The 71,370-nt window shown below is 47.5% G+C and overlaps 1 protein-coding gene across 1 annotated transcript; it reads left to right on the top strand.

Annotated features, from left to right (window-relative positions):
* The first annotated feature begins 21,289 nt into the window (after positions 1–21,289).
* On the top strand, positions 21,290–55,739 carry MARCO (macrophage receptor with collagenous structure). The gene is made up of 14 exons (XM_081143543.1): positions 21,290–21,524; positions 34,718–34,819; positions 36,219–36,440; positions 37,629–37,664; positions 40,536–40,634; positions 43,852–43,950; positions 44,058–44,093; positions 44,551–44,649; positions 44,742–44,804; positions 52,115–52,159; positions 52,984–53,082; positions 53,579–53,623; positions 54,152–54,328; positions 55,473–55,739. Exons 1-14 carry the CDS (start codon positions 21,416–21,418, stop codon positions 55,601–55,603), a joined length of 1,362 nt encoding a protein of 453 aa, XP_080999669.1. The 5' UTR covers positions 21,290–21,415; the 3' UTR covers positions 55,604–55,739.
* The last annotated feature ends 15,631 nt before the right edge of the window (positions 55,740–71,370 follow it).

A 71,370-nucleotide genomic window follows, 5' to 3' on the forward strand; every position in this document is an offset into this window, starting at 1 on the left:
CGCAGGGATTTATATCCCCCTGGTTGGTAAGTATTCATTTTTGTTACATACTCTTTTATTTCTTTTCTTTGTCTTCTATGTCATTTGTCATAAGAAGAAAATTTATTGGGGGTAAAATCAAATGAAGTTTTTCCTTTAGTCTTCAGAGTTTGGCTTTTGAGCTATTAGAATACCCTCTTTGGTCCCTGCCTTCTGGAAGGTGCCCATATTGTTACCAATTTAGATCATCCAGGCCCCTACTGCTGGGACCTGATCTCTGGAAAGGACCCCCTGACCTCCTAAGGGTTCTTTCTCCTTCAGTGTCACCTGGCCAAAAACGAAACTGAAGCTGAGCTTTCAGCAGCACAAACTATATTCAATGGCCAGAGAATGGAGAAGTGGGAGTTGAACTCACAGATCAGCTTTTCTTTTTAAAGAAGCCTGGGGGAGATTTTTATGGGGATAATATAATGAGAGGAAGACATATACATTAGTTTTTGGGTAATAGGGCTGTCTCTTTCTGGAATTGAGGCACCGCCTCTCTTCTTCCCTTATATGGTTTGAGTCAGATCTGTCATGGAGCCAGTGGGTGTGGTGCAAAACACAAAAGAAGGAAATGGGCTAAAATAGCAAAAACCAATCAAAGCTGGCCAGAACCAAGTTAGCACGCTAATATATTATAATTAGGGTATATTGAGGCTCAAGGCTTCCTGGAGGTCAGATTCAGTGCCACTTTGGTTCCAGCCAGCTTTGATCGGTTTTTGCTATTCTAGCCTCCTTCCTTCTTTTGTGTTTTTTCTGTGACTGAAACGGAAAGATAAGTACACAAGGTTTCAACAGCTGGGGGCCTACTGCCATGGTGACAAACTCAACATGAATTCAGCAGCCAGTAAAATAGACTGGGGATTCCCAGCAGCTGGTCAGAAGCACAGAGATTTACCTGGGGCCTGGGACTGGGTCGGCTGTGGTCAGTGGGTCAGAAGCCCAGGAAATTGCCTGGTACTTACACTTGGCATTTCTTTGTCTTTTTGTCCCACTGTGCCAGCTCTCAGGGCGAATTTTCTTTAACATGGGACTTTCATCTGAAGTCTTTTCCTTGGGAACTTCACCTGGGTATGTGTGCAGACACTCTGGTTCCTACTCTTGTGTCTTATTAATAAAATGGACCAACTTACCTTAAACAATTTAAAACTCTAATGGTCATTCTGAGGAACTTTGTTTTAGTCCAGTCCACCTTAAGTGCCCCTGTTCCCTCCAATAGAGAATCCCAAACTTCTCAGAGACAATGGATTCTTTGATTCGTACCCAGAAGTTTCTAAAAGACAAAATGACTTCAAAAACAGGTCTAAAGGGGTCCTAAAAAAATTGTTTTGCCATCAGTGCAAGACCTCAAAATTTCTTACTGTTTGTCCTGCCTGAATATTGACCAGATATTTTTTTAAAATTAATAACTCTATGATCAGAAATTTAGTGGAATTGAAAGCTAATACGTAAAGTCTGATATAAATTTGTAGGTCTTCCCAGCAATTCCCCAGGCCCTCCTACAGATAATCAGGAATGTAAACACAGTCTATAGTCTCCTGAGCCTGAGTCTGAAAGCAAAGTAAAAAGATGATAAAGAAGAGCTTTTGAGATGCACAAGCAGCTGAATTGGCCCCCTTGTCTAAATCTAGCTGTTAGCCTAGGTAGCTAGTTATGAATAAAAGGAAGGGAAGAGAGAATCAGACATTAAGAAACCTAATCAACTAGGGAGCTGAAGGGGCCAATAAGCCTGATTAAGTCAGGAAGTTACAGCTGCAGACACCCCGGGGGATCACAGCATTGCCTTGCCAAGGAGATTAACACTCTTCCCTGTCCCGAGGAGGGAGGAAGCACCAGCTTTTCCAATACCCCCAGGGTACAACTGGTCCACTGAGGGGACTGAGAGGGGGAGGGGTAAACAATAAAGGAGAAATTCCTCTGCAGAGCACATGCCCAGCAGAAGCCAAGCTGGCTCAGGGGTGGACCTACTATCAGGCAGGTGCCCTAGTAACTAAGACGGTGACTAAGGGGCGGAGCCTAGACTGGGACAAGGATTGGATTGGACAAGGGACACATAACCCCAGAAGATCTGGAAAATGGATCGGTTAGGGAGAGGGCCCAACCACAGCCCACGAAGGCTTAAGAAGTTAATTGATTAGTTTGAAAGGGCGCCTTGTCCTTTCCAAGCCCAAAGTAATATAATCCAAGCTCTCTTTTTCTCTCTTTCCTGCTGGGTAACACACTCTTGCCCCATGTGTTCACGCATTCTCCCAGACAGGGACAGAGGCTGAACTGGGCTAAGCTTTGATATGGACTGAACTAATGGCATAGAATTTTTGGACACTGGCTCTATTTCTGGGCCTGATGAAGACAAGGCTGGACTTTTTCCACAGCAGGATGGACAGAGATGGGACACCCGGAACCTGGGAGCAGCCTTCTATTTCTGTCCCAATAAATCCTACCACAGCACCTCAACCTCTCATGCGTGGGTCTCCCAAAATGCTTTTCTTGCAACTCTCTGAGAAAAAAAACATTTTCACTGGCAGCGTAGCCACCCCACTCCAAGCGTCCTTAAAAATGTCTGTCAAGGACAAATACATATCTTAAAAGTCTTTTTCACAAGTAGTAAAAGCCTTAGTCATCTGAACAAATAAATAATTTATTCCAACTGTTATTTATAAACTAGTGAGTTTTGCATTGTTCTACCTGTTTCATAGTTGAAATTTTAAAACAAAACTATCTGGTCTTTGGTTGCATCTGTTTATATATGTGTATTGTGGATGAAAAAGAAGCCACATACTAAACCTGACAAGATCAAGGAGGCCTGCATGGCGGGCCTTAGAAAGTCAGAGATCTAAAGTAACCAAACAGGATGGTCTGAATTTAAAACTTTCTAACTAAAAGTGAGTCATGGTGAATAGTCATGTCCTAGGCTAGTATCTTTCTTGACAAAGGTCAATCTTTATCTTCACCGAGCCTGTCTATTGTCTTTTTGCATCTGTGGAATGCAAACATATCTTTGGAATGTCTGGGTAATTTTTTCCCCAGACCCCTCAGTTCACAATCTCAAAACAGAGCAGAAGACCACAGAGCCCCTCATTGTTATTGTTATAGTGTTAATTTTTAACTGTTAACTATTTTATACCCACCTATGTAAAAGAAGTATGTGTCTATTTGTTTTACCTTTTACTCAATCCCAGAGATTTCCTTGCATTGCTTTCTCCTGCCTCCCTAATCCATTACCGATGGATTTCATGTAACCCCCCAACATCTCCCCCTTTGATTCTGAGTATAAAATAAGTGGAAAAACTGCCATGCTTTGGAGAATTTTCTCTATCCATCAAGATTGCTTCCTGGCAATTGTCATGAGTTTGGCTCAAACGAACTCATAAAAATTCTTAAAGGCTGGATGTTTCTTAGGTTGACATTGAGTCTACCTCCAGAGGATATTACTAACATTTGCAAAGACCTCTGTTTAATTGGCTTAAAGAAATTAAACATTTATATAAATTAAGAAAAAAAAAACACACAAAAAAACAGACTCAAATGTTTTTCAGGTTCTGAATAAATATTTAGTATTAAAACTAATTTAAGTTGTTGGTTTAATTAATTTTAAAAGACCTGTCTTTAGATTTATGAACATTTTATATGATACTTTTATTTTACCTGAGTTTACTGAAATTAGCTCATCTTTTCTCTCTTACAAAGTTTGTCAACAGAAAAAAATAGCTTGGGGCAATAATTAATTTTGTCTAATGTCTCATGAAGTTTTCATGGGTAATCTAAACATAATTGTTGAGAACTAACAAATTAAGTAAATGTAAATAGAATAAAAAGTGTTTTAAGTAAACTTTTTAGCAATAATTATATTTCATATGTACTTAAAAATGGTTTCCTCAACCTCTGGTAAATTGAAACTTAAAAGTTTGCTGGCTAAATTAAAGGATGAATAGTCATTGAATATCTAGGTCATTTCCAAATAAGATAAAACACAAAAACGTTAATTACTGAATGTAAGTTTATCTACTTTTGGCTTCTTATTACAAAGAAACTAAAAGACAAATTTGGATTTGTTAATAAAATGTTTTGTACTTTATTGAGGAAGCATATGCTTCTAAAAATTATAAAATATATTTGTCAAGAAAAGAGCCCGTGTTTCCGGAGATTGTTAAATGTATTAATGACTTTGCCAATCTATAGAATCCTGCTATGACAACTCATAATTGCTTACTTTTAGCTCTTTTTATGAGAAATTAAGGTTTGTAATGGTTAAGAATTCTAGTTAATATGGAACAAAATTAATATAACATTGGTTATGGTTCCAGTGTAAGGCTTTCACTGGAATGTCATGTTTGAGAGAGACATGCGTAAGCCCAGGGAGCATCAGGCATCCCCCTCAGTTCATTCAGGCCCGTGCACCTGACTTGTTCTGCCTGCATCCAGGTTTTCATTCGTTCCCTTGACCTTGCCTGATGACGGAGGGTGATAGGGACAGTGAAAATGCCAAGAAGTTTCCAAGGCTATCAGTCAAGGCTTGCATGATTTGTTCAGTGAAATGAGTGCCTCAACCGCTAGAGATTGTGAAAGGTAAACTCAAAGTGGGAAGCAAATTTTCTAACAGTTTCTTTGCCACTGTGAGGGTATCAGCCTGATGGTAGGGAAAGGCTTCAACCCATCTGGAAAACATACAGCAACAAGAACATATTGATTACCCATACTAAGGGACAGCTGAGTGAAGTCCAGCTTAAATGCACCACGGTAAATGAAGGAATGCAAAAAACTGAAAAGTAAGGTTTGCCAGGGAGCCTTGAACAATAAGTAGCTATCCTGGGTTCTCATAGCCCAGACTGTGTCTAATTTATAGCCATTGTTTACCCATACCTGTCTCTCTGACTTAGGAGCAGACTGTTATCATGTTACAAGGACATCAGGATGGTGAAAGTCTGGCAACGGGGGCCATTTTTGCAGAAGCAGAATGAATGAAGAATTGCTTCTTATGAATGAGCAGTAAAAGTGGTTTCTTGAGCTGGAATCTAGTCCTGGTGAAGATGGTGTGAAAGTGTTGAAATTATGACAAGGGATTTAGAATAGTACATAAATTTAGTTGATAAATTGAAGGCAGGGCTTGAAAGGATTGACTCCAATTTTGGAAGAAGTTCTACTGTGGGGAAAATGCTATCAAACAGCATCTCATGCTGCAGATAAATTATTCATGAAATAAAGAGTCAATTAATGTGGAAAACTTCACTCTTGTCTCATTTTAAAAAGTCGCTTCAGCCATCACCACCCTAATCAGTCAGCAGCCATAACACCAAGGCAACACTTCCACCAGCAAAAATACAAGTAGCTGAAGATTCAGGTGATGGCTAGCAACTTTTAGCAGTAAACTATTTTTAATATCTTTGTAGATATTAGATTCTAGTTCTGTTCATTGTCTTTGAGGCTCTGTTATATAACTATAAACTGGACTCTATTCTGAATTTTAGTTTTCTAAAATATCTGGCTATAATTCACCAAACTAAAGTTTCCCATTTTCTCCCACCCTTCTAACTGGGAAGCACTAAGCTCCTTGGGAGGGACTATCCCAGGTCTTCCTCACTACCTAATGGCACCCTGACTTCAGGGACTCGAACCTCAGATACACATCTCACAACTGAAGAAGGCCCTTCCTGACACCTGGTCTGCACAAACGCTGAGGGCCTTCGAATCAGGTTGACTAGGGAGAGAAGCAGCTGACATTCATGTTGGCTGCTTCTACCAAAAGGCCGGATCAAGACTTTCTACATCAACTAAACTAAACTTTCTTTTCTTTATTTCCTTTACTCTTGCATTAACCTGGAAAGATAATGCCATCCCCTGCATCTCTCAGGCCATTGCTAAGCGGAGTAAGCTCTGGAATTTAGAGCAACTTTTTGTTTCTGGCTGGGAGAGAGCCTTTGAATGAGCACTTGCACCCCAACAGGATTAATCTTTGTATGTGGAGGTTATTATTCCCCTTGGGCCTATGGATGCCTAGATGGCTGGTTCACAGCTGGACAATCACTTTTAAATTATTTAACCGCACCCCTTACCTGTTCTAGAAAGGACCTACCAGGAGGCATTCACAATTAAGAAATCGCTTCCTTTGGCAGGCATTTTTTTCTGGTTAGAAATAGATGCAAATGGGAATATAATCAGAAACCCCTTCTTAACTTGGAGACATTACAGATTCAGTTGCTAAGCCATCCTTAGGCTCTCTGCTGAGCAAGGAGATGTCTGTGTTGTGGCCAATACCACCTGCTGTATTTGGATCAACACTTCTGGGGAAGTTGAAACTCGGTTCCATAAGATCGTAGAGCAAGCCATTTGGCTTAAAAGAATGACTTCTTCAACTGGATCTTTCTTTGATTGGCCAGGGTCTTGAGGACGGTGGCTCTGAATTGCACTCCAAACATTGGGAATTATTCTGCTTATAATTATCAGAATAACCTCCCTGGCACTGTGTTCTCTCAGAGCTTTAAAGCATGTTTGCAGCTGCTAACTACAAAGCAAATGCTCTCCCTAAGACTGGAGCAACAAAGAGGGAATGAAGAAAATGACTGAAAATCTAGTCATTAGAAGGGTTATAAACCCGAAGGATTATGAACCTGGATTTGTGACTTGTGAATATCATGGAGATTAAGCAGACACGTCGCACCACACTGAGGATCAAGAGAGCTGCAGAGCAGTAGCTGGGGTGACACTAATGCTTCCTTTTTACAGGTAAGCTGAGAGTTTGGTCAAAAAGGATAACTTGTTAAAGGGAAAACCACAGCCCCAAAATGGTGTCACTTGTGCTAAAGGCCATGATACCAAATCTAGATTTAATACCTAACCTAATGGTTGTTTCAGTCTCTCCCAGAAATATAATCTTAACCAACCAGTCTGGAATTTTCTGGTCAACATCAATGAGGTAATCAGTCAAGCAGGCCCTCTCCATCCCCCCACACCCAATACAAAGAAGAGGAAATCTGCATGAGAAAAACTGTTGCCATTTCCTTGCCCCCAAAAGATGTCCTGGTCTAAAAATAATCTTCCTTTTTTGCTGTTAATAGCGCCCTTGCCCCACCCTTCTTCCTGTAGAAACATCCATCTTGTGCAGCCCCTCAGAGGGACCTTCCAGGTCCTAGACGGTGGGCTGCTGATTCAGGTTGGGGCTTAATAAAACCAGCTAGATTTTCAAATGTATTAGGGTGAATTTTGGTTTTTAACAAATTTTGTAATGTGGTAAGCCTGAGAATTAGATTCTCCCTCTTCCACAAAGCTTGCTAGGGGCTTTTTGTTTGTTTTTATTATTGTTGTAAGCTCTCCCTGTGCTTAAGGTTTCTTGGGTCTTTTCTGGACCTGTCCCTTTCTCTGCCCTGGGTTCCTGGCACAGAGCTCCTAAAACCCCTGTAATTTCCTCAGTGATAAGAGCAATAAGAACATTTTTTTTGTTCTGAGGTGATTCTGAGAGGGCTCCTGGATGACTCCTGGATGGGGGCTGATAACAAGAAAGCAAACTATGGCTGGAAGCTTGGAATTCTCACCCCCAGGCGCCATCCTCCAGAGAGGAGAGGGGCTGGAAATGGAGTTAATAATCGGTTGTGCCTGCGTAACGAAGCCTCCCTGACATCCCAGTAGCATGGGGTTCAGAGAGCTTCCAGGTGGGTGGCACATCCACACACCAGGAGGTGACACCCGTGGGGCAGAAGCTCCTGCAGTCGGGACCCTCCCAGACCTCGCCCTGTGCGTCTCTCCACCTGGACCTGCATCTGCCTCACACCTTTTAGCGCGCCCTTTGATCAACTGAGCTCTGAGCCGCTCGGTAAACTGATCAAACCCGGGAGGGGGCCGGTGGGACCTCTAATCTAGCCCTTTGGTCAGGAGCGCGGGCGGTCACCAGGCTTGGTACAGGCGTCTGAAGCGCGTGCATGGCGGGTAGGGGTGGGGGAGGCAGGCCTGTGACCCTGAGCCGGTGGCCTGTGGGGCCTGATGCTGCTACTTCTGGGTAGATAGCGTCAGAATTGAATTAAGTTGTAGGAAGGACACACAGCCCTGGCTGGTGTGGCTGTTGGTTGGATGGTGTCCCGCACCATTGCTGGTTCGATTCCCAATCAAGGCACATGCCCGGGTTGCCGGCTCAGGGGCAGTGGATCGATGTTTCTCTCTTTCTCCCCCTCCCTTCCTCTCTCTCTAAAAATCAATAAAGATATATTGTTAAAACATTTCAGGACGCCCAGCTGGTGTCACAAAGAATTGCTTAGTGTGGGGAAAGGACCTCCACACATCTGGTGACTGGAACTGTCAGAGGTGAAGTGTTCTGTGAGGAGTGAAGGCAACTCCCAGAGAAGAAGACACGGAGGGGAGACGGAGGTTTGCCCCGAAGGAGGGGGAGCCTGACTCGCCCCCTTTCCACCCGGGCATGCTTCCGAAATTCCGCCTTGCTCTGCTGGGCTGTTTGGAACGGCCAGAACAACAGGTGCTGCTCCTTCCAATCTCTCGGAAGCTAACTGAGCGGGCGGGGGCTGGAACAACGGCATGCGGCCTCGCGCCTTTCCCGCAGTCACATGAAGAAAAGTCCAGGTCAGACACGGAGCCCTGATGTTTAGAGGACAAGGCCCTTCAAGTCACGCCAGAAATGTGGGCTGCTGTCCCCACGACTTCCTCCTATGGGGCTGAGGGCAAGTGGAGAAACGGGTAGCTGCCGCCACGCTGAAGGCTGAGCCGGATAGAAATTCCTGGGGTTTGTTTCGAATGCTCTAGAGCTGCAAAATGCACCAGCCACCCTAGGCTGTTGCTGCCGTTGCAGTTGGCCAGCTGGAGAGGTGGGTCCTACTCTGCCGTCTTCCCTGACCTTGTCCTCACTTAGATTTTGAAAGAATAACTGGCTGCTGTACCGAATGTGGGCTACGCGGCAGCCAGGATAGAAATATGCACACCAATGAGAAGGTTACTGAGGTCATGCAGGTGACAGATCGTGGCGACGTGCACCAGCGTGCTAACGGAAATGATGAGAATTTTCAAACTCTGTACGTATTTTGAAAGCAAAGCCAAAGGATTTACTAATGGATTGAATATGGGGAGATAAAGAGAGGGAGAGAGATGAAGGAGTCAAGGTTGACGTCACGATTTTTGATTGATCCAGCGGGGGCAGTGTGGGTAAAGTTGTTATCAACTAAAATGAAGAAAATGTCAGGACTTCCGTTTTAGCGCAGAGCGTGAGATGTCCCCAGGCATCTTGGAGACACTGCAGGTTCAGCTGCAGGGCGCTGCAACAAAGCAAACGTCACAATAATGTGAGTCATGCAAAGTTCTGTTTCCCAGGGCATGTAAAAGTTACTTTTACACTATAGTCCACTAAGTGTGCAATAGCATTATGTCTAAAAACAATGTACACACATTAATTAAAAATACTTTATTGCTGAAAAATGCTAACCACCATCTGAGCCTTCAGCGAGTCATAGTCTTTTTGCTGGTGGAGGGTCCTGCCTCAGTGTTGATGGCTGCTGACTGACCAGGGTGGTGGTGGCTGAAAGCTGGGGTGGCTGTGGCAATTTCTTAAAATAAGACAACAGTTAAGTTTCCCACATCAATTGACTTTTTTTCATGAACTATTTCTCATGCACCTGATGATGTTTGATAGTATTTTACTCAGGGTAGAACTTCTTTCAAAATTGAGTCAGTCCTCTCAAACCCTGCAGCTGCTTTATCAACTAAGTTGATGTGATCCTCTAAATCCTTTCTGTCATTTCTACAATCTCACAGCATATTCATCGGGAGTAAATCCCATCTCAAGAAAACACTTTCACTGCTCATCCATGAGAAGTTGCAGCAATTCAGTCGCATCTTTAGGCTCCACTTCTAACTCTACTTACTTTGTCCACTGAAGTTTTGAACCTGTCAAAGGGTTGGAATCAACTTCTTTTAAACTCCTATTAATGTTGATATTTTGGCCTCTTTCCATGAATCGAGAATGTTTCTAATGGCATCTAGAATCCTTTCCAGAAGGTTTATGATTTACTTTGACAAGATCCGCCAGAGAAATCACTATCTATGGCAGCAAAAGCCTTACACATGCATTTCATAAATAGTGAAAGTCAGAATTACTCCTTGGCCCATAGGCTACTGAATAGATGTAGAGTTAGGAGGCATGAAAACAACACTAATCTGACTGTGCAGCTCCATCAGAGCTCCTGGGTGACCCGGTATATTGTCCATGAGCAGTAATATTGTGAAAGGAACAGTTTTCTGAGCAGTAATCTCAACAGTGTGCTTAAAGTAGGCAGTAAACCATGTTGTAAGTAGATGTGCTGCCATCCAGGCTTTGTTGTTCCACTTATAGAGCACAGGCACAGTAGAGTTAGCATGATTCCTAGGGGCCCTAGCATCACTGGAATGGCCAGTGAGCATCGGATTTAACGTAAAGTCACCAGCTGTATTAGCCCCTAACCAGGGAGTTAGCTTGTCTTCGGAAGCTTTGAAACCAAGTGCTGACTTCTCCTCTGTAGCTGTAGAAGTCCTAGATGGCAGCTTCTTCCAATATAGAGCTGTTTCGTCTACATTGAAAAATCTGTTGTTTAGTGTAACCACCTTTGTGAATTATCTTAGCTGATCTCCTATGTCGCTTGCTGCAGCTTCCACATCAGCACCTGTTGCTTCCTCTTGCACTTTCCTGTCATGGAGACGGCTTCTTTCTGTGAACCTCATGAACCACCCTCTGCTGGCTTCAAGCTTTTCCTCTGAAGCTTCTCCTCTCTCAGCCTCCATAGACTGGAAGAGAGTTCGGGCCTTGCTCTGGATTCGGTTTTGGCTTAAGGGAATGTTGTGGCTGGTTTGATCTTTTATCAGATCACTAAAACATTCTCTGTATCAGCAGTAAGGCTGTTTCAATTTATCATTTATGTGTTTACTGCACTGGCACTTTTCATTTCCTTTAAGAACTTTTCCTTTGCATTCACAACTTGCCCACCTGTTTGGTACAAGAGATGCTTTTCTCACTAAGCTTAATCATTTTTTGCTTTTGATTTAAAGTGGGAGATGTGTAACTCTTTTTTTTAACTTGAACACTTAGAGACCATTGTAAGGTTATTAGGTGATTTAATTTCAGTATTGTTGCATGTCAGGGACTAGAGAGAACTGAGAAGGAAGATGGGGGAACGGCAGTTCTGTGGAGCAGTTAGAGCACACGCAACATCTACTGATTAAGTTCACCGTTTTATGTGGGTGCAATTCATGGTGCCCAAAACAATTGCAATAGTAACATCAAAGGTCACAGATCACAGGTCACCATAGCAAGTATAATAATAATTAAAAAGTTTAAAATATTGTGGGAATGACCAAAATGTGACACTGGGACACGAAATGAGCAAATGCTGTTGGAAAAGTGACCCCAAATGACGTGCTCACTGCAGGATTCCACAAACCTTCTGTTTGTGAAAAAAGCAGTATCTAAGTGCGGTAAGGCAAAGAGGGATAAAATGAGGTGTGCCTTCCTGTGCCTTCCGTGTAGGAAGGTGAGTGTGAAGGTCAAGAGAGAGGTTGATCTAGAAATATAAATTTGTGAACAGTGACACATAGGGGAGATTTAAAACCATGAGACCACACAGCATCACCAGGGAAGGGGTTATAGATGAGAAAGACAACAGAAAATAGAGCCCTGGGGCACTCTAACACTAAAGATGAAGAAAAAGAGAAGGGCTCAGAAAAATGAAAGAGTGACCAGTGAGGTAGGAAAACTGTCAAGACAGTGCTGTTTCTTAAAAGAAAACTGAAGAGCCCTGGCTAGTGTGGCTAAGTGGTTATAGCATCGTCCCACTCACCAAAGGGTCTCGGTTCGATTCTCGGTCAAGGGCACATACCTGGGTTGCTGGGGTGGGGCATGCGGGAGGCAACCAATCGATGTGTTTCTCTCACATCGATGCTTCTCTCTCTCTCTCCCTCTCTCTCCCTTCCACTCTCTAAAAAATCAATGGAAAAAATATCCCGGGGTGAGTATTAACAACAGAAAAAGAAAACTGAAGGGATTATTTCCTAGAGGAGAGAGTGAGCAACCCTATAAAGTGTTTCTGATAAGTAAAACGACAACTAAGACTTGACCACAGAATGGCACCGTGTAGCGTTCATTGGCGATGTTAACAAGCATAGCTTTGGTTGCGGATGTTGATGAAAGCCCCATTGGACTGGGTTTAAAGGAGCAGGGGAGGAGAAATTGCAGACAGTGGGTAGAGACGGTTTTGAGGAAGTCTGCTAAAGAGGGGGGCAAAAAATTGGGTAGCAGGTTGTAGAAACTGGGTCAAGGGTAAGCGATTTAGAAAGGGAGGAATGACAGTATGTCTGTCTAGCAGTTGGGAATAAGCCAGTAGAGAGTGTAAAGCTGATGTTTCGGAGGACAGAGAACTGCTGCTGGCCAAATGCCCTCGAGTAGGTGAGAGGCGAGGGGATTTAGAGCACAGGTTGAGGGACTGGCTCTCAATAGGAGCTTGGAAATTTCTATCTACATCACAGGAAGGCTGGGGAATCCTCAGTGCAGATGCTCAAAGAGTTGTTTAGGAGAGTAAGTTGAATGAAGAACTATGTACTACAATTGCCAGACAGGATTAAGGTTCACTGGCAGTTCATGTCACTAGATCAAAATGAGACCATTTGGCATGGTCACACTACAAGATTATTTATTGGCCTAATTTTACTATTGTTGTGTCTCGGGGAATGGGGAGGCCTGAGGAGAGGGAGAGAGAGATGGGGGGATGGCTGGTTCCCAATCAAACTGCCTTTCCTCAGGTACAGTCAGCTGCATGAAGGGTTAGATCTAACCTGTGCTGTGCTTTGTGTCAGGTGAGTACAGTGAAGCACAAGACGGGGAAGGGAGTGGAGGGTGCGTGCAAGGAGGTGATTAAATTCCAGCCCATTCCGTAGGAGAGAGGACGCGAACTGGGTAAGGCGCAGTGAATAGTGACAGAACAACAGATCAGGATCCTAGAGGCAGAGGGCTGATGAAGGCTGTGCAGTAAAGGAATGAGCTGAGGAGACGGGAGGTGCGGCCGGAGAGTGAAATGGGTGAGTGCTCGTGCAGAATTTACAGTGACTGAAAACAAGGTCGGGCGTGACCCTGGGGCATGTGATTAGGGGAGCGCACCCGAGAGAATAAGGATCTGTTTGCTTTTCTTGCCAGCACAGAACTTGGGACATAGTAAGCACCCAATAAACATCTACCGAGTGAGTGGGACATGACTGACAACCACCTCTGCAACAATGTTGATTCATTTTCTATCTTCTCTGTTCCATTCTGCTCTTAGCCCAGATTGCTCGGGCAAAATTGTTTTAGATCAATGAGAATTAGCACAGGTGATCTTTGGCACAACTGTGCAACCTGCAAAATTCCTAATAGTGGCTTTTGCTTTTCTTTATTATTTTTTAAATTGCAGTTGGCATTCAATATTGTGTTGGTTTCAGGTATACAACATAGTGGTTAGACATTTATATAACTTACAAAGTGATCCCCCTGATCAGTCTAGTACCCACCTGGCCCACACGCAGTTATTACAATATTACTGACTATATCCCTATGCTGTACTTTACACCCTGTGACTATTTTGTAACCACCAGTTTGTGCTTTTTAATCCCTTCCCCTGGTCACCCAGACCCGCCCCCCCCCCCCAATCTGGCAACCATCAGTTGGATCTCTGTACATATGAGTCTGTTTTTGTTTTGTTTGTTCATTTATTTTGTTTTAAGATTCCACATATAAGTGAAATTATATAGTATTTTTCTTTCTCTGTCTCACTTACATCACTTAGCATAATACCTTCTAGGTCCATCTAGGCTGTCACAAATGGTAAGATTTCATTCTTTTTATGGCCGAGTAATATTTCATAGTGTGTTTTTAGAGTGCATTTACTTGCTTCTTTTGCAGAGTCTTCCAGGGTCCCCGTTGACCCTCCTGTCTCCTGCTCCTGCATCTCCTCCAAACCCCAAACCTGCTCTGGGAAAGGGATAATATTGCTCATTTTTACTTCAGAGTGAGTAAGCCACTGCTTTCTCTCCTAGGAAAGAATACATTTGAATTGAGGGAATGAAGGGTTTCGCTCCTGAGGAAATATTACAGCTGTCAGGGGTATTAGTATAGTGTCTGGGATCAGGAGAACTTGTATTCCTGAAATCAGACCAGGGAGGCACAGCTGCCTTGTCAGTCTTTGCCTTAGGTGGTCCCTGGGTGGTCCCTGGGTCAGTGCAAAAGTCTCTCCACAGGCCAGTTTGCTTCCCTTTCCATTCCTCTGTTCTGAGAGCACAGCCTGCAGTCCCAACATAGCAACTCCAAAATGTGAGGAAGGATGCCAACACTGGAAGAAAGGGCCTGAGGGAGCCTCCCAGGTGCTGCACCTGGAGAAACAGCCCCCACTCACACTTGTTGCTGGGAGGCTGACCCCTCCACCCTCCAATAGATCTCAAAGAAATAACTGCCAGTTGGGCGAAGGTCCAGCAATAATGATCCTGTCATCTTTTCCCTTTAATTTCTGTTTTAATTAACTTTATTAAAGTATAATTTGTACACTATAGTCAATTAGTTTTATTTAAATATAATTTGCGAATTATATACACTATACACACATTTCAAGTTCATTATGCTTGAGAGCACCCCAATCAAATATGAAATGTTGCTATTATCCCAGAAATTTCCCTGTACTCACCTGTAGTCATTTTTCTCCACCTCCACCCCAAGAAACCATGGCTCTCTTTTCTGACCCTCTAGATGAGTGTTGATTGCTCTGGAACCTTACATAAATGGAATCATGCAATCTGTCCTCTTTGGGGTCTAGCTTCTTTCATTTAACACAATGGCTTCTGAGATTCATCAATATTGTTGCTTATTTCTTTCTATGGGGATCAGTGTCCTACTAAATGGATATACCAAAATTTATGAATCTTTATTTATCTAATCACCTGTTGATGGTCATTTGTGTTGCTGGATTTGTTTGTTTGTTTGTTTTTTAATTTTCAAAATGAATCAGCATTAAGCTTCATTTAGTACCAGGCACTGAGCAAGGCCTGGGGACACTGACCACCACTGTCATGCTCAACTGACAGGAACAATGAAGTCAATAGACAGAATTGTTCACATTTGTCTCCTGTGCTTTTCCTTTCGGCAGACAACAGGGCACATGGCCAGATAGCTGGTGAGGTGTGACGGAGACTCAGGGTAGCCACGGAGACTTGGCGTGAGGTTGTGCCTGTTTTGAACATTAGTGATGTTTATATCATGCCGTAACCTGAAGGCTCCCATTTTAAGCTGTGTGGATGAAAAGGGGCCACATGCTAAACTGACAAGCTCAGGGGAGGCCTGCATGGTGACCTTGCAGACTCAGAGACCTAAAGTAACCACAAAAGATGGTCTGAAATTAAAACTTTCTAACTAAAAGCAGTTTATGGTGGGTAGTCATGTCCTAGGCCAGTATCTTCCTTGACAAAGGTCAATCTTTACCTTAACTGAGCCTGTCTATTGTCTTTTGGCATTTATGATAATATACCTTTGGAATGTCAGGGTAACTTTTCTTTTTCCAAACTCCTCAAAGCACAGGCACCACTCTGCAGAGACCACAAATCCCCTCATTGTTCCTGAGTTGATTGTTGACTGTTGACTGAGACAGTGAGATGGCGACACAGGTAACAGCGGTACCCGACGCCTCCCACAACCACATCAAAATTACTACTAAAATACAGAACAACCATCACTCAGAACTCCCTGAAATCTAGCTGAACAGAAGTCCTACAACAGGGAACTGAAGAAAGACTGAGACCAGTAGGAGGGATAGAGATGCAGGGTGGATTGGGGCTGAATCGCGGAGACGCAGCCATGGGCCCACACCCAGTGCTGTGGTTTAAACCCGGGAGGAACATCTTGGCAGCAGAGGTTTCCTGGAGGAGAGAGGGGTCCCAGCCCCACATAGGGCCCCCAGCCCAGGACTCCAGGGCAGGAAAGAGAAGTCCCCACGACTTAGGGCTGTAAAAACCAGCAGGGACTGTCCCTGGGGGATGCGGAGGTTTGCGGGAGTCCCAGGATTTCCTCTTAAAGGACCAGCACATGGACTCACTCAGACATGCTCCCTCTGAGTTTCAGTACTGGGCAGCAGTTTGAAAGGAACCAGGGACATTCAGGGGGGAACTAATGTGCCTGGAATCAAGGCGAGAGCTAGAGGGGCAGCTTTCTCCCAGACAGAAGAGCTGGCAGAGGCCATTGCTCCTTTGACAAGTCCTCCCCACAGAGCAGGCAGGCAGGGGCCGTCTCTGAATATGACTCACACCTTTGGCCCTGCCCTGGTGATTCCCAGAGACCCCTCCCCTCCCTACCTGCAAGCTCATCCAAGCCATTTCCAGTGGCTTTTCTATGCAAGTGGCTTCTCAAGCCTCATGCTTAGGACTTTCCTAAAATCTCTCAAACAAGCAGCAGCTGGCCTCAGCATGCCCCATACCTCTTGATTAGTGGCCCCAGGCCTGGCACTAGTGGGAACCTACATTGGTTAATAGCTTGGCCTCTCCTGGACGCCTCCAAGCCCAGCACAAATAACAGCCATCTACAGTTTGCTGTGTAGTTCATGCTGGGTGGCCTTGGGCAGGGCACAGGCAGAGGCTGATTTTGCACCTCCTGGGAAGCTCCAAAGACAGTGCAACCAGTGGTCAGCTTCAACTACGCTGGATTACAACCCTACCACATCCAAGAGTGACACACTCAAGGGGTGGACATGGTGAACACCAAAGCTCCACTGAAGTAAATTCTGTTCCATAGGGGTGTCTCCAGCACAGCAGCTCTTTGGCTGTAGCTACAACTGGTCCTCACAGCTGATTGACTAGGAAGTCAATTCTTCTTAGTGGTACCAATAGCAACCAAGGCTCAACTACAACAGGACAGTGCACACACAGGGGAGCACCTAGAAGGCCCAGCTCGGGTAACTGGGCCCTACAGGACACCTACTACACAAAGCCACTCTACCAATTCCAGGAGACATAGCAGCTCTTCCTAATACATTAGAAATAAACACCAAGAAGCAGCCAAAATGTGGAGGCAAAGAAACATGTCACAAAAGAAAGAACAGAAGAAATCTCCAGAAAAAGAACTAAATGAAATGGAGCCAAGCAAGCTACTAGATACAGAGTTCAAAACAATCGTTATAAGGATGTTTAAGGATCTTAGTAAGACTATTAAGGAAACAAGTGAGATCAATGACATAATGAAGAATCAGTCAGAAACGAAGCCTACAAAAACTGAAAGGAAGAGTCATTTACAGGGAATCAACAGTAGAGTAGAGGACGCTGAGAATCAAATCAGAAATTTGGAATATGTTGAAGCAAAAAACACCCAGTCAGAAGAGCAAAAAGAAAAAAGATTCCAGAAATATGAAGTTAGTGTGAGGAGTCTCCGGGACAACTTCAAGTAGCTGAACATTTGTATTATGGTGAAATCAGAAGGAGAAGAAAGAGAGCAAGAAATTGAAAACCTATTTGAAAAAATAATGACAGAAAACTTCTCTTACCTGGTGAAAGAAATCAATTTACAAGCCCAGGAAGCACAGAAAATCCCAAACAAGGGGAACCCAAAGAGGCCCACACCAAGACACATCATAATCAAATGCCAAAGGTTAAAGACAAAGAGAGAATCTTAAAAGCAGCAAGAGAAAAGCAGTTAGTTATCTACAAGAGAGCTCCCATAAGACTGTCAGCTGATTTCTCAACAAAAACTTTGCAGGCCAGAAGGGAGTGGCAAGAAATATTCAAAGTGATGAAAAGCAAGAACCTATAACCAAGATGACTCTACCCAGCAAAGCTATCATTTAGAATTGAAGGTCAGATAAAGAGCTTCACAGGTAATAAAAAGCTAAAGGAGTTCATCACCACCAAACCAGTACTACATGAAATGTTGAAGGGTCTTCTTTAAGAAGAAGCTAATGAACAAAAGAAACTGACACACAAAATAGACCCAGAGACACTGAAGCATGCAGCAGATGGTCATATCTCAGAGGGAAGAGAGAAAAGGGGTGCGGGTGGAAAGAGATTAATCAAAGAAGTTATATGTATATATGCATAACCCACGGAAACATACAATAACAGAGTGAAGGCCTGGCGAAGGGGTGGGAGTGAGGTGGAGGGGGTCAATAGGGGGAGGGGGAAATGGGACACCTGTTATGCTTTCAACAATAAAGATAAATTAAAATAAAAAATAAATAATAAATAAATAATTGTTGACTGTTAACTATCCTACACCCACCTAAGTAAAAGAAATATGTGTCTATCATTTTACTTTTTATCTAATCCCAGAGGCTTCCTCACTTTGCTTTCTTCCACCTCCCTAATCTGTCACCAATGGATTTCATGTAGCCCACCTATGTCTCCTCTTTTGACTGTAATGTATAAAACAAGGTTCAAAACTGCCATTCTCTGGAGCATTATCTCAATCTGTTGAGATTTTGCTTCTCAGAAGTTATCGACAGTTTTGGCTCAAAGAAACTCACAGAAATTCTTCACAGGTTTGAATGTTTCTTACATTGACAGCTGGAATGGGGTTACTCAGGAGTTCTTGGTGATTTCCCAGGTGGTCCATCAACTAGACTAGTTTGGGGCCCATTAGTTCATGGAGCGTCCAGTTCTGTAGAGGCCACCAGGAGTGGGGGCTCCTTTGCCTAGACTCCAGCTCCATTCACCTGTCTAATGAAGCACTGTGAATACTAGACTGTCACTTTGGAGAACATTAGAGCTTGATATAACCACAGCAGAGCCACTCTGAACATATATTTAAATTCTCCAGGCTGGCTGGGTGTGGCTCAGCGGTTGAGCGTCGACCTAGGATCCAGGCGGTCCGGATTCGATTCCCAGTCAGGGCACATGCCCGGGCTGCGGGCTAGGCAGCCGATCAATGACTCTCTCATCACTGATGTTTCTATCTCTCTCCCTCCCTCTCCTTTCCTCTCTCTGAAATCAATAAAGATATATTTAAAAAAAAAAAATTCTCCAATCCAAGTATATGCGCTCTACTAGAAAAATAAAGCCCTGCCCTACATTTCTTGAGCAACATGGTCCCTAAATGCAAGTGGACCACTTCATCTGATGTTCGAGGAAGTAGCAGCCAGATTGGTGTTCTCAGAGATAAAAGTGCCTGAGTGGGATTCAGGAAGAGACTGCACAATTTCCCCAAATTGTGTGCTTTATACTTTATGGAAGATTTAAGGGAGTTTTAAGGGCAACCTTGACAATGCAGGAGTTTCACATTTGACAAGGGGCTTGATCGTAGATGCTGTTCTACTGAGAGTCCTTCATTTTCAAATGTGCTTACATTTCCACTATTTAGTTTCATCCTCACACCCACCCTCTGGGCAGACAGGGCGACCGACTCCAGCTATCCCACTTTGCAAATGGGGATGCTGAAAGGCAGAGTAATGAGCGGGCCGGAGCAGGGAGAACGAGTGACCAGTCATGTCATTTGCACCTGCAATGTGGGATCCTGTCTTTATTTAAAAGGTTGATGTTTTGTTCATGATGGGCTTTTTGCATTAACCCTAAATTTTAAAATATTGTGTTCAAATATTATTTACCTTGATTACTAAGTCTAGGGCCTCAGTGGCCTTACTTCAGTCCTGGCCCTGCAGGCTGATATGTTTAACTTGAATCCTATTAAGTGGCCATTTATTGCATGTCAAAGGGGATGAATATCAGTAATTCTGTATAATTCAATCTACTGGAACCTCCCAGGGTGGAGCCGTGAGGGCCCAGCTGGGTCTTCGTGCTGCATGTGACCACTTATATTTGTTCTGCGCAGGCGTCCTTAGCCTGGCCTCGTGTTAGAACCCACTGTGGGCTGCTGCTAAAGCCAGAGCCTCTGGCTGGAGGTGGGAACTGGCATGTGTGTTTTCAAAAGGCTGCTCTGGTGCAAACCTGTGGCTTCTAGCCCCTGGATCAAACTAGGCTTCTGGATTTGAATTCTGGTCTCCTCACATTCTAACTACAGATCTGAGGCAGGTAGTGCCTGTTGAGTAATGTAGGTAAAGTCTAGCAAAGCACCTGGCACCTAATATATCCTGGACAGCAGTTAACGATTCTACACACTGTTACTGAGTGCTGAGGTTCAGAGAGGTCAGTGCTGTCACACAGCAAGTTAATGAAAGAGTCGGATTTGGGTCCCAGGTCTGCCTGGTCCCATAGCCAGAGTGAAAATGTCTACACTTGGCATCCACTGAATGCTCCCTCCAAGGATGGTGTCGCTAGGTACGCCACCCACTGAGTTTTCCAATGAGTCCCTTCCCTGTCCCCACCCCTGAGGATGCCTTGGGTCAGAGCTGAGCTGACCACGTAGAGAGAGGAGGCGCTGCAGCCTAAGCGAGGGGTTGCCTTTGCCTGGGGGATTTCCCTCCGGCAGGGAAAAACCCCTGAAACTCTGACCGAGCTGCCAGCTGCCTCCATTGCTTCACTTCCAGGAGTCTCCTTCCAACCTTCTCTGTTCGGGCTCCTGTTCCCAGCCCTCGGAAACCAGAGACTTACTGAATGTTGAAATTGTGGGCCCCACTGGGGAAACTGCCTTGTGGGAGTTTCCTCTTTTGCTTTCTGCCATGCCACAGGGCAAAGAAAGTGAATTAGCAGGCCCTGTGGAAGAAGTGAACTTTGAACCCAGGCATTCGAGCTCCTGGGGTCTGTGTCTTAACCTCTGCACCATACGACCTCCCCGTAGGGCAGGTAGGCCCAGCTCAGGAGACAGAAAGAAAGGGTTTCTCCCCTCAGGTTCCTCAGATCTCCCTGGGGCAGAGCAAGCACACATGTGCACACATGGAACATGGAAAACTGTCGGGGGAAATACAACCGAAGGCTAAACTGTGTGCATGGAACAGTGCTTCTGCATGCTAACATGTACATACATCAGCTGAATTTAATCTATATGAGGTGGGACCTGAGACTTCATTTCTAACAAGTTTCCCGGTGATACCAATGCTACCGGTCCATGGTCCACACTTTGAGTGGCAAAGATGAACCCCAAGAGTAAAAGGTCAGAGGAGGGAGGTTTCAGTGTGGGCTGAAGAGATCCTGGGGCAAGGAGCTGGGACTGGGCTTAGGTAGGGAGAGGGGAGGTAGAGAAATAGCCTTCCCGATGTCATCAGCTCTCCGTTCTCGAGAGCCTGAGAGCAAGGGACTTGTGTCGGTCCCCTTAACAAGCAGCTGCACCAAGCAGGAGCTGCACAAGTGAAAAGCCCTTTTCTGGGAAATGCCTAATCCTGATCATGGCAGGAAGCATTTTGCAAATTCAGAAATCAGAGCCAAAGGGAAGTGCTGCATGATCTACAAGTAGCTACTGTAGTCAAATGGGAACAATCTTTCCCTGAGTGGTTCCTCCTGAGGGAAGCATTTCTGCTGGCTCCAGGACTTTGACCATCTATAAAGCTTCGCGATGGAAAAAACGGAAATTCTCAAAGAGGAAGAGTTCTTAGCTAGCACTGGAGGAAGAGCTGCTCTGGACCAAACCGTATTGTCTACAATGGAGGCCTTTGAAATCAGTGGTAAAGTACTACTCCCCAATAATGACATTGCCTAGTGAGGTAGGCTTTCTGCTGGCGACGGAAGACTAGAGGTGTCCATAGGAAGTCTGGGTTTGCACCACAGACTCTCACTGATACATTTCTGGAAGCTTCAATGTAGAATTTGTGTAATGCTAACAATAGATGCTGTGTTTTCAACATATAGTGGGACTTTTTAAGCTTCACAATTTCTTTCAATTGTATTTCCATACGATTAATGCTAATACTTATCATATGCCCCTCCTTTCTATTAGTGTCTTAGTCTGACACACAGGCTGTGTGATGAAATCGCAACACAAAACAAGAGGAATGAAAACGTTCCACAGAACTGAAGCCTCATATTTATTTAATGCAATTCCTTTGAAATTCTTTAAGGTGACTGTTATAACTGATGTGTTGACCAGGGAGTGCTTTTTCTATTTCCCGTTGGCTAAGATATGTCCATAGCTTCATAATTAGTTTATTTAGGTTAAACTCAGATTTTAAAAGTTCAGTCCACTCTGTTGTCTTTATTTTTTTTGCTCAGTGTTACATGGGTGATGCATTGTTTAAATCTTCTAGAATTTGTAGCATTTAAAGTCACCAGTGAGTGCTTCCCACAGCGGAGCTCTGGTCTCCCACTCTACAACATGCTCTGCAAATCGCCTTCCAAGTCAGTCAGCCTCTTCCACTCCCATGCTTTTCTGGAGCTACTGCAGCTCTGTCTGCCGGCCTCAGTGCCCCTCTCATCCTGCATCTGTTTGTGCACCTCGCTGGTTGGATTTATGGAGGTACAAAGATGAAGGGCCTGGGGGGCTGCCTTTAGGAATTTACAGTGTGGTAACAGAAAAGGCATGCAGGCGAATGACTTTAGTAGCTGCTGGCTATTCAGAACTGTGGGGAATGCAGCATTCTGGATATATGACTTTTAAGATACTGAATTGTTCAAACAAAGTCAACTGATCAAACCTATTCAGCACCCGCTACCTGCTGGGCGTTGCACCCAGCACCGAGGAAACAGACAAAGATAAAGGCAGCCTCTGGCCTCAGGGAGCCCACAGTCCTGTCCGCGGTGGCAGGAGCCTGGCAGGGTGAGCCTGCCCATAACCTATTTCTATACAGTGCACCACCGGCTGGCTGTACCTGATATTTACACAGGACATTACACAGGAGTCTGGTGTGGGCCCTGGAGGTCAGAGCTGAGACCTGTGCTAAAGTTTAATGGGTAAAGGGGATTGGTTAGAGAACGGTATGGTGGCTGGGGTGGGGTAGGAAACCATATGTGTAAGATATATTCACGAGGAGTATTCAGAGAAATACAACAGCTCAATATGGGTGGGCCAAAGTTGGGTGGGGAAAGGTGGGTGGGGAGTGAGGCTAGGGCCAGGTAATACGGACTTCATGCTAGGGACAATGAAGGGGAGCTTTGAAGGGGCTGAAGCTGGGCTGAGAGGCGTTGGTGTGCATTTGAGATTGATGGAGCAAACTGGAAAGAGTAATGCTGGGGACAGAGGAGCGTGGCAGTGAGAGATGATGAGAGGCAGTGGCTGCAAAGAAGGAAAGAGGGCAGTCTGGAGAAATGTTAGCAGTCAACCAGTGGGACCACAAGGCGGCACCCCGCAAGTGGGGGAGACGAAAGGGGCAAGGGTGAGTCCCAGATTTCTGACTTGGGTTGTGGCTGCCACTGACTAAATATCCAACCAAGAAACAAAGTCACTCCAGTTGGCATGGAAGGAATATTTTCCTAAATGTATTTCCGACTTTCTGTCTTCTCGTACAAAGATCACAGAACAAATGGAACTTTCTAGATGAGTGCCATTGTGGACAGCGATCCCTATGGGGCTCTGTAACATAGCGACCCCATCAGGTCTTACCCGGATGAATACAACTACTTGTTTCAGCACTGAATGGCTCCGGGCATCTTCACTGATTGGTTTATTTCTGCGAAGGTTGCCTTAGTTTTTCTGAAGAGGCTTGAGCCCTGTAGGTCCAACAAGACCCCAGGTCTTTCCTCCTGAGCTGCTATCAGCTGCATTTCCTGCATCAGTCATGGAGCATTTGAGCCTGACCCAGAGACTTTGGGTTTGTCCCTGTTAACACTCTCCGGGATGTGCCCCCTGTTGCTCGCATCTTCCCGTAACTCTCCTCATGCGTCTGGTTTCTCAGGGGTTCTGCCCCCACGTCAGCCTCTTGCAGGCCTGTGGAATGTCGCCTGTCCGACTTCTCACCCTAAGCCCTGTTTCAGGCTGCACGTCTTTCTTCATGATGTTTCCTCCCACTAATTTTAGCCTGAAGAACTTATATACTTATTTATTTTTAGTTTTTTTATTGACATGCGTAAATTAAAGGTGTACAATATATTGATTTGATGCATTACACTGCAGTGTGATTGTCATTGTGGCTTTAGCTAACCCCTCTGTCACACCACAGACTGATCAGGTCTTCTGGTGTCGAGAGCAGTTACAATGCAGTCTCTTAGCAAGTCTGATGTTTATAACAGTGTTGTCTGTAGGCACCATGCTGTGCACGGGTTCCCAGGACTTACTTTTCCACTCGCTGCAAGTATGTACCGTGTCTCCCATGCCCCTCCACTTCAGTCCCTGGTAATTTATATTTATCTGCATCTATCTTTTCCTCATCTTTGAAGAGCATTCTTCTGGACAGAGAAGACCCCCAAAAATACAGATAGAAAAGTTTTGAGTTTTTTTGCTTTGTTTTTTTAAATCCTCACCCAAAGATATGATTCTATTGATTTTTAGAGAGAGAAGGGAAGGGAGAGCAAGAAACATCGATGTGAGATCAGTTGCCTCCCAGATGCACTCCGATGGGGATCAAACCCCCAACCTAGGGTCAAACCCCCAACCTAGGTGTGTGCCCCCACCAGGAATCAAATCAAACCCACACCCGTTCTGGTGTACGGGACCAAGCTCCAACCAACTGATTCACCCGGCAGGGCTGTTGTTTGCTTTAATTAACATTAAGCATTGGCTCCCAACCTGGAGACCAGTTGTCCCTTTTTCCTGCTCTACAGACAATTTAAAAACTTTTCCCAACACCTTAACCCTGGAGTCCATTCAGGGTCAGCCTTGCTGCCATGACTGCTATATATTCGTGTCATTTGTTCTTTGCCGTGTCACTATTTCTCAACATCTTTTAAGCATCTGGCTTTACCCTAGGGGTGTTTTGTTTGTTCATGTTTTTTTTAAAAAAACTTTTTATTTAGAAATAATTATAGATTTACAGAAAGTTGCAAAAAAAAAAAAGAAAGTACATGGAAGTCTCTGTGACCCGCTTCAAGTTTTCCCCAGTAATGACATCTCACATCGCTATGGTACAATATCCCAACTTGGAAATTGGCATTGTGCAACCTACAGAGCTTATTTAGATACATTAGTTTTACATGCACTCATTTCTGTGTGTGAACATAGAACTCTACAGTTTAATCATATGTGCATATCTGTGTAACCACCATCCAAATCAGAGTACAGGATGTGTGTTCCATCACCGCAAAAATCTCTCTCATGCCACTCCTCGTAGCCACACCTACCCCTCACTCCCCACCAGCAATGACTCTCCCCAACAACCTCTAATCAGTGATGCATCTCTATAATTTTGTTAATTAAAGGATGTTATATAAGTGGAATTACACAGTATGCAGCTTTTTTAGGATTGGCTCTTTTCCACATAGCATAATTCCCTTAAGATCCATCCTAGGTGATATGTGTATCAATAGTTATTTCTTTTTATTAATGAATATTATTCTTTGATGGGAATGTGCCACGGTTTAATAGTTCACCCATGGAAAGGCATTTGGGTTGTTTCCAGTTTGGGCTATTACAAATAACTCTGCTATGACTATTTAGTAAAAGTTTATGTGTGAGCATAAGTTTTTATTTCTCTGGGATAAATGTCCAAAAGCGCAGTTGCTGGACTTTAAGTGTATGTTTGGTTTCTCAACAAGCAGCTGATCTATTTTTCCAGTGTGGATGTAGCATTTCACATTCTCACCAGCAACATACAATAGATCCAGTTTCTTTGCATCTTTAATTGGCAGTATTACTATTTTTATTTGAGCCATTGTGATAGGTGTATGATAGTGATGTCTCACTGCAATTTTAATTTGCATTTTCCTAATGGCTAATGATGTTGAATATTTTTTCATGTGCTTATTTACCATTTGTATACTCTCTTTGGTGAATATCTCTGCCTGTCTTTTGCCAATGTTTTAATTAGATTGGGTTTTTTTATTGTTTACTTTTGAGAGTTCTTTATATATTCACAATACAAGTCCTCTGCTAGATATGTTGCAAATATTCTCTCCCAGTTTGTAATTTCTTTTCATTCTCTTAAAGTCTTTTGCAAAGCAAAATTATTTAGTTCTATTGAGGTTCAACTTTTCAATTTTTCCTTTTTCGGATTGTGTTTTTGGTGTCAAGTAGAACAACTCTTCATCTAGCTCTGGGTCCTGAGGATCTTCTCTTATGCTTAATCCTAAAAAGGTTTATAGTTTTACATTTTAAAGTTAAGTCCAGGGTTTACTATGAGTAATCTATCTTTATTGTTGAAAGTAGTACAAATATCCCCTTTTCCCCCATTGATCCCTTCTACCCTGTACCACTCCCCCAGACCTTCAGCCCACTATTGTCTGTGTCCATGGGTTATGCATATATTCATATAAATTCTTATGTTAATCTCTCCCCACCCACCCACCCCCACCTTCCCTCTGAGATTCATCAGTCTGTTCCATGCTTCTATGTCTCTGGATCTATTTTGTTCATTGGTTTATTTTGTTCATTAGATTCCACATATGAGTGAGATCATGTGACACTTATCTTTCTCTGCCTGGCTTATTTCGCTTAGCATAATACTCTCCAGGTCCCACCATGCTGTCTCAAAGGGTGAGAGATCTTTCTTTTTTAAAACTGCATAGTATTCCATAGTGTAAATGTCCAAGAAGATGCTTGATATGATTTCAATCTTCCTGAACTTGCAGAGTCTTGTTTTGTGTCCTAACATGTGGTCTATCTTTGAAAATGTCCCATGTGCACTTGAGGAGGATGCCTATTCTGCAGCTTTGGAGTGAAATATTTTCTAAATGTCAATTAAATCCATCTGATCTAATGTGCCATTTAGAGACACTGTTTCCTTGTTGACTTTTTGTCTGGAAGATCTATCCAGTAAAGTCAGTGGGATGTTAAAGCCTGCTACTGACTGTGCTGCTGTCCATCTCTCCTTTAAAGTCCTCCAGAAGTGGTTTTTTTTCCAAGCCTGTGTGAGTCTTTTGTCCTGAGGTGGGTCCCTTGTAGACAGCATGTATTTGGGTCATGTTTTCTTATCCATTCAGCTACCCTATGTCTTTTGATTGGAACATTTATTCCATTTATAGTTAAGGTTATTATTGATAGGTATTTATCTATTACCATTTTATTTCTTTATGCCTATGTTTCTCTTTTTCTCTATTTCAACTTCTTATTACAGCAGTCCCTTTAATATTTCTTGCAATACTGGTTTGGTGGTGATAAACTCCTTTAGCCCTTTTTGTCTGGGAAGCTCTTTATTTCACCATCTATTTTGAATGATAGCCTTGCTGGATAGAGTAGTCTTGGTTTCAGATCCTTGTTTTGTGTTACCGTAAATACTTCATGCCATTCCCTTCTGGCCTGTAGAGTTTCTGATGAGAAGTCAGCTGACAGCCATATGGGAGCTCCTTTGTAGGTAACAGATTGCTTTTCCCTGCTGCCTTTAACATTCTCTCTTTGTTTTGAATTTTTGGCATTTTAATTATGATGTGTCTGGGCATGGGCCTCTTTGGATTCTTTTTGCTTGGGACTCTCTGTGCTTCCTGAACTTGTGTGACTTTTTCCTTGACCAGGTTAAGAAAGTTTTCTGCCATTATTTCTTCGAATAGGTTCTCTAACCCTTGCTTATTTTCTAGACCTGCTTTCTAGATCTTCTGGCACTCCTATGATGTGAATATTGTTGTGTTTCATGTTTTCCCACAGCTCCCTTAAACTGTTCTGTTTTTTAATTGTTTTTTCTTTTTGGTTCTCTGATTCAGTGCTTTCTACCCTGTCTTCTAATTTGCCGATCCAATCTTCAGCTTCTGCTAATCTGCTGTTCATTCCTTCCAATGCTTTTTTTTTTTATTTCTATTATGTATTCTTAATTTTCTTTATAGTTTTCATTTCTTTTCTCAGACTGTTCAGCATCCTTATAATCAGTATTCTGAATTCTATATCTGAGAGGTTGCTTATCTCCATTTCATTTCGCTCTTCTTCTGGAGAATTCTTTTATTTGGAGCTTGTTTTTTTGTCTCCCCATTTTGGCTGCTTGTTTGGTTTTGTTTCTATATATTAGGTAGATCTACTAGGACTTCCATTCTTTCAGATGGTCTCTGGTGCAGCCAATGTCATACGCTGTTTGTGACTGGCCTTGAGTACCCTGTTTGAAGTTTTCTATACTCCACAGTTTCTGGTTCCCTCTGCTGGGGCTGGGTGTGTTTGGACAGGACCAAGACAAGCACCAAGGTCCGCTTTTCTAAGCCCTTGGTCCAGGAGCAAATTAGGCAGACTCAAAGCACCCAGAGGCTGTTATTCAGTCTCTTAATTAGCCTCAGGTTGTAGAAACTCCATGGGGTGGGGCCACAGGTTTTCCAGCAGGGTAGGGCAATTGTTTCTGCCACAGGCAAAAGTTGCTTGGAAGGTAAATACCTGCCTGAGAAAGGTGTCCTCTGCAGTATGGGGTGCAGCACCAGGGTGTAGATGGGTGCTCTTTGAAATCTATTCCCCCAGCTAACCCCCCTGGATTCTCCTCACACTGCTCTAGTCCACTCTGCCTCTGCTGGAGCCCAAGGTGAGTGGCTGCACAGGAAACTTTGTGCATTATCTCTTTAAGAGGGTGCCTGCAGTTCCAGCCTTCTCTCCCTGGCAGGCAGAAACCCTGCTGCTTTTCACAGCCTGATGTTATGTGGGCACCTTTCTCAGTTCTGGTGCTATGGGTTGGGGAGCTCAACTTGGGGCTCAGACCCTAGATCTCAGTGGGACCCCCCACAGCTGAGATATCCCTCTGGACCTCCAGTTGCTGCCTGTGGGAACCCAGCCAGCCCTCTCATGCCTTCATACTTCCTACCAGTCTCTAGTGGTCTCCACTTTCCCTCCTTGGTGATGGGGTTGCTCTCCAGCTCATCTTCAGTTGCAGTTGATTATTCAGGATGGTTTTTCTGTATTTTAGTTGTAATTCCAGTTTGGTCCTGGGAGAGTGTCAGTGTAGTTTCCACTCAGTCCAACTCCATCTTGGAAAAATTGAGTTGATTTTTCCATTAGATGTGAAGTCTAGGTCAAGGTTTTGTTTTGTTTTGTTTTGTTTGTGTTGCCTTTGGATGTCCAATTGCTCCAACACCTTTTGCTGAAAAGGCTATCCTTCCATTAAATTAGCTTTGCCCCTTTGTCAAAAATCAATTGGATATATTTGTGTAGGTCTATTTCTGTCTTCTTTACTCTGTTCCATTGATCTGTATGTCTATCCACCAATACCACATTGTCTTGATTACTATAAGTTTATTTTAAGCCTTAATATCAAGTTATCACATTTTATTCTTTGTGTTCAAGATTATTTTAACTATTTTATGGCTTTGCCTTTCTATTAAATTTTAGGATAAGCTTATCTATACCTACAGAAAACCTTGCTAGAATCATATAAGAATTGAAATGCACCTATAGATAAATTTGATAATTGACATCTTTACTAAGTTCAGTCTTGCAATCCATGAACATGGCATGTCTCTATATTTATTTAGGCCTTTGATTTTTAAATCAAGATTTTGTAATTGTCAGCATATAGAGACGCTACACATTTCGTTAAATTATGTCTAAATATTTTATTTTCTTTGGAATGATTGTAAATGCCATCATGTTTTAATTTTGATTCCCACATATTTGCCAGTAGAAATGTGATTGAGTAAGAGAGTGAGAACAGACATCCTTGCCTAGTTTTCAATCTTAGGAGAAAAGTGTCTGTCTCACCATTAAGAACCATATTAACTTTGGGTATTTTTTTTTAAGTTGAGGAATTTCTCTCTTTCTAGTTTTCTGAGAGTTTTTATTATGAATTTGTTATTATGAGAGTTAAAATTTTAAATTATAATTATGAGAGTTTTCTTATAAATTGGATTTTGTCAAGTGCTTTTTCTGTTTCAATTAGATGATTATGTAATTTTTCTTCTTTAGTCTGTTGATATGGTGAATCATATTGATTGATTTTTAGATATTGAACTAGCCTTGCATATCTGGAAACTCCATTTAGTCGTGGTATATAGATTCTTTTTATACATTGCTTTATGCATTACTAATATTTTGTTGAAGATTTTTGTGTCAAATTTCATGAGAGACATTGATTTTTTTTTTTTCTTTTCTTGTACAGTCTTTGTCTCATTTTCATGCCAAGGCAATCCTGCTGCTTTGTGGTGTTCTTCAATTCTATACTTTTGCTGATTTTTATATCAATTTCTGAGAGTTAGTTGTTAAAGTCCCCAATTATAATTGTGGTTTTATCTAGTTCTCCTTTCATTTGTATCAATTTTTGCCTCATGTGAATGGAAGCTCTCTTGTTTTTATTTCTTTTATATAGTGGGATCATGCTTTTTAAACAACTCTGCCAATATCTACCAATAACTTCTCTTAGTTTCCCTTCATCTGAGAACCTCTTTATTTCCTATTCATTCTTAAAAGATGCTTTCATTGGATATAAAATTCATGGTTGATAATCTGTTTCTTTTAGCATAGGAAAAAAAAAAGTGTCATTCCATTGGTTTCAGATGAGAAGTCTTCAGTCATTCACTTTGGTATACCTTCATAGGCAATGTGCCATTTTTCTCTTGGCTGCTTTTAAGAGTTTTCCTTTTTCTTTAGATTTTTAATTTTCTCTTTATCTAGATACTTTTCAGAATTTTACTTGTGATGTGTCTTGGTATTGATTTCTTTCTTTTTTTTTTTTTTTTTTAAGGGAAAGGTGGGGTGGAGTGGGGAGACTGGCAAGTAGAAGAGAGGGTTCCGGAAGCTGTGAGTATTTTTTTTTAATATGTCTTTATTGATTTCAGAGAGAGGAAGGGATGGGGGGGGAGAGATAGAAACATCAATGATAAGAGAGTTATTGATCGGCTGCCTCCTGCACGCCCTGACTGGGGATCCAGCCTGCAGCTTGGGCTTGGGCCCTGACCAGGAATCAAACCACCACCTCCTGGACCCTAGGTCAATGCTCAACAGCTGAGCCACGCCCAGCCAGGTGATATTGATTTCTTTGCATCTATCATGATTGAGTTTTCTCAATTTCTTGAATTTATGTCTTTCACTAAATCTGAGAAGTTTTTGGCCACCATTATTTCTTTGAATATTTTTTCAGCCTCACTCGTTCTGGGACTTCAGTGATGTCAATATTTTGTGTGTTTTTTATTGATTCACAGGTCTCTAAGGCTGGAGCTGTGTGTGTGTGGGGGGGGTGAGAGAGAGAGAGAGAATTTTCTGTTTTTCAGATTGGACAGTTTTTATTATTGAGCCCTCTAATCAGATTTAAATACTTTTTCAGTGTTTTTAAGTTCTACATTTTCATTTGATTTTTTTAATATCCTATATTTTTATGAGATTAACATTTTTTGTTTCAAGAGCATTTGTAATTGTTCATTAAAACACTTTTGTTATGGTTGCTTTAAAATCCTTATTGAATAATTTTAATATCTGTGTCATAATTCTGACATCTGTTGATTATCTCTTCTCATTCAAGTTGTAGTTTTCTCTCTTCTCAGATTTTTCATTGTATAATGGACATTATGTATAGTATGTCAGGAGACTCTGGATCCCATTTACATTCTATTTTAGTAAATAGTCACACTGTTTGGGTTTATTGCATAGATTCTAGCCCTCTTCTGTGGGCTGTGGTTTCAAAAACAATTTAGTTTTCAGTGCTATTCTGGTCTGCTTTGTTCACCTGATGCTATTGGCATTCTTGCTGGCTCCCAGCTGGTGCTGTCTGTAGGGGCAGAAGGCACTTTTCCAGACTGCCCAGTGTTACCAGGTGGGATGGGAACTATCACCCATGGGGCGGAGACCACTGCCTGGTCTAGCTCACTAACAGCCCATCCCTGGGAGCAGGGCAGGGTGCTCCTGCTTGATCTCCACTAGTGTTACCGCGGAAGAGGGGTGAGTCCACCGCTGCCTTCTGCCACGGGAGCAGGGGCTGGGAGATAGTAGGCCTGGGAACCCTAGAGTTTGTATGCAGTCTTTCTTTCTTCATTAAGATCTTTTATAAAATTGAAATTTTATTTCCCTCTGGAGCCATATTCCCATTGTGTATCAGAAAATAGAGTTGTCAAGTTTCTGAAAACTGCTCCCCTAAAATCTTCAGCCGGACTCACCATCGTTTACTTCAGGGAAGCTCCTTCTTGCTCATCTGAGATTTTTCCTTTCTCTCATTGAAGCAACAATTTCTCATGGGCACACCGGGCTTAGAGTAGATATTCCTTAGCAGTTTCTTCTACCCTCTAAAAGATGAATTGATCAGAATAGAGGGTAAGTAATTTATCAGATGCCCTGCTTTATACAGAGTGAGTTAGATAATGCCCATAGATCCAAAATGACCAGTTTCTAAGACATCTTGCCTCTATGCCAGGGGATAGTTCTGACATAGCAAAGCATTCTGGGCCTCCATGGACATCCATGAACTACTCCTAGCATTCTATCATGTCTGTTTCTCCTCTCCTTGTCCTTACTCAGATGCTTCCACTATGCTCCTACCATCTAGTTTGAACATAGCTATGTCTTCCATGCTGCCCCTCACCCCCACCTTTGACCTCTATAATGCTTGTGTCTCTGAAACACACTTTATGTTTCCATTTCCACCCATGTTATGTTTCATCAAGTTTATTTCTATCTGTAGATTGTATCCACCGTCCACCATCATTTGTGACATGCAAGGCTTCCCATGTGGGTTATCCATCCCCACCGTGATGTTTGTATGGACACCTGAAGCCCTAACTTGTATTGCCAATGTTCTTTCAACACTTCTAAACTAGGAGAGTCAATTCCACGCATTCACAGGACCCACACAGGTGCAGCCACTCAGTCATCCCTTCATTTGTTCTGTTCAGTCATCATCTTTCCAGCACACACGGTGTGCCAGACACCATGTGGGTGCTGGAAGAGAGCCCAAGAAGCTCCCAGACCATGTGGGGAGCCTGAGACACACAGACAGTTCAGGGTGATTGGTGCCGCAACAGGTGGAAACAGATCAGGGTCTCACAAAGCTCAGGGGAACCAGAGGATGTGTTTTGGAGCAGGAGAAGCTCCACAGCACTCCCAAAGGATGAGCAGGAACTTGTCATGCCATAGAGAGGAGGAAGGGCTGTGTATGCAGAAGGGATACAGTGCCCCAAGCAGGAAGGACGTAGGCACGCATGTCTGGCCCGACAGTAGGCAGGGTCTGTGTGGAGCTACGATAGGAGCTGAGGCCCAGGAGAGCTGGCGGGCAAGAGGGCTTCGCATACCAGCCGGGGAGGTGTCTGTGCTGAGGGCAGTGAGCAGCCCTGAAGGGCTGAGGCAGGGTAGTGACGTGGCCAGGCTGTGTATTCGGGAGCTCACTCAGGCAGTTGTGTGGGCCTCTGTGTGGGGAGTACAAGGGGCGGGGCACTCTGTGCTATATGGAGCATAACCAAGTGTCAATGACTAAAAATCTACCCAACAAAAGCCCCCACTCTTCTTGACACTTCCAGGACCGTCTCCAGCCCCCCATGTGTTAGAAGCGCTGGAAAGCATGTCAGCAGGACACAGGTCCACGGGTGATAGGAAAGACCACGGTCATACATCTCTATTGCAAAAGTCAAATGGGAACCCACTCTTGCCTGTCCCTAAGGAAAATGGTGCTCACAGTACCCCCTCTGTCTCTCGGGCTGCTCACTCCTCATCTTTCTTCCCCTCAAGTCTGCCCTGAGGGCTCATTCCAACTGCATTTTCCCTGTGGCAGCACTCAGTATAGGCTAGCGAGGTGAGCTCAGGCCTGGGAGCCGGATGGACCTAGGGTCAGGGGCCCACGGCTTCACCTTTTCTGAACCCCAGGTCTGTCCCTGTAGAAGGATATGATCACGCTTACTTGCAGGATTGCTGCATGTGTTAGAGAGATGGTCAATTCCTGGAGCAGGGCGGGTGCTCAGTAACCGGAGAGGTGGCCCTTCTGCAGGCTAGGTCCCTGCCTTTCGCTGCCTCTAAACAGGGAGACAGCTGGCACAGGAAAAAGACTGGAGCTGAGCCATTGCAACCTCTTTTGTAACATCCCAAACTGGAAGCAGCTCATCAGTAGGGAAATATTTGCATGAACTGTAGCTTCTGTTTTTAAGGACTATCAGGTAGCTGTTAAAAAGAATCGTTAAATCTTTCTGTACAAAGAAAACTAGAGGAATGTCCATGAAAATCATTCATTGCAGAAAGCAAGATGCTGTATTCTATGTAATGTGATATCATTTATGTAAAATTAAAAGAAAAAAAAGTGTACCTAGGAGTGTATGGGTATTAAGCTTCTGAGAGCAAGGGGGGGTTGGGAGGAAGGCCACACCCCAGAATGTTAACCAAGCTCACCTCCTCATCAGGAGCTCAGGGGCTTGAGGAAAAATCTTTAACTCTTGCAGTGTTCTCCATATTGTTTAATTATATTAAGACTGTTTTACTGCTGTAATTTCAAAATCTAAAGATAAGGAAAACAAAGGCCTGGACATGAATTCCAGATCTGCATCTTGTAACTTAATAGGGTTTTCAACCTCTCCAAACTTTACTCCTTGTTTATAAAATGGGAACAATCCTCCTCTCAGAGTTTTGAAATAAACACGTCAAGATACTAATTCATCTGATAAACATCTACTCAGAGCCCGCCGTGGCCAGTCTCTGTGCCGCAGCTTCGACAATGACACCAGTTTAAGGACGACCCTCTTCCCACTGTGATATGTGGCTCGGGCTGGGGGGGGTTGTTCACTTGGCCACACAAATGAATGGGCGACAATGACACTTCCTGTGTTGTGGCAAGAGGGAGGATTGGGGAAGATTTGAGGTTAGTGGGCCTTCGGTGTCCTCTCCACTCAATAGAGGGGACTCTGGCCCAGCTTGGGGCCCCCTCCTCTCCAGCCTTGGCAGCAGCCACCTTCCTCCTGGGTTGTGTTTCAGGTGCAAAGCCTAACAAGAGAGATGGGGTGAAGTGCTTCATGGTCACGGTGGTCATCTACCTGATTCTGCTCTCTGCGGGCATCGGGTTGCTCGTGATGAAAGGTAAAGCAGTCTGGGCCCTGTGCGGTCCCTCTGCAAGTGACCAAACATGGTCCTGACTGACACAGAGCTCCAGTGAGTGCTGAGCCCTGGGGCCACTGCTGCCCCCCTGCTGGGAGAGAGCTCTCAGTCCCTCAGTTCACAGATGGAGGTAGAGGGGGAAGTGAAGAGGGAAGTATGTGTTGTCTTGCGTGTGTGTGTGTGTGTGTGTGTGTGTGTGTGTGTGTGAGGGAGAGAGAGAGAAGGCACATGTGAGCCTGTGTGTGTCTGAAGCAGTGAAAGATGCAATGATTTCACACGGGTGTGCTGTGAGCATTGTTAATGTAAGAAGCATTCAAACTTGTGAAGAACTTTTGTGAGCTAATTTGAGCCAAACTGTCCACACATGCTGGGAAGCAGAATCTCAACGAATTGAGATAATGCTTCAGAGAGCGGCAGTTTTGCACATTTTATACATTACAATCAAAAGAGGAGACGTAAGTGGGTTACATGAAATCCACTGGTGATAGATTAGGGAGGCGGGAGGAAGCCAAGCGGGGAAACCTCTGGGATTGGATGAAAAAGAAAAATGATAGACATGCTCTTCTTAGGTGGGTGCAGGATACGTAACAGTCAACAATTAACATGATAACAATGAAAATGAGAGGATTTGTGCCTGTGCTTTGAGGAGCCCAGAAAAAGGAAAATTACTTTCTTTTTGCAAAAATGTGTTAAGGTGAAGATTAACCTTTGTCAGGGAGGATACCAGCCTAGGACATGACTACCCACCATAAACTGCTTTTAGTTTAAAAAGACTTAATTTCAGACCATCCTTTGTGGTTACTTTAGGTCTCTGAGTCTGGAGGCCACCATGCAGGTCTTCCTTGAGCTAGTCAGGTTAGCATGTGGCCCCTTTTCATCCACAGCATCTGGTATCAAGTTTCCAGCCCCTGAGTGGGAAGGGGCTTTGTTGATTAGCAGTCATTTCAACATGACTTTATTTTTCAAAGTGTTCCCTGTCCAGATGTTAAGTTCACAAAGCAATTCATCAGTAGACACTATAGTCACTAAGAGCAGCGTGTGCCCAGCTGTCATAAACACATATCACGTGCATATTAAGGTCACATATAAGTAAGTCAGTCCAGCACAGTAGTTGCAGTGCATTCACACCCAGAGCAGGCGAGTGATGCCTGCAGGGATGTGCTGTGAACATGTAATGTCATGCCTAAATGTAGAGCACACATGGGCAAGATAGAGAGAAAGCTCTGTGCTCACGCTGGTCCTCACAGCACAGGACATGTGTTTATGTCGTCAGGGCCATGCACCTATAACGCAGGGAAGTTGGGAATGGGATCAATGCCTCAGACTCTAGTGAGGTCCTAAAAGAATGCTGTGCGGTGGTGGTGGTGGTGGGGTTGTCCAGTTCTGAATCTGCAGGAGCATCTCAGGGCCCTGGAGATTGACTTCGACAATGGGACGCTGGAGGCAGAGGACAACCCATCCTTTTCCTTGCTCTGGTCGGAGCAACGCCCCCACCTGCCTGCGGGTACTGTGAGGATGCAAGTCCTGCAGGCCCAGCTCAGCCAGGTCCGCACCCAGCAGGAGCACCTGCTGCAGCAAGTGGACAACTTCACTCGGAACCCAGGTCTGGCCCCTCCCCTCCAGGCTGGGACTCCTCAGAGGGGGACAAGAAAGTAGGAGCTGCTAGTTCATGGGCAAGGGGGTCTTTGGGCCTGAGTCTCCTTCCCTAGCAAGGGGGTCTTCCAAAACCCTGGCCTGGTATGAAACCCCGGGGTGAGAGCCATATGCGGTGCACATTAAGCACAGGTCCCAGGGGTTGCAGACAGGGCTACAAGAGAGAGGGCCTGGAACATAGGAGCCACAAACATGCTCAAGCCAAGTGTGACCTCAAGAGCCAGCGACAGGAAAAACCCAACCTAAGGCCAAGTCTAAGCCACAAAGCCTTCAGCTGATCCATAATGTTTAGGAGGTTGGGTAGGACACAGAAGCTGGGGTAATTCCTGGGACCCTATCCCCACAGACACCGAATATTAGCCCATTGGTGTAGAAAATCATCATGGGCACCAGGCCAGCCCAGGTGATATGGGAACCATAGAGAGGAAAGGATAGCTGGACCTGCAGGGGAAGCAGGGTGGCTGCAAACAGGAGAAAATGGAGCCACAGGGGTCCCCCTCCCCTTGGTCCCCTCCTCTTAGTCTGTCCTAGAGTGGGAAGGGCTAATTTAGGTAAAACTAGCTCCTAGATGTGACCTGGCTGCTGCAGGGTTTACACTATTACATGGAGCCGGGGCCTTGCTCTGACCTCTGTGTCTGGAGTGCTCTGGGCTTAGGAAGCCAGGGTGCCATGCCCACGGAGCACATGCCAGACGCAGCGTCCAGGAGGGCAGGTCCATGAGAGGCTGCTGCCTCCACAGTGAGCACAGGTGAGAGCACAGTGGGGACACAGGTAGAGGGGACGTTCACAGAGGAGCAGGGTCCAGGCTCAGGCGCTCAGACACAGAGAAGGCCACTCCTTCCCTTGAGAGTCAAAGGAGCTAGTTGTGATCGGTATGAGGGCCCTTCCTTCAACCTGACACACTTGCCCAGCTGGTTTAGCTCCATAGTCTCCTGATGATGTGGGGTGCCCTCCAGGGTCCCACACTTCTGGGACTCCCAGGGCTCTCCGGCTCTTCCTAAGGACTCATTCCTGGAAAATGCCCGGGGACTTGGTTCCTGTTGCCCAATGCCCCCAGTTCCCACGTGCATGTCAGCGCGGAGCGGGAGCCCTGACTGCCCCACAGCTCGGCCTGCAACCCTCTCTCCTTCCCGCACAGAGCTCCTCCGGATCAAAGGCGAACGCGGCGCTCCAGGTGGGTTCATGTCCAGCTGCCCCACGCCCCCTCCCCACGACCTTCTCCCACGGCCCCCTCTGCCTGTGCCTTTCTGGGCCTCCACACCTGACCTCAACTTACCTTCCGTGGGTCCCACAGTCTCCCCACAAGCCCCTGGTTCTCGCTTGGTTTTCCTTGGTGCCCTGGCCTTGTTTGCACTCCCAGCATCTGGGCCTTGAACCTGCTGTTACCTGAAGTGGGACATGGCTCCCCCTCGCTGCTCCCCTTCAGATCTAGCTGCTTCTAAGACCAGCCCCAGTGCATCCCCTTGGCTGTGCTCTCCCCCAGGGTCCCAGCACAGGCCCTCCTTTGTCTCCCATGGATACTCTCTCCAGGTGCCTCTCACCGGACACTTAGCACTTAGCGCCCATCTGGCTGTGGCCACCATGACAATGCAGGAAGCCGCAGCCTGTGGGGTCAGGCCGACCTGGGTTCTAGTCCTAGATCTGCCATTACCAGCTGTATAACTTTAAGCCAGTTACTTAGTTCTCCTGGAACCTTGGCAGCTCACCTGTGTAGAAATAATGCAGATAATTTACTCCCCTCACAAAGTGGCTGTAAGATTCAAGTGAAATGACATGAACAATGTCTGACAGTGACAGTGCTCTCTGAGGATGAAGCCTGGGCTCAGCTGCCTTTTCTCCAACTGCCTTTTTCTTAGCACACAAATTTTGTCGTGCACACACACACAGGCACACATGCACGTGTGCACACACACACTTTGCTCACACTTCGCTCCAGTCCACCAGCTGAGTGGTAGAAATTTCATATTGAAAATAAACGTACTCGACGTTGTCAGGGCAGAACTTTTTAGTTTCATAATTTTTCAAGCATGGCCCCAATCACACCGCTGGGGGGGGGGGGTTACTGAGGAAGCCTCTCGAGTGGCAGGAGCCTGGGCTTGGACAGCAGGCGGCCCTCTCAGGAGCTGGGTGGCCTTGAACAAGTCACGTCCCGCTTCTGAGCTCTGTGTCCTTCCGCATGAGATGGGGGTAATGACGGGACCTCCAGGAGTGGTGTCAGGATGAAATGATGAATGGGAAAGTGCTTAGCCCATGCCCAGCTCGGGGTAAGTGAGGCAGGAAATTGCAATTGCAGAGGCTTGGGCTGCAGGAGGCCTGGGCTCCCTCTCAGGGCCCACCTGTCTTCCCAGGTTCTCCACCACGGTGGCTCCCCCAGAGAGGCTGGGGTCTCTCTCCCCTCCCCCCATGGCTTGCCTTGTCTGGTCAGAGCTCCCGAAAGGCGTATCTTGCTAGAAAGCCCCGTGGAGACCAATAGGCGGGCCAGAGAGGATGGGGTTCAGCTCAGAAGCTGGTGCTTGCAGCCCAGGCAGCCTGCTTGTGAAGCTGCGCTGTCCAGGAAGGTGGGGAAGGGCAAATGCACCTAAGTCAAGCTTTGGGGAAGGGTAGTGTGGAACCACCTGTGCCTCAGTTTCCCTCTTTTGTGTGTCCCGGGTGATTTTCTTTCCTCCCAACAAATATTTATTGAAAACCTTTAAGGATCAGGCACACCCCAGGCAGTGGGAATCCAGACTTCAGAAGACAGACAGGACCTCTGCGCTCAGGGGCCTTCGGTTTAGGCAGGGGAGCAACCTGAAACATGACTTGGCAGCAGCCCTTGCTACTGCTCTGAAAAAAGAAAGAGCACAGAGGGGACCTGAGCCCCGCAGGCCCAGGGGAGGCTCCAGGGTCACCTTTCAGCTGTGACCTGTGGGTGAGGGAAGGCTGCAGGGAAGCATGGGCCCTCGGCAGAGAGAATCCAAGCTCAAGGCCCTGGGGTGGGGAAGGAGTATAGTGAGTCAGGAATGCTGGAGAGGGATAGTTCACGAGCCTGGAGTGCAAGAGCAGGAGGAACAGAGGGGGGAGAAGAAGGGGGAGCGGAGGGACCAGGCAGGCTTGGGGTGCAGCAGGCCCCCCAGTTAAGAGAAGGAACATTTTGTCTGTGCTTTGTTGACTTCTCACACGAATCCCGAGTGGCTGTTGCTGATATCTCCATTTCTCAGGAGAGGAAAGTGAGGCTCAGAGGTATGCTGACTTGCTCAAGCTAACCCAGGAAGGACTGGAAGAGCTGAGTTAGACTCTGGAGCCTGAGCCTCACCTCCGCTCCAGGGGCCAGGCTGCTACGGTGGAGCTGGGACAGTCTGCACAGCCTTGGTGGGAGGGGTCCTAGGCCTCACCCTAGAAAGCCCCTCTGAGGGGCCTGCACCCATCCTGTCAGGATGTGGGGTACCTCTCCTGAAGGACTCGGGGCCGGAGCCCCCGGCCTTGACCTGCTAGGATGAGGAACAGCTCTGCTGGGGTATTTCCCGTGTCCATGGGCTCTCTAGGGTTCTTGCCTCTTCCCTTTGGCTAATAAGTATAACAAGAGCCCCCTTGTAGGTTTCTACCATGTCCACACCCTCATCAAGTCCCCTGAGGACCCTGTGAGGAGGCGCTGCTATCCCCATACAGAGGAAAGCGGCGCTAGGCCAAGAGAAGGCCCTTGTTCAGGACACACAGCGTTCAGAGGAGCCAGCTGTCAACCCCCAGACTGATTCTCAATAGTGCCCTTCCCTGAGACCCCGTGCTGCTGGAGTGAGGGGTTTCAGTTCCAGGTCTACTTTTATCCCCCTGGACCTCAGTCTTGTCCCCAGTGTCCCTTCCCTAGGCTTCTCCCCAGCCCCAGAACATTAGTGACCTCCTAATTGAGTCTTGCTGGACCACTGCAAGATTACCCAAGAAATGAGCTAACACACCCCAGCTTCCTCTGGGGATGCCTTTCTCTTCTCCCCAGAATGCCTCCTGCCCACCGCCTAAGAGCCCATGCCCAGGAGGATGCTGGGAGCCCACCTCACTGGCATTCCCTTTGCAGGCACCCCAGGACAGAAGGGCAGCAAAGGCGATCAGGGTCTCATTGGCCTGAAAGGGGAAACTGGCGCTAAGGGAGACAAAGGAGACATGGGCTCCCCAGGTAAGGGCCTTGTTGGGTGCGAGTGCTCCCCGGGAGGCTGGGGGGGGGAATGGGCCCCACTCTGTGCAACCCTGTCTGTTCAGCACCCACTGAGGGGCGGGCTATGCTCTGCCTACCAGCATCCCGGGATCTTAGATTTGGTACCTGCCATCCAGGTGAGCGAAGGACAGGAATGTGAAAGCTAAGAGCAATGTGAGAGGACAACAGTGTCACACCAAGCATAACAGATGGCAACTGAGGACAAAGGCAGTGCTAGGAAGTGGCAGGAAAAAAAAGTGACGCACCAAAATAGGAGGCTGAGGTGGGCCTGGGAGGAAGAGGAGCCTGGCTGGCCGTGAGGGCCAGGGCTGATTCCGGGGAGGTCATCAGGCCCTCTCCCTTGACGGCAGGTGCCATCTCCAGAGCAATACTTCTCAAGGGGCCCTGGGTAAGGGCTGTTTTGGGTGTTCATTCAAAACGCAGGATGGGCCCAGCAGTCTGTGTTAGAGACCCTGGAAGTCCAGGGCGCAGCTCTGGAGGAACTGCCCCAGGGGCTCTGGCCTCGACTGAGCACCGTCTAGCTCTTTGTCACTTGGTCTCTTTCGTGGCCCCTCAGGGGGCTCTTGGGTGCCATCAGGAAAATGAGGGCTGCAGGGCTAACGGGCTCAGTGGCCGTCGCTGCTCTGGGCCTGCACGTCTGTGTGCCCGGGCGCATGACAGCCTGATGACGTTTGATTTCTTCATTTCCCAAAAGAATGGTAATTAAATTAAAATGATAATTAAGTTACACACACCCTGCAGGGCAGTTGTAAGGGTTAGAGATCATGTTTTCTGGCTCCACCACGTGGCTGGCACTAGATAAGTGATGACCATCATTAATAGTAGCTTGAGGGGCCGTGTAAGGTAGAACTTCAGGCTCAAGGTCAGGCAGATCTGGGTTCTAACATGGCTCGCTAGCTGTGTGACCTTGGACAAGTCACTTAACTTCTCTGAGCCTCAATTGACTCACCTGAAAGGATAATAGCAGTCCCCTTTGATGAGGATTAATTACAGCAGGGACATAAGACATGAAAGAAGTGTGATTCTGTTCCTGAAGTTACTTACAGCGTAAGAAACTAGGTGCACTTGCCTTCGAGGAGAGCCCTCAGTAGGGACCCGGCTGTGAGGCCCCTGTGAAAGAGGAAAGAGACTTGCTCTAGTGGCGCCCAGCAAACAAGGACCAATGGGCGAGGGTCCCAGCAGAACCAATTGTGTTGCGGTGAGGGAGGAAGAACAGTGTAAGACTTGGAGGCTGCCCCTGGTGACATGGGCTGATGGGGGTCTTAGGGAGCAGCCACTGCTGGGGACAGGAAGAGTGGGTGCAGAATTCTCCCAGGTGGGATTGAAGGGGGATCCTTGCCCCAGCAAATGGTTGGACAGTTGACCTCTCAGGATGGTTCCCAAAGTGGCACTCTGAGTTCTCTTTACAGTAGGAAAGGAAGGCCCACAGAGGGGACAACAGCCAGGCCTTTGCCCTCCAGTCCTTTCCCAAGGACTCTGAGCCCTGCTTTTTCCCATCCCACTGCCACCCACGAGGGCATGGGGCCCACACCCAGAGCGGCCCGGGAGCACTGTGGTTGGGGAGGAGAAACGCGGCAGTTTCAGTTCTTCAGAACCCAGGACTCAGCCCCACCCCTCTTCTTCCCTGATCTCCTCTCCCAGGTCACAAGCTCTCTCTTACCCACTGCTTGCCCCACCCAGTGGACAGGGCTAGCCAACCTGGTGCGACCCACCCCCGTGGTACTGAGCTTCTTCGCTCAGCAGACGGGTAATGCCACAGTGGTGGACTTCCAGGGGATACACTCCCTCGTTAGCTGTGGCTGGAAAGTTCTAGAGTCAGACACAGCTGTGATTCTGCATGTGGTGCCTGGCCTTTTTGCTGATACTGCTCTGCTTCGACGGGTGCCCCCTCTGATGGAGACACGGACGTCACAGCACCACAGACTCAGGCCCAGGCCAGACCCCGCTCAAGAAACCTCACGCAGCCACACAGCTGGTCACAGTGTGGTGGTCCTGGCTGGCCCGGGGCAGTGGGCCACCAACAAGTCCCCCCAGGAAAATCACTTCTGGTCCCTTCTGCCTAAGTGAACACTCCCGATGAGCGAGAACTTCCTCCGTGTGTTTGCCGAGGCTGCTGTAGAGATGTCAACTCTAACCAAGCTCTTCACGGTTGTTTTGTCTTCCACCAGGAAATAGTCACCCTTTCAAGTATCCAAAGCATCTCCAAGAATCTAATTTCCAAGCCTTGCCCCTAACAGCCCTCAAAGCTTAGACCCAGATGGGTGTATGCAACAGTTGCTTCTCTGCCTCCTCTTCAGACCTTTCTGTCTCCTTTCCTCCTTCACCGGGGGAGAGAAAGCTGGTGGCCTCCTGAGTCCTCCCCAGCTCTGATACCATAAAATGAATGGAATGGAGGCTTTTAACCAATTCTATCCCAACAAGCCAGCCCCAGGGCGCGAAGGGGTTGCTCTGCTGCGTCTCTGCTGATGGTGGGACCTCCGAGCTTCCTGAATACCAGCCAGCCTGTGGGTTACTGATGAGCCGCCCACAAGGGGGCTGGCAAGGGCCATGCAGCCCGCTCCCAAACCCAACTCGCAATTTGGGAAGGGGTTGGCGAATCCTGCCCTGTGAGGAGCTGCCCTCAATTGATATGCACCAAGCAGTGGCAGAAAAGAGGAGGGAGAAAGGAAGATCGAGGAGTGGACTGGCTGGGACAAGCCTCGAATGCTGATGACAAGTGGAAAATTTGAAACCTTGGGCACAAGGAAAGCCCATGGCTGAAGCACTGGCAGGAAAATGAGCTGCTGCAATGTTTTTCTCTCCATCAATACTTCATAGTTTCTGTGCTCAGCATTTGGGGCCTACCTGCAGGAATATTCAGATTTCAGTCTGGAAGGCTTGAAAAAATAATTTCCCACATAAACCAGACAGCACGAGTTGAGCCCCAGCTGTGGTCCCTCCCAAGGGGACCTGAGCTCTGACCTGGGCCCTGAGAGCCAGACTTTGAGACCATCTGCTGCCAGCCAGGCGAGGTCGCCGTGTCCATTTCTCATGAGTTTATGTCTTGTCTCTGGGGCAAGGTGGTGTGCTCCTTGAGGGGGGGCCCTTGTGTCTTGAGTGGGACGAGTTGTGTCAAGCGGGACCTGGTGCCCAGGCTTGCCCTCCTCCCATGCCCGACTATGACTCTTTGGTTTTTCAGGAAGCAAGGGGAACATGGGCGTGAAAGGAGACATGGGCGTCATGGGACCCCCCGGAGCCCAGGGGAGTAAAGGTGACTCAGGGAAACCAGGCTCTCCAGGTAAGAGGTTGCATGGGCAGGTCCACGCACGGGCTTGTACATATTCCATTTTTTTTCCTGGAAGGCCGAGCTACAGGAAAAAAGTCCTAAGTCCTTCTTAATTGTAGGTGTGGCTGGAATTCCTGGAATCAAAGGAGATCAAGGTAAGAACTGCAGGAACCTGGGCATTAGTCCATCTCTGGGCCAAGTTAAGTCCAGGGCCTGACTCTACTATCTCTTATTCCATTGTGGTGTTAATCCAGAGCATCTGGGGCCTCCAAAACCTGGCCCCCTCAAGAGGAACAAAGCAGCACACTAAACTGATGCCCCTCGTTAGAGCTGCACCCACTCTGCCTCCAGAGTGGGAGCTACACATTCGTGACCCAGGTTCCTAGTAAGCCCACAAGCCCCAAGCTGCAGTGAATGGGAGAAAGTAACAAACCGCTGAGACTGTCATTCCCTCTCACTGTTTGGGCTGCCTCATGGCTTCCAGGGCTGCCCAGGGAACATACTAGGTGCCAGGACATACAAGTCTCACTGCTGAGCGGAGGTGCGTTGAGGGGATGGCAGCCAGGCCCTCTGCCAGCCACCCCAGCTTTGCAGTTGTGAATTAACTTTCAGGACCACCTGGAGCAGAGGGTCCTCGAGGCCCTCAGGGTGCAGCAGGATCCCCAGGTGCCAAGGGAGAGCCTGGCAGAGCTGGTGCCACTGGGCTAACAGGTGAGGTCTTCTGTCCTGTGGTGGACATGGGGGGTGAGGTCTGAAGATCCATCTACCCAACTCTTATGCTCGCTGTGACATCTGTTGTCCAGGACAACCAGGGAGACCCGGGAGCCCAGGACCTGAAGGCATGAAAGGAAGCAAGGGAGACACAGGTAAGGGAGGGTGTGGGTAGGCGGGTGGGCAGGGATGGACAGGAAGGAAGACTGGCTCCCTGCGGGCCCACCAGAAGAAAGCAGAGTGTCTCCTGTGCTCTGACCCCGGAAGGTCCTAGGGCTGTTCTTCCTCTGCCCAGGGTTCCTTAAAGGCCTTGAATGCCACAACCAGGCCTCTAACATCAAAAAGCAGAGCAGGGCACCTCAGCCATGCTGTCTTCTTGTTCTGCCTTCCAGCTGTGGGCATAGTTCCCACTCTCTCTTGCTCACCTGAGTGGGGCCTCAAGGGTCAGGGATTCGGATAGGGGGTGTCAAGAAATCCCTCTTTGCATATTCTCCCAGGGCTGTCAGACTAGGGAGAGCAACCCACAGCAACCGAACTCACAGAGACTAGTTTCGAAACCATCGTGCCAAATTAGCCTACGTTATAAACTGTCATGTCAATTTAGTCTGGTTATAAACCATAATACCAAGGCGGTCTACTTTATAAACCACTATGCCAATTTTATCTAGTCACTACACACGTCTGGGCACTTGCAACGGTCTAGAAAGTCTGAGCCACTGTGCTGGGTGCTGAGCCCCATGATGCATAGGACTTGGCTCCTGCTCTCAGGCATAGAGATTGGTGCGGGAGGCACACAGACTTTGTCACACTGTGTCAAGCGCAGTTTGATGTGAACATTTGCATGGAGAACAGTCACATGCCATTTAGAAAGCCAGGTGCAGGCCAGGAGGTGTGGTGGCAGCCTGGAGCTGTGAGAAAGGGCTGCGTGTCTGCCTAGGATGTCTGTGGGCAGCCTGCTGCAGTCCCCTCCTCTGGCAGAGTCAAGGTCATGCTTGTGTTAGCAAACCCGTATGCCCTCACCCCAGGGCCACGCTATGGACCCACACCAGAGGCAGGACCTCTGAGTTTTCACTGATCAAGTGGTTGACCAAATAATTCCTTTAACGAATGTGATTTAACCCTGTTAAATGTTTCAGGTTATTGGTGGCTGGGGTCCGGTGGGGGTGGCCAAGGGCAGACCAATGCAGGGGTGATGTAAGAGCTTGAGCTGAGTCTTGGAGAATGAGTGGAGCTTGGACATGTGCAGGAGGGGAAGAGAATCTAGAGAGAGGAAACAGAGCCGGTGAAGTCATGGAGGAGTGAGGAAGGGCTCTGTAGGGTGGTGTCCCTGGCACCTGGTTGGTTTCTTAGGTTGGGATGTGGGGGAGTCAGGAGCTCTGGTCAGAGGGGTAGGTGCGCCCTCTCCCTGGCCAGCTTTGGACTGGGCCTTTGACGTCTGGGGTTTTACTGAAGGTTGTCAGGAGCCATGGCCCAGGCAGGTCCTACACCCACAGTCCTTCCAATCCATCTGGCCATGGAGCTGATTTCTTTTCACAGACTGTGGTTCAGTATAAGCAGGGGCTCTGCTACCTGATGCCACCTAAAGGCCACCAGCAAGGTCGCAACTTCCAGAAAGACTCCATCTGGGTGAGGTGGATAAGTGGCCTTGACTTGTCAGCTCCCTTTCTGATCTTACACCTCCCTCTTTCTTGGAGATCTTAGGGTGTCTGACTTTGGGGCCTGAGACTGTCTTGCCTCTGAGCTTTCTGCTTGGCTTCATGGAGATGATGGCTTTCCTCCCTCATTATAAACAAGGAGAATCCCTCCCCCTCTACACACTCCCATTGCTAGACTAAGTAAGAATACTTGGGGTAAAACATGATTTTACCCAAAGGGCCACTGAGCCCACTGCCGGGCCCTAGTCAGTGTCTCCCGCTGTCCGAGAGCAGGGAATCTTGCCCTGCGCTCTGCGTCCTGGGAGGGTTCGCACAGTGAGAGCAGCTGCTGACCCTGAGCGTTTTCCTGACCACCCAATGGACTGAGTACCCTTGTGAGTACTACTTCACAGTGAGAGATGCAGCCAGGGCGCAGTCCAGGCCTGGCTGGTCCAAGACGTGGGCTTTATCCATTACACTTTATTATGCCATCTTCCTCCCCAGGCAGCCAGAAGGGCCCCTTGCCCCCATCAGGGCACTCAGAGGCGAAGCTGCAGCAGCTTCTTCCACCCTTAGAAGGAAACCCAAAGATCTCCGGCCGTTATGGCTGTCCCTCACTTACTCACGGCCCCACTCCATTGGAGCACACAGTCTGGGGACCGTTTTCAGTCCATCGTCTTTGTCTATTCATTGGGTGCCTTCACAGGTATCTCCAACATTCAGAACTAGTGGTAAATACCAACCAGGCAAGTTCCTGCTGCCCAATAAACATGGTGAATTACATTTTCATTTTGAGGCGTGTGATGATTAAAACCTGTGTAAACTTGCATAGGTTTCCCACTCAAACCCAAATGCTTACCTTGAACAAGTAGCTGCTGGTCCGCACGGACATCTCAGAAGGGAATTCCCACCGATAGGACCACAATCTGGCTCATCATAGCCAGGCCTCGATAGCATCCTGAAGGAAAAGGCTAATGAGCTCTGGGAGAGGTTAGGTCTCTGACCCAGGAGAAGGAAGGGTGGGTGGTGAGTGGAAGCCAGGGCTCATCATCGAAGACAATGTGTACTTTTCGATGTCAGGACACCGGTATTCCCCGAACTAGAGGTCCCATGGTGTTTGTCCAGGTTTGATTACATCAAGCCAGTTTTTCAAACTGATGTCTTTTCCCCATTTTGTAAATAAAATCACTAATCTCTCAAGAGGTTATCTGGCTGCATTGGACAAAAACAGAGAAATTATAGTGCCTTGGCTTGACCTGGGAAACAGCTAGCTTTCAATATTGTGCTTTAATAATAAAAACAGACCTATTTATTATCAGCAATGCCTCTGGGCCAGACACTGTGCTTGGGACTTGATTCCCATGATCTTAGTCCATCTACCCACACACGCCTCCTACCTTATAGCCAAGGAAGCGAAGGCTCCCAAAGCGCAAATGCCTTGCTCAGGGTCTCACAGTTAATATGCACCTAATCTGGGAGTTAATCTCAAACTCTGATTCCAAATTGGTGCTTCTCCAGACCTTGTTATATAGAATAGCACAGAGTATAGGACTCAGATAAATGAGTCCCACTCCACAGTCTGAGGGTAAATCCTAGCTTAGTCACCAAATCTCCCCGCTGTCACGGACAGTCACTAACCACGGTGACCCCTTCCGGTGAAGTGTTTCCTCCTGCTCACATCTCCTGAGAAGGCGGAGCCGTCTCAGATGTAGGATTGTGAGGAGCAAACCCCTTCCATCTGCTTGGAAAATAAACTGCATGGCTTAGTAAGTGGCATTGTCACCCAGCAGAGCTTTCTTGAAGGTAATTTCCATTACCATTAACAAAACAGGGCTTTATCAAACCCCTAAAACTTAGTTTTTGTAACCTTTGATCTTTTAAACAGTTACAAAATCATTAAAAAATTTTTTGCAAAAAACCCACAACAAAATGAATTTTAGCTCAAAGTTTCATAAAGTTTGTTCGGAAATAAGGAAGGACTTGCTGGTAATAATGGCATTTCTTTTTCTATTTCCACCCCGTGGGACCATGTTAGAAGTACCCAAACATTCAAGCTCCAAAGCACCAATCTGATCAGAAATTCTGCATCTCAACAGCCTTCAAGTCCAAAGTATAACAAGAACCCAAATTTTCTAAGTTCTTTTACTTTCCTCTTGAGGCAAATCCAAAGTTCAAAATAACTTGAAATCTCTTTTCTCATCTGTATTTTACAATGTTTTACTTTAAAGATAGCAACAAAAAATCATCCACAATAGCAATCAAACCCTACATTGTGAATTTAATTTCTCAGTTAATTCCATTCCCCATATCTAAGTACTGAGTTAGTGCAAGAATTTATTAAATTCCACCAAGTCATATTACTAAATTGTCACTTATGAATCTTTCCCTTGTTTTTCTCTAAGTTTTTTAGAGACATTTGCAGGAGTCTACATGCCTCCCAGTTTGGGGTCGGCTTTTGCTTCTCGACACACAGCTCAATTTGTCAGTTATGAAATGAATCCTAGACGTGCCAGGCTATACTGAGCCTGTATGTCAGGATGGGACTGAAGGGAGTTTCCTAATGTCCTGGGAATGGCTCATTTGGTCAGAGCCAGGAGACCTGTGTTTCACCTTGGACTTGCCTCTGACCAGCTAGGTAACAGTGGGCCGGTACTTGACCTCCCTGGGCCCCAGTTTCCCCCTCTATGAGGTGGAACATCTGGGGTCCAGCAGCTCAGGGGCACTCTGGGGCTGAAACAGGCGATTTCCCCTGGGAGCAGGAACATTTGGAGATTTTAGGCAGAACGCCAGCTCAACACTAAACAATAGGAAGGCATTTGCTTTCTAACTAAACTATTTTGGGGGTAGAAATATCTTCCCCAAGTAAATACCTTGCAAATAAGTATGTTGGGCCCTCTCAGCTTGTGAGGCTGTGACACCCGGGAAACCCAGTTTGTTTGTGGTGAAGAGGGAAGCCCAGGTTCACTTGCTTCCAGTGCACTTTTGTACTCACTTCTAGATGCTGTTTTTCAACCTTTTCTCTCCCCCTGATCTGATTGGGACACTACCCTGATTTGTAGTGAAGCAATTACAAGTCCTTCGATGGAACAGCCACTCAGTGAATGTCCTTTAGTGTCCAGAGGCCGAGAGAGACCTCACACAAAACTCAGCTCCCGGTTCCTCCACCTGAAGAGGGGAGTGTTGAAGACAAAGCCACCACCCGCTCGCTACATACACGTATCAGCAGGCACTTCATCAGCTGGCCCCCGAGATCAAATGGGGTGTGTCTGGGGCGGTGCTACTCAAAATGTGGTCCCCGGACCAGCAGCATCAGCATCACCTGGTACCTGTCAGAAATGCAGAGTCCCAGGTCCCATCCCAGATCCATCCACGGAACCAGTGACTCTGGGGGGCTCCCAGCAGGTTGCTCTTTAGCAACCTTGTGCAGGTGACTCTGGGGCACACTGCAGTGTGACTGCTTGTTCAGGAGAAAGGAAGGGCCCAAAGCCAGCTGCCAGTGCCTTTGGAACCCAGCAAACAGCCCGAGCCAAGCTCCAGGAAGAAACAGGGAGCTGGCAGAGACAGGGCCCAGTGGGAGGCAGACCCTGGGACCCAACGCCAACCTCACCTTAGATAAATCCCTCCCATCTCAGAGTGAGGGCTTCTGCTTCACCCTCTGGACAGAGGGAAACGGCCTGCCTTGCAGGGCAGCTGAGAGATGGAACAAGGCCGCACAGGTAAAGCCCCTGGCTGCGCAGGGTGCCTGGCCCAGTGCAGGCAGGCGGCAGGAGATGCTGAGTCCCAGGAGGTGAGGGGCTGGGAGGAAGGCGTGAAAAAGGAGGGAGAGTCAGGCCAAAGGGACATGGGCCTCATGAATAAGGGCTTCCCTGTTGTTCTTGTCTGCACAAGGTGTATGTTGATCGGTGCTGCAGGGACAGCTGGAGAGAGGTATGTCTTTGAGAAATGAGGGGACAATAAAGGGAGGTCACAGTGCCTGGCATCCCTGAGCCTTGCTTCTAGGGACAGAGCCGTAAGTTAGAGACTTCTGCAATATGGTGTGCTCTAGGATGCAGACAGAGAGGGCCAAGGGTCTAGTGTGGACCACTTTAATTTAATCACAAAGACCTGTTTCTGAATGTCTTCACCTCCTTAATCTTGACACATGCGATTCAGACGCAGGTAAGTAGAGAGGAAGCATCTGCCACCTCTGCAGGGTGACCTCGGGTCAACAGCAAACAGGGGCTGGCTGGGGAGCAGGCCTCAGAGGAGGAAAGGGGGTTCAGGGAAGGAGACACCTTGCTCTAGGTCACAGAGGTGGACACAGCCCAGAGCGCCTGACTTGTGCAGCATCAGCAGTCAAGGCCAGAGAAGGCTTCGCAGTTGTTGACATCTGACATTTTAGCACATTTTACAGGATTGGTCAAAGTTCTCAAAGGCACCAAAAAGGTGAAGCATTCTAGATAGAGGAACCAGAGCACAAACCAAAGGCCTGGGTGAGCTGGGGACTTCCTGCCAGTGTCAGGCCTCTAAGGTACCCTCAGCTCCTAGAAGAAGCTCTGAGCCTCAGTCCTGTCCCCATGCCTAGCACGAGGGGGCTGCAGCAGGTGCCCTCTCAGATCCTTCCAGTGCACCCTGCTTCTCCTGGTGCCGAGGCTTGTAGTGGCAGCTCGTGGCTCCATGGCCCTCTGACCCTCCTCCCCAGGCAGTGCTTGGCCTCGACAAGATATCTGAAAGGCTGTGGGGAGCCAAGACTCCCTTGGCCTCTTATTCCAAGGTGTCCCAAATAGACCTGCCAGGCTTTAGCTTACCCCTCATTGACCAGCACACAGTAGGTACTCAGGAAAGTCAGGAACTGGGAGGCAGGAACTTCCCCATGTAGGAACTTCCCCCAGGCAATTGGCAAGGAAGGTAACTGTGGTTTCTGTTGAACACCAAAAGCGGGCCTTTGGTTAAGGCTGGGCTTGCACCGTGGGGGGGACACCAGTCAAGGGCGTGGTGATGGGCACATCGCACATTTTGCATTCTCATTGCTACACTCTAGTAACTGTTACTTCACATCAATATCAAGTTTCATTTTCCAAGTTTGTGTAGCTGTCTTGGAGAGCCCCATTTCTCTGAAGAAAAACTAATAGTAGCCTTAAAACCAAGAGACCATGATGTTGCTAAACCAATAAATTATTATCCCACAGTGACCCGACCTGGTGCTGGGAAGAGTGGACCATCCATGGACGTTAGTGAGAAAAGATGAATGGGAGGAAGGAAGGAGGGAGGGAGGCAGGATTTTTCACATTAGAACACAAATAGTATCATCACTAATAACTGCAGTGATTATTTTTCCATTTTCTGCCCATGAGGCCCTTTAGCCGCATGACTCTTCAGCCACACTGGGGCCACAATGAAATAAACCAACCAAACTATTAACATCTACTATGGGTGAGGCCCTCAAAGCTCCTGGTGGCCCCTGAGTACCCTCTAGAGTCTTTTGGAAATAAACATAATTTTATTTTCACAGTATCTCTTAATTCTTTTCCAATAAATGCAACAGGAAGGAATAGACTTGGACTTAGACACTAAGTCAGGCTACCACTGGCACGGAAGGTCAGCCAGTGAGTTGGGATCTGTCTGTCTAACTCAGACCTCCACCCAGGACATTTCTGTTTCACCCCAACACACGCGTCCCATTATGTGCAGTCCGTCTCCTTTGTGTTCTGCAGAAGAAGCTAAACAATCGTGAAGCGCTGATGTATCTTTCCATCTGCATTAATCAGACAAAGGCAGAGGTTGTCTAAGATTAAAAGTATCTAATATCCAAGTTTTATTATCTTCTCCTGGTTTTTGTATTTTGATCTTAGGACTTCAAGGACAGAAAGGAACAAAAGGAGAATCAGGAGTTCCAGGTAAGGGGCTGACTCTATTTTAATTTCCTTGCAATGATGACTGCAAAGGCTCAGGCCTGGCTTGTTGACTTTGAAAGAACTGCTGTGACCTTCTCTCAAAGCAGCCGGGGCCTCAGATTTTCTCCCTGGGAAACCTGAGGAATGACAGGAACTCAGTGAATTGAGGGGTATAGGGCTTTGGATGGGGGGGGGGGGACAGGGGGCTCGGTGAAAAGTATCAGGAGAGCCGGAGGCCAGGTAGTGGCTTTGGGCTATGCAGCCACCTGGCGCCTCCAGCGCCTCCCCACCTCCTCCGTCTTCTCCCTGGACTATTGCACCATCCTCGCTGCTAAGCCCCAGCTGGTAGCTGGTTACTGCGCTCAGCGCTCTCCGGAGAGCAGCTCTAGTCCTCTCGGCACCCAGAGCCCAGGAGTGCGAGAGCAACACTTCTCCGACAAGCTGCTGGAGCAGCCTCTCTCCCTCAAAAACTGGATACTCTATTCCTGTTTTAATTTACCAAGGAGAAAATAAGGCCTAGAAACACTCTAGCAAATTCTTCTAGAATGGCTAGAACTTCCACACAATTATGTAGTCCATGAGGACCAACAATCTCTGGACTCCTGTCAGCAGCTTCTCAACCAGCATTTGCATTGGACTCGGGAGATTAGAGCGGTGCCCCCATCCCCACCCCCCGCAGCCAGAGGGACCAAAGATACCAACTGAGCATCCAAACAGCCCAATTCACAGGGAAACCTGCTAGTTAAGGACAACTCATTAAACCACGGCTCTTGGGCCCCTTGTAAAGCAGAAGAGAGCACCCGACCGAGTGGTCTTTCTCCTCCCAGGACCTGCAGGCACGAAGGGAGAGAAGGGAAGCCCAGGCCTGGCAGGCCCCAAGGGTGCAACTGGGCCAGGTGGCCAGAAGGGAGACCAAGGAATGAAAGGTAAGGCCTCTATTTCTCCTTTGTGGGTTCAAAGGAGAGGCTCTGATGTAGGGGGCTCAAGAGTTTTCAGAACCAGAAGGTCCGGTCTGCTGGTTCCGTGGATGAGTTCTGAGCTGGGATTAGCCTCAGCATGGAGCGAACGAGGCACAGTCCACGCTCAGCGAGGGGGCACTCGGACGTGCACTCGCTCCATGCCCACCACGCCCCCCATCCCGGAGCTTTCCATGAAGATGCTTCCCACGTTAGGCCTCTTACCTGTTAAATGCCCCTCGCTAATCTAGCTTTAACCCTTCCTGCTGTGGCTTAGGTCCATGTCTTCCCGCTTAGCCGTTGGTGCCCGGGGAGCATCCCGTCCGCATAATGCCAGGTCACGGGCAAAGCTGGGAAGAGAGACTGGCCTGACCACCCCTCCACCCTCCACCCCGCTGCGGCAGAGGAGGGCGAGGGAGTCCTGGCCTGGCTTCCTTCAAATCCTGTGGTTTTCTCCTTGTGACAGGATCTGCTGGGCAGCAAGGAGTGAAGGGAGAGAAAGGCCAGAAAGGTAACTGCGGCTTCTATCGCCTTCATTTGTGCGCTCAAGTCAGTTCTGTACTTGAGCACTGCATGTGTGGCCGGGGGAGCCGCCCTGGGTCTCAGAGAAATGCCTCACTTTGGGGAAGGTTAGTGGGCCTTTCCCTTGAATAAGCCTGCTCCCAGCCATAGCCCCAGTGCACCCCCCTTCCAGCCTCTACCCCTCTTTCTCCTTCTCTTCCTCTCTCCTCCCACCTCTCCCCCTTCCTTTTTTCTCTCCCTCTCTTCTTTTCTTCCTTCCTTTTTCCCTCAACTTTTCTTTTTTTTCTCCCCACAACCAGCCACAGAGGCACCTGACCCCATGGCCTCTTGGCCGCAGGCCCAGAGGCACAGAGGCTGCTTGCCAGGCAGTGGTGGTGCCACATGTGGGGTCTTCCCGGCCAAGCGGGGTGTTTCTTCCCCGAACACAGCACTCCCTGCCACGAATAGGCACAGCCCACAGCCACGCCAAGCCCGAGGCTGCCATCCTCGCCTCTCCCACGTGTGTCCTTCCACCCAGGTGAATCCCTGCAACCTGTCAGGATTGTTGGCTCTGCGAACCGAGGCCGGGCTGAAGTTTTCTATAACAATGACTGGGGGACAATTTGCGACGATGGCTGGGACAATTCGGACGCCACTGTCTTTTGCCGCATGCTGGGTTACTCTTCGGGAAGGGCCCTTTTCAGTATGACACCTGGTGAGTCCTCCCCCGGCAGCCTCTTTCCTTGAGGGGCTGTCATGGGCTTTCTCTCCCTTTGGTTGCAAGTGACTCGGTGTGGTTTAGGTTAAAAGAGAAAGATTCGTTCAAGCAACAGCAAAACTACAGCTCAGGGCCCTAAGCTTGCATCCTTGCAGCGTGGCAGCCCTAGAAGAAATGTGACCTTTCTTCTCTAAGAGTGATGGTAAAGGCTCAGCTGGGGCTCTGGCTGCCTGGCCTGGGTCAGTGTCTGTCCGCCCTGAGCCAAGATGTGGCACAGCTGGCAGTGTCTGTGAGGCATGACTCTCCGAAACGCAGCTTTAGGAGTGGAGAAAACTCACAGGGTGGGCAAGCGTGAGCCTCCGTTCCAGCTGTCTGGGTGCTAGAGGCCTGCACGGCCCATGCTGTGGTCACCTTTCCGTGCTGTGGTCACCTTTAAGGGGAAGGTGCAAACCAAATCAGAGCAAGGACTTCCTCAATCAGCGTGGGGTGCTAGAGACTCGGCCTGTGACTTTCAGCACAAGGTTCCAACTTTCAGTAAAGGAGTTAGGTCAGCAGGCTGAGACCATTTCCTCAGCCGGGAGGGCTGGCCTGCAGGGACACCAGGCTCACTTCTGCTCCCACCCCCAAATGCTCTCTGCTCTTACTCCACCCCAAAGTGCATAACCATTTTTAAATCTGGATTGTAAAACAACTTTAAAATACACCTTTCCTTCATATAGGTTGTCACACTGTGGTGTAAATTTCTGCAATCCAACAATCCAACTGTTTTCCTCTGAGCTCTTGGTGTGAAATCAGCTGTCTCAGGAGAAAGGGGTTTGAGGAAAGTGGATGCCGGGAGGAACACAGACATCCTGTAGTGAGTTAGCGGAAAGAGAAGAAGGTGGGGAGCCCCCGGGAGCAGGTTTTAAATAGTGCCTGGATTAGTGTGAAATACTCGATGAGACTTTTGTCAAAAAGGAGAGGAAGCAGGACAGAGGCAGGGTCATTAGAAGAGAATAGTCCAACTGTCAGCACCTTGGGCCTGAGTGGATGGGAGAGGAACTGACAGTGTACCCCAAATGGGAGCCCCCAACACCAAGGGGCCACTCGGCTTTGAGCCTAATCCCACTCCCCTTTCCCTCCTTGCTTTCTCTGTATCCAGGCTCTGGGTTGATCTGGTTGGATGATGTTGCATGTCGAGGGACAGAGACGACCCTGTGGAACTGCAACAAGAGTAACTGGGGCTCTCACAACTGCAACCACAGTGAGGATGCCGGTGTGGAGTGCAGCTGACCTGCTGGGGCCTTAGGCTGCTCTGCTCCCACGGTGCCTGCAAGCTTAGACACTCACCCCACTGGGGGAAGGCCAGCGCTCTCTGGGGTTCCCTGGGAGTGGGATCATTAATAAAACTCAAAGTGCTACCTGGCAACTTCGCTGGCCATGGCTGAAATCACTAATGTGTACCTCCCACCCCTTCTTGATGTGCCCACTCAATGCACACACATTGCATTGATTTTCAGATGCCCTGCACACAGGGACAGTGGAGCTTCAACTTATAGCTGGGGAAGGGTGGGGTACAGGGGGATCTAAATGGGACACAGAAAGTGAAGATCATCTGTAGTCACAATTAGTTGTGACCATTCCTTCAATCATTCAGATGTGGCATCTCTCATAGCAAGTTCTCCCATTTGCTGGAACTATTCTCCAGCAAATGAAGAGGTTGGCATGTAGTTGGCACCATGTTGCATGATAAATAGGAATTGTACCTTTAAGCATGAAAATTAGCTCTCATTAGGATGTGAGCTCCAGAAATGTAGGGACTTTTGTCTGTTGTATCCATCCCTATAGGGGCTCAGTAAATATTTGCTCAATGAAAGACTGAATTAAACCAAGCAGGTAGAACAACTCACCCTCTCTGAGGAATTTGGCTTCTGACTTTTCATTCTCCCCCTGGAATATATACTCTCTCTGAGTGCAATCACATATCTCCTCCCCCCCCCCCCCCCCCCGCTGCTCCCAGGTGTAATAAATGATTTGGAAGAGTGAGATGCATGTGACCCAAGAGTTGCTCAGCTCGAGGGCATTAGGAAAATTGCTGAGGGTCACTTTGTAAATGGTAAAGCCAAGGTTAGAAGCCAGGATGGAACAGCGGAGGGCTTGGGGAATGGAGTGGCCAAAGCTCTGGCTGCTGCAGAGCACAGGCACAGCACAAGCGAGAGGTCCCATCAGGACACCTCAGGGCTTCCCTCTGGAGCTTAACCAAGAAGCACCCAGAAGCCACCGCACTGTCCCAGGCTGCAGGTGCACAGCTCTAGAATAAGTGTCAGAGCTGCGGGGGGACAGAAAGGGGGACGTCTTTGCAGAGAGGAGGGCTTGAAAGCTGGCTCTTTTAATCCGGCAGAGACCTCTATAATGCTGCACCCTTCTCTGGCATGCTGGGATGGGGAAATGCTGGTCAGGGAGGACTTAAAATGCCAATGAGACACGTTAAGCCATATCAGAGGTTCTAGGATATAACATTTTGAAAATGTGTAACTCAAGTATCTTATCAGCGCCTCTATCTCTCCAACCTCGTTGCCTGTTCTTTATCTCCCAATACGTGTCTTGGCCACTGGAAGGAAAGAACAGGGGCTGCCTGAAACAGAGATGTTCATCCCTCCCATCTGAATTTCAAAGCTGGCTGCTGAACCTCTTTAGAAACATGAGCACCATGGAAATAGAGTGGGAAGCAGAAGCAAGTTTCTATTTTTTTCCATTTAGCTTATCAAAAGCCGCCGGCCAGCATGGTTCAGTGGTTGAGTGTCAATATGAACCAGGAGGTCACGGTTCGATTCCCAGTCAGAGCACATGCCCGAGGTTCAGGCTCAGTTCCCAGCGGGGGCGTGCAGGAGGCAGCCGATTAATGACTCTCATCATTGATCATCCTCTCTCTCTCCCTCTCCTTTCCTCTCTTTGAAATCAATAAAAACAACTATATTTATAAAAAGCCAAACCTGGCTGGTTTGATCATAGCATTTTAAGTAAAGGAGGTCTACCTGAGCCAACAGGATGGGCATGAGGTGAAAGCCCCTTGCCCCCTTGCCCAGTGGATAGGGGGGAAGGAGATGAGGGGACAGAAACAGAGGGAAGGTCCTCCTGGCAGTCTTGGGCCCCGCTCCTGCATCTTTTTTTGTGTGTCCTGGGATCTGCCTCCTCCAAGAATGATGGACTGGGACTGCTTCCTGCCTATTGACCCCTTTCTGCCATCCTTACAGATCTGTTGGCACTCGTGCATTCTCTCTCTCTCTGTCTCTCTCTGCCTCTGTCTGTCTGTCTCTCTCTCACACACACATCTTTTCAGAGGGACAAAAGCAGTTTATAAGCACAGAATAGTCAAAATCCTTGCAGAGAATGGACCATGGCACACTGCATAGCAAGGCTGTGGCTCACCTGCACCCAGTACTTCCCTTCCATGGCATTGGTCTTTGTCTCCAAGCTGCTGATGAGATGCAGATGTCTCCTGAGGTCCAGTCATATATATCTGCCTACCAACTGCCTCCACATGGGTACCTCACAAACCAGGCAGCTAACCCCTGACTCGTCACCTGCCCCTCCTGTGCTCTCATCTCAGCCAGTGGCTCTCCATCCAGTGCTCAGGATAAACACTGAGTGTCAAAGCCATGCCCCTCATCCACCAGGCACCAAGTCCCTAATTCTGCCTCCCAAATAGCTCTCCGGTCCACCCAGTTCGCCCCATCTTTGCCACCAAAATGGTCCAGGGCACAGCACCCATGGCCTGGATGCTTGGAACATCCCCTAATTAGACTCTCCCCTCCAGCACACTCCACCAACCACCCACTTATTCACCACACAGCAGCCTGAGAGATCTTTAGAAGTGACAAAGCCAACCATGTCACTCCCTGCCTAAAGCCTTCAGTGGCCCCCGAGTTCCTTAGGCAGTGGGCCAGATTCATGACTGTGGCTTACAAGGAAGTGACCTGACATTGACCTCCAAGGCCCCCAGCAACCTTAACGTCTCATTCCTCCCTATTGCATCTACCCTGTGCTCATGCAGCTTCCCCTTTGCAACGCCTCATATACAGCCGGCTCTTGACAAAGGTTTTCTGATTGACTCTGGAATAAATGAACAAACAAAGGACGCCAAGCAGAGCTCGGATTGCTTCCTAGTCTTTCCTCAGACAGGAGGTGCATCCTTGTCATTCCCTGCACTCCAGTTATTCTGACTAAAGGTCCTGATTCAGTTTCCCAGGCATGAAGAAATAGTTTTCACAAAGGCGAACCTAATCCTTGGCCTTTTACATCTATGAGGTTAGCTTTCAAAACAAAATAACGGGACCCATGTTTTACTACCTAGTTGTTTACTACCTAGTGTTGTTTAAATTTTCTTTTAAAAGTTTGTATGTTCTTGCTGCTGCACCATCTCCATGAACAGGCTGACCAGGTGCACCGGGGTGAGCAGATGAGCACCTGCCACAAATCCCCTTTCTACCCTCCCGTGACTGTGACCTAGTGACACTCAAAGGCACCAGCGAAATCCCCCTGTGCCCTTTGCTTGTTACTCCAGCTGACCCCCGAACAGCCACCCTCCCCTCTGTCAGGCAGTTCCTCCGATAAGCTCCAGGCCGAGCTAAGCGGAGGAAGCTCCCCTTGCAGACACACGGGGCCGTAGCACATGGCAGCGATGTGGGCACCCTGGTTCTGCAGCTGACTGGAGGCTGATGTGGGGCTGAAGAGGAACCGGGTAAAATTAGCATGACATCATCCTCAACTGCCAGGGAGAGAGCAGGCTGCTGTGGGCTGCCGCCTCTAAATGTGCGGCATGGCCTCCTGACCTCCGCATGACACTTGGCTGTGCCGTTCCCTTGAAATCATTCTCCTTTCTCCTCTCCCTCCCGGGGACACTATGACCTGGCTGAGGCCTGCTGGACAGATCCCAGCACCGAACAGGCTGGCTGGGGGGGCGAGATGGCAGGGCCCTAAAGCACCCTCTGTGCCCCGACAGTGGCCAGCATCCCACGGTAGAGACACAGCTAAGAAGGAACGTTCAGGAATCAGACAGCCTGGGATAGGGTCCTAGTGCCACTGCGCGTAACAGGTCTTTACCTGGACAAGGGAGTGACTGAACCTCTCTGGGCCGGTTTTCCAGTCTCAAAATAAAGGTAATAACAGTCCTTCCCTCTCAGAGTTCTTGTGAGGATGAATTGAAATGATAAGTAGAAAGGAAGCATTTGAAATGGTGCTGGGCACATGGTCAACACTGTCAGTTATTATGACTCAGGATCCTTCACAGTCCACTCCTCCCCCCCAGCGCTGTCCCACCCCCAGCACTGCCCCCTGAGCTCCCTGGGCCAGGTAGATGAGTCTTCTCAGGGCCCTCCCATCCGCACCAGGACTGGGGGCCGGATGATGAGGATGGTGTGTCTGTGGCCTCCAGAGACCGACACAGAAGGAGTTGGGAGGGGGAATGATTTGTTGAGAGTAATGCCTGTGAAAACGTGGAGGGACCAGGAGTGGGCAGGACAGCCTCAGAGCAATATGCAAACATGGCAAAGTCTCAGCCAGCTCTACAGGGAATTCCAGAGCAGAGAGGGACAGTCAGGCCCTAGTCCCTGGAGGGGCTGCCCCGAAGTGCACGGCCTTGACCGCGTAGTGGAGGTGGATCCTGAAGGTGTGGCACCCAGGCTGGAGGCTCCCAGGCTGGAGGCTCCTGCTGAATGGCAGGCGTCTCTCTAATCCAGAGACTCAGAAGCAGCTCCATGGCTGCTAGAACTGGTTTGCTGAATGACCAGCACCAATGACCAATTCTGTGGCTTTGGTAAAGTCACATAACCTCTCTGAGTTTCTGCTTCCCCATTTGTAAAGTGGAAATAATGATGATAAAAATAAAATACTTCCTTATGCTCTTGGCACACACTGGGGACTGAAGGCTTCTGGCTCCAAGCTTTGTTCTCAGCCTTGTCTCCACACCCAGAATATCTTCCCTTTCCCATCCACCACTCCCCGCCTGGTAAGGCCCAGTTCAAATTCCACTTCCTTTAGGAAACCTTCCTGATTGCTCTCACTCCAGAGAAATCTTTCCTTTCTCTCAATCCCTGTAGCCCACCCATGTAAGGAAGGAAAAGTCACCACAAGTCTAACTGTTTGGAGGGCTTACTGTGTGGTGTGCACCATGCTAGATGCATTATATTTTTGTGCTGGTTGCCCATAATCTTATTTATTTTTCACAGCAACATTGAGGGAAAGTTTCCATTATTATCTCCATTTTATAGGTGGGAAAACTGAGGCTGGGAGATATAAAATGAGTTTTCTTTGGTCATTAGAACGCATCAAGGTCTTCTACTTCTGAATACTTTTGCATTTGCACCCTAATGAACTCAGAAAGCATTCAGAAAATATGAATGATTGCAATATCGGAAGCTGCATTATTAAAACAGCACTTACATGATAGGGTTGTTTTAAGTCTGTGGGCTGAGGAGGGGGTCAGAACTCAAAGAATGTGTTCATTCAAACCCTTCCAGCTCCCCTCTGTGGCAGGGTGATCAGAGATGAATAAGTCCCAGGAATATAAACCATTAATCCACAGAAGAGAGACCATAGGCCAGTAAATATATAAAAAAATGTTCAGCCTCATTTATAACAAAAGAATTGCAAAAAAGAACCCTAGATCATTTACTTGGATGTCAAATTGGCAATTTAAAAAACATTCCTTGGTGTTGGTCAAGCAGGGGAAACAAGCTGTTACCCACCGTGAATAGAAGTATAGGCAGATTTCCTGGGGCCAGGAGAGATTTGACAAGATGTGACCTGAGCTTTCTGAAACAGAAAAAGAACTACAGGTGACCCTTGAACGACATGAGTTTGAAGTACACGAGTCCACTTATATGCAAATTTTTTCAAAAACATTTTCTTTGTCTTATGATTTTCTTTTTTTTAAAAAAAATATCTTTATTAATTTCAGAGAGAGGAAGGGAGAGGGAGAGAGAGAGATAGAAACATCAATGATGAGAGAGTCATTAATCGGCTGCAGCCCGCAACCCTGGCATGTGCCCTGACGGGGAATCGAACCCTGATCGCCTGGATCCTAGGTCGATGCTTAACCACTGAGCCACGCCCAGCCTGGCTGTCTTATGATTTTCTTAATAGCATTTTATTTTTCAAGCTTACTTTATTGTGAGAATACAGGATATAATACACATAACATACAAAATAGGGTTATTGGACTATGTTATCAGTAAGGCTTCTGGTCAACAATAGGCTACTAGTAAAGTTTTGGAGAGTCAAAAGTTATACTTGGATTGTTGTTCAAGGATCAACTATAATCAGGAAAGCCTACTGTAGGGTTAGTTACTGCTACGTAGAAAATCATTGTGCTCATTCATGTGTCTGGGTCGGCTAAGATGGGCTGCTCTGGGCTGGGTAGCTCTGCTTCAAGCTGCAGGTCCAGCTGGGCTTGGCTCCTCGGTGTAGGTCAGGCTTAGGCCGGCCGCCTGTATTCCCCCCAGAACTCGCCTCCTGGTGCAGGCAGAAGCGAGGGAAAGCGAGAGCACCCGATGCCTCCTAGGGCATCAGCAGGATTACACCCTCGCCTCTGCCCATACTTCATTGACCAAAGCAAGTCACATGGCTGGGCCCAAAGCCCTAGGGTAGGACCGAGGAGGGGCGAAGGGCCTGTTGGGGGGGGGGGTGCAGAACCAGGGCCGGTGAGGCAGCTACCGACCCGCAGAGGCGCCGCAAAGTTCTTGGGAGCGTTGCGTGCAACAGTGTGGATGTGCCTTTAACTTATCTCAATTCAACTACCTGTGTTCCGAAAAATGAAAAGAAAATTGGCAATTTCAATAGTGGCCTAAAATTCTATTTTGCAAATCGTTTCTTTATCACATGCCGAACATTATGTATTTACACGCGTACATTACTGTACGGGGCAGAACTACAAGACTGTACATCATGGGTGACTTAAGGGGTTTTCTAAGGCTTCTTGACTGTGTATGATTCCCCCTGATGAGCTGAGATTTGCTTCTCTTGAAAAGAAAAATTGGAAATAGCCAATAGCTGACAGGGGAGTTTGGGTTTACTAAATGACCGTACGGAAAATGCAGTCACAGGCTATTTGACCTTTATAAGCCACATCAGAGAGGGTATTTAGGAATATGAGGAAGTGTTCGTGCCAATTTATTTTAAGAGAGAAGAGTTCTAAAACGGCATCACAGAAGGACCGCGACTTGATGGAAAGCTCCCTCCTTCTCACCTGCCCGCCCCAGGCTCCAGGGCGCACACAGAACACGTGGGCTCCCCAGGCGCCTCTCAGGGAGCCGCTGTCTCCGCCCCCCGCCCACCGGCCTGTCACACCGCCAGGGGCCTCGGCCACTGCAGCAGCCCCCGGGCTGGGCTCTCCCCCTTCACGTGCCTCTTCCGAGCCATTGAACCAAAACAGCCGAGTGTGTCTTGTCCCCGCCCTTGTTTCAAGCCCTTCCGAGACCGCCCGCTGCCATTACGAGGACGTGTCCACTCCCAGCCATGGGATAGGGGCCTTTGGTCACCCGGCCCCAGCCTATCTCTCAGCCTTTGAATTGCCACTGGCCACCTAGCCCAAGCCACTCTCCAGCCTGAGCATTGCACTCATCACCTGCCTTCCCTCCGCTTTCCCCCTCCTGTCTCCTCTGAGCCTCTCCCCAGACTCGCCAGCACGGTGACATTCGGCACCAGCACGGTGACACTCAGCGCAGTTAGGAGAACTGCTATTGCCTCTCCCTGCCCGGAGGGCGGGGCTGGCCGTCTTGCTCTACTCCCGTTATTAAGCACGTGTAACATGTATTACATATATATCATATGTACTGTATGTTATATATATCTTTAATAAATAAATTGTTTTTAAAAATGTATATGCTATTTAAAGTAAACAATAAAAGTGCAATGTGCGTCGTTAAGAGTCCCGAATCTTCCTCCTCCTGAGCTCAGCCTTCCAGTCGTACGTGTCGCCGAGTGGCAGCTGGAGGACGGGGGGACGGTCGGAGAACACCTCTGCCGCGTGGGCTGTGAAGAGAAATGGGGCTGCAGCTGGAGGGAGACAGGTGGGGTGCAGGGGAGGACTTTGTATTTTATAACAAGATATAATAAGTCCTGCTTGCATGCTGATGGCAATGCCCCAGTAGAGAGGGAGAATTAATAATTTGGAGCAAGGGCATAATTTCAGGAGCCGAGTCCTTACAAGGACTAGAGGGCAAGGGATTCTGAGCAATCGGTGGGAACAGGAGCAGTTCTTCCAGGACAGCAGGAGGGAAGGAGAAAATATGCATAAAGATGCAGAAGCCGGTGGCTTTGGCCTTGGGAAGATGAGGGACGGGCCGTTCTCATCGCATTGCTTTTACTTCCTCAAAGGGCATGAGCCAAGGTGGGCAGCTGAGTGGAGCGGGGAGGCACGGGCCCTGGGGTGTCGAGGGAGAAGGATCCAGTTTTGGGGTGCGGAGGGCTGTACTGCTGCTTTTATTAGAAACGGTAGGAGCAGTCAGGCCGCCATCCACCGAGGGCTCACCCAGTGCCAGGCTCATCCTCTCATTTAAGCTTCAAAACAGCCTGCAAGGTGGGGGTCCGGGACCACGTACGGAAGAGGAGCTGCGTGTTCAAGGTCACAGGCAGTGGCTGGATGCGAAGCCAGGTGTGCGTGATGGCAGCGAGGAGTGGCCCTTCGCATGCTGTGCTCAGGCGCCTTCGTGGAGCCTCACGTCCTGCCTCCCATTCTGCCCAGCTGGGCACCGCCTCATGCCCTGACTCACCTCCTGGGTGAGGGCCAGCAGGTTTGGGGGCTCTAACACATGACAGGTGCCAAGGGCTTGATGTCCCAATGGGAGAGTTTAGAGTATCCTTAAAGAGGGTCCTCACTTTACCTTAATCTTACTGTGTTGCTCTGTTTTCCTTGCCACTTGTCACACCTGTCCCCAGCCTTACCATCTCCCCCCTGAGTTTTCCCCTGCAACTTGGCAGCCATTTACCTGTGCCTTCTACAAGCGAGGCATCTTCTTGGGCATCCCTCAGACAACGACTAAAGACCCAGTGGCTGTCCCCTGAGCTCAGGGCCCACGCAGGAAGCCACAAGTGAACACAGTCTCAGTACAAAGAGATGGGCTGGGCTGGTGCAGGAATGTGGTGGCCCGTGGGGCCTCTGCTTCGAACCCCCACCAGGCTCAGGACCAGATTGATTCCTTTCCTCAGCATGCCCCCCAAATCCAGATAGTGAAATCTTAATGAACACACACAAAACAGCTCGTTAAATGCACTCAAAATCATTCAAAAGATAAACAGGAAATTTGCATGTTTGTTAAAATGCATGTTAAAACAGCAGTTCTCTGAACTTTCTGATTGCAGTCCTCTGATAAGCTGAGGGGAGCTCTCTGGTCCTCTGCCCCATGGTGAGGGCTAGGAAGAACATAGTAGGTCACCACAGAGCACAGTGAGTGCGGTGTACACACAGGCTCTTGGCTTCCAGGGAGAGCTTGGTAAACACTGGATGATGGCTGATCCTTGCGGGAGGTGGCGTGGCTGGTACTGTGGAACAGCCTGGGGAAGGGCAGGTTTCAGGCATAACACACATAACCTGGCTGCCTCCCCCACCCCTGCCTGCTGGTTGGCCCTGCTTTCCTTTCAGGACCCAGGCCTGGGGGCTTGTCTACCTGCAGACCCTAGTGAGGTTCCCGAGGTCGCCTTCTGTGCCTGGGCACAAGGGGGCGCTGCAGGCCTGCTTAGCCTGCCAGGCGCAGACCTCCGTCTCTGCCCAGCTCCACGTGTCCCAACCTCCAGAGGCTGCGGTTCTGGTCCTGAGAAGGCTCCAGGGTGGGTGTCACTGGGACCCAGCCCACCCGCTTAATAAGAAACACAGCCCCTTCACTGTGCCCCGTCCAGGCCTCTATGAAATTCCCTCCTCCTTCCCCCCTTCTAGTCCCCAGTAATAAGCCATCTACTCCTGCCCTGGACAGAATGCATTCTGAAGGGCATGTTCAGGGAGTTGGCACCCTTAGGAGGTAGGGAAACTTCCATTTATTAGGCACTGGCTGTGAACCGGTAATGTGTGAGGCTCTTTCTGTACATTAATTCCTCAGAACAATCCCGTGAGCTTCTAGCTAAGCTCAGAGAGGTTAGGTTATTTGCCCAGGGCCACACAGCAAGCTGGAATGCAGCAGAGCTGATGGTTCAGGCCCAAGGCTGACCCAGAAACCCATGCTCTTCCCCTACACCTGCCATCTGCTTCCCATAGCACACCACAGGGTAAAGACTTTGCCAGGAGGATGTGGCCACTCCGGCAGTTTCATGGAGGGACTCTTGAAGAAGTTGGGGGGCTGAGGGCTCTATAGAGGAAAAGCACCAATGTAGTCAGGGGCCTGAGTTCTAGTCCCTCCTCAGTCAAATATTGGCTTGGGACCTTGGCCTCTAGCCCCTGATTTTTCATTTGAACAAGGAAGGGTGGGACTAGGTCATTCTAACACACACACATACCCTGCCACCTGCCAGCGTCTCCAAAAGTGTGCATGTGGAGGACGCCCTGCCAAGGGGTTTCCTCTGGGGGCTGGCCAGTGAGAAAGAAAGGGGCCAAGAGGAGCCTTCATGCAAACTGTCTTAGGATGTGCCAGCTGTGACGCGGGGCTGGGCACCAGAGGACCAGAGCCTCTGAAAAGTGCCCGCATCCCAGGCCTGAGAAGGCAGGGATCAGGGCAGCAAATGTCCTCACCAGCAGGTGCTCGTCCACGGTCTCCGTGGGCTCCCTGATTATGTCTCACGTTCTCCGGTATCAGGAGATGACCCCAGCATCTGACATCCCACCCTCCCCTAGTTGGAAGGGTCTCTCTCCTCAGGCTCTTTTCCTCGTGAGTATTTTGGGTTTGATCCATTCCAGCAAACCCTGCCAGAACATGCGCCACATGCCAGGACCTGCAGCAAGTGCTGGGTGTGGAGAGGGCTCAGGAGCCCCTGGTTCAGCTGGGGAGACAGACCCCTCAGCAGACAACTACTGATCTCTGACAGGGCCCAGGGACTCAGGGGGGGCCAGTGAACCCGCTGGGGTTTGGGAGTCATGGGCAGCTTCCCCTCGGTGTGCCCGCCTGAGCTGGGAGGGTGTCTGGTCAGTGAGGGAGCGAGGGCAGAGGGAAGATGCTCTAGGGAGAGGAGCTGGACGACTGGGTCTGGGGGCTGGACATTTAGGGGACAAGGCGAATGAGGAGACTGTCACAGCAGCCCAGCTAAGGGAAGAGGAGTCCAAAACAGGGCAAGGGGCATGGCATGGGCCCTCAATGCCCAGAGAGTGGGATGGACTCCAGGCTGAGTCCTGGCTGAGGTGCCCGAGTGTAGTTACACTATTTACAAAAAGGGAGAATCCTTGAGGAGGGCAGGTTGGGGTAAAGAGAAGCTTGGGTGTGACTTGTGGGACCCCCTGGAGGAGCTGTCTGATTGATGTGGACAGGAGGGACCCGGGCCTGCTGAGGAGGCTCCCGCGAGGTGCCCGGACTGCAGAGTTCTCAAAGACCAAGCGATTCTGTGATGCTGACTGTGGCCCCTGCTGTCACTAACAGAAGAGGCTGCGATTAATTAGAAAGGAGCCTCCTCCTCTGGTAAGCAATGTTACAGACGCTCCCAGCAGCACCCACGGCTTTTTTTTTTTTTTTTAATATATATCTTTATTGATTTCAGAGAGAGGAAGGGAGAGGGAGAGAGAGACAGAAACATCAATGATGAGAGAGTCATTGATTGGCTGCCTCCTGCAGCCCCTGACTGGGGATCAAGCCCACAACCTAGGCATGTGCCCTGACGGGGAATCGAACTGCTGTCTCCTGGAGCCTAGGTCGATGTTCAACCGCTGAGCCACCCACAGCTCTTTATCTCCTGAATGAATCAACTTGCCGCTCCTAGGGTCTCCCAGCTGATGACTGAATCCCCACTGGACAAGCGGGCCGAGGGGCCACTGCTTACACCATTTTGCCCAGAGCCCTCTCTGCCCCCATCCATACGGGATCCCTCCTGGGTTTGCTCAATCGGAGAGAGACATGTGGGCCAGATGACAGCTTGAGCCAGAGGCAAAACTAGCCTCCAAAGCCTGCAGGCCTCTCAGGTCTTCCTGTGGCAGGAAACTATGTGGCACACATGCTTGACAAGGGTGTATCAAGCAGCTTCTCTGTGCTGGGCACCGTGCCAGGTACTGGGGATCAGGGGATGAAAGTCACAATCATGGACCACAAGGAGTTCATAGTCTAGTAGGGGAGACAGGCTGTATGGGTAAAGTAGAGAAATGGGAGAATATATAACCATAGCTTGAATTGGAATCTAGAAAAAATGTAGAAAAACCAGAATGTCTGGTCTGTGAGGATCATCAGAGGTGGTGATGTGAGTTGGTGTCCTTCATTGCAGAGGCAGTAATGGCAATGAAAGTGGCCCCAGGACACACTGTTGAATGCTGAGCTGGATTAGATTCCAGGTCTCCTGACCCTGATTTAGGCTCCTTCCAATCATCAAGCTGGGCCACTCACCTTGGGATACACACACACACACAGATACACACACACACACACACACAGTTGCCCAAATAGTGATTCATTCTATCTTTGACCAAGACAATACTTTAATGTTTGGTGATCACAATGAAATGAAAATTGCTCTGAACCATCTCCTGTCATAACTGTATCTTGGGGTGAGATGGAGGGGGCTTGTTGGGTTATTATTCTCAGTCACCTTGCAGGGAATTTTTACTAATGTCCTCCAGGGACAATGGGCAGTGACAAAAGGACTTCACAGGATAGAGAAGCAACTCGGTGCAGAGGAGTGATCTGACACCTCCTGTCCAGGCCCTTGTTGGCTGAACAAGTCATTGGTGTTTCTTACATGTGGCCTTGGGCCAACTACTCAATTAGTGTCTTAATATGTAATTTTATTTAAAATCTATTATAAAATAAAGTAATACATGTCCATAATTTAAAAGTTCAAGTTGTGCTTGAAAACATAAAATAAATAACAGCAGCCTCCCTTTCTACATGAAGCCCTCTCAGTACTCCTCCCAAATGCACTTCAAACTCAATAGTCAAAAGCCAGACTCATGATTTCCACCCAAAGACCTTCCTGAATTTCTCATCTCACTTGATGAAACAATCATATAGTGTCTTAAGACAGACATGGTTACTGGTTTTACATGTATCCCTTCAAAAAATTTTGAATGATTCATATATAATACATATGCCTTTTATCAATATATGGCGTAATGCTAGAGACATTGTTCTCTACGGAGCTGGTTACTTATACCTCCTTCCTACCGATGCTCCACAGCCCAGATGCAGCATAGCTCGCCTACCCACTCCCCCGCTGATGGATATTCAGTACTTGCAAGCTTCGCTCTTCACACAGAGCTGCGGTGAGCACCCTCCCAGGACACCTCAGTAACCTCAGCAAGGCACCTGTGGAGCTCACTCCTAGTGGTGGAATCGCTGGTCAATGGGCTGTGTATTTTAAACATTAACATAATCCTAAATTAGCCTCCAAAAAGGTTGGACTAGCTGACTGCCACCAGAAGTAGAAGGATGCCTCTGGCCCCACACTCGGACAGCACTGAATAGTAATGCACATTTTTATATCTGCCAGTCTGAGCTGTGATTATTGAAGCCTCATTGCTGTTTTGAATTACATTTCCCTAATCATGAGTTAGGCTGAGAACGCTTTCAGATTGGCTTTCAATTTTAAGAACTTCCTGTTCACATCTGTTCATTTGTGGTCTTTCTCGCAATGATTCTTTCAATGTAAATTAAGGAAATTACTCTTTTGTCTGTCATATGCATTGCAAATACCTTTACAGTTTATCCTGAAGATATTTTTCCTCTGTACTAAAGCTTTTAATTTTTTGTGTAGTAAGACTTATCAATCTTTTCCTTTTGGCTTCAGGGTTTAGCTGTTATTTAAATATTTTATAGCTAGTTTCAGTTTCACCCGACTAGAGTGTAAGGCATTTAACAGCCTTGCCTGCAGATTCCAACACGACTCTAAGCCTTGTGCTTGACAGGCAGGATGTAAGCATCCACTGATCAGCTAGGTGGGCAGATGGATAGACAGTTGGATGATGATAGATAGATAGATGATGATAGATAGATAGATAGATAGATGATAGATAGATAGATAGATAGATAGATAGATAGATAGATAGATAGATAGATAGATAATAGATAGATGATTGATAGATAGATGATGATAGATAGATAGATAGATAGATAGATGATAGATAGATAGATAGATAGATAGATAGATAGATAGATAGATAGATGATAGATAGATAGATGATAGATGATAGATAGATAGATAGATGATAGATAGATAGATAGATAGATAGATAGATAGATGATAGATAGATAGATAGATAGATAGATAGATAGATAGATAGATAGATGATAGATAGATAGATAGATAGATGATTAGATAGATAGATAGATAGATAGATAGATAGATGATAGATAGATAGATGATAGATAGATGATAGATAGATAGATAGATGATAGATAGATAGATAGATAGATAGATAGATAGATAGATAGATGATAGATAGATAGATAGATAGATAGATAGATAGATAGATAGATGATAGATAGATGATAGATAGATAGATAGATAGATAGATAGATAGATAGATAGATAGATGATAGATAGATAGATAGATGATAGATAGATGATAGATAGATGATAGATAGATAGATGATGATAGATAGATAGATAGATAGATAGATGATAGATAGATGATAGATAGATAGATAGATAGATAGATGATAGATAGATGATAGATAGATAAATAGATAGATGATAGATAGATAGATAGATAGATAGATAGATAGATAGATAGATAGATAATAGATAGATAGATAGATAGATAGATAGATAGATAGATAATAGATGATAGATAGATAGATAGATAGATAGATAGATAGATAGATAGATGATAGATAGATAGATAGATAGATAGATAGATGATAGATAGATGATAGATAGATAGATAGATAGATAGATAGATAGATAGATAGATAGATAGATGATAGATAGATGATAGATAGATAAATAGATAGATAATAGATAGATAGATAGATAGATAGATAGATAGATAGATAGATAGATAGATAGATAGATAGATAATAGATAGATAGATAGATAGATAGATAGATAATAGATGATAGATAGATAGATAGATAGATAGATAGATAGATAGATAGATAGATAGATAGATAGATAGATAGATGATAGATAAAGTGATAGATAATAGACAGAGACAGGTGGGTATAGGAGGGTTTGGCAGTGCTAACCATTACCCCCTTTCAAAAAAATGTTTTTAAAATTCATAATGCACAATGTGCTTTTTGAAACATTTTCTCCCCTTTCCCCAACCTTTCGCTGGTGTCTGACCCCACTTTTCCCTGACTCCCCTCAGCCTTGCTCCCCAGCTCCTTTCTCCCTGCCCACCCCTTAGAGACTGACATTCACCCTCTTCTCTCGCCCATATCCACATGGTCCCCAGCAGAGAGGACACCAAGGGGTGGCTGGGGGGCAGTCACCCCCAGCTCCATCTGCTTCCTCCCAAAGCCACCTCCAAAGCCGACGAAGAAGAAGAGGAAGGAAGAAGGTGAGTGAAGAGTGAGTCCGTGTTCTTCAGTAAAGCCTGAATTAAAATGTCTTAGAAAACTCTGCAGTTTCTATTAATGTGGCCTAAGAACCGCGTGCTGGACGTGCGCACACAGCCCCAGCCCCGCGCTCCTGCTGCTCGGTCCCTCCTGGGGTCACCCCTGCCGCCTGGGCCCCGCGCCCACCCTGCCACCTTCCCCATCTGAACGCGCCACGAGTGCCTTTGACTGCACCAGGGTTTTTCTATCATAGTCCTCTCACTTGACAGGCTGTCATTCATGCAACTGTTCAGAAAAGAACAGAGGGCTCCCCCCAGATCCCCTAGTTCTTTCAATTCATTCTGCACCCGAGTCATCCTCAGATCCGCCCCCCTTCCCGCAGCGCTCTCGCATCCAGGTCTCTGCCCTGCCTCCCCAGCCAGCCTCCAGCTTGCCACCTGC

This window comes from Miniopterus schreibersii, assembly GCF_964146895.1.
Source record: "Miniopterus schreibersii genome assembly, chromosome: 7".
Classification (NCBI taxonomy): Eukaryota; Metazoa; Chordata; class Mammalia; order Chiroptera; family Miniopteridae; genus Miniopterus; species Miniopterus schreibersii.

Bases quoted from the DNA above. Each gene is read 5' to 3' on its own strand.
- MARCO (XM_081143543.1), top strand. From the start codon at position 21,416: ATGGAAAAAACGGAAATTCTCAAAGAGGAAGAGTTCTTAGCTAGCACT. The intron at 37,665-40,535 runs GTGGGTTCATGT...TTCCCTTTGCAG, and splicing joins AGGCGAACGCGGCGCTCCAG to GCACCCCAGGACAGAAGGGC. The intron at 44,650-44,741 runs GTGAGGTCTTCT...TCTGTTGTCCAG, and splicing joins TGGTGCCACTGGGCTAACAG to GACAACCAGGGAGACCCGGG.